Below are 72,089 nucleotides of genomic sequence, written 5' to 3'. Positions count from 1 at the left end.
GGGGGCTCGAGTTGGGTAGGAAGGAGGGGAGGGGAGGGGATGCCGGCCACCCGTTTGCTGTGACATTGCGACCAGAATTTGTCATCGGGGGTGGTTCGTACACCATTTGTATTTACTACCGCCGACTGCGGTAGTAACTTTCCATAATTAATGATCCGTTCCATTATCGGTCGCATCCTGGGCTAAATGGGCTTCTAACGAGTTATTCTTTGTCTTTGCTGGAGTTGGGGTGAACACACCTGCAGGAGGAAGCTTCTGGAGGAAGAAAGCCCGTTTGGTCTTTTGAGGCAAAGTTCTGAGACACTCCGACTCTGAGTATGATAGAAGTCAGTGCACTACAGAACTTTGTCTCTAGAGGCTGCGGTCGCCGCCTCCGCAGGGGCTCCGGACGCCAGGCTGGGTGGCCCTGGTGGCCACGTCGTTGCGCCTTTCCTTTGGGGGAGGAGCGAAGCAAGGGGGGTCCAAGTGCTGGGAAATGTTAACCAACTCCTTTGAAGCCAGTGGATTAAACCACACATAGGAGAGACCCTCCCCCCATCAATCTCTTCATCTATCTTGGACTCCTGACTGCAGAGATGTCCTTTTCTTCGTATTTAAAAGAGAAAAGGGGGTTTCAAGGTTATTTTAAAAATTACCCAAGAGACTGGCTTCACTTAATGGGTAAGGACAAGAGAGTTTTATCAATGGGCATGTTGATTTTTCACGCCTCACCTCACAGGAGTTTAAACCCTGTACCTTTAAAGAAGGAAATGGATTTATCCCAAAGCCATGGATAATACTCCTTTACGCACGTGACCTGCCCAGGTAAATGAGAGCCTGAGAGGTCGGAGTTTCTTCACAATTCAGTTTCTGATTTGGGTCCAGTTCACTTTTCTCTTTCAGGTGAGTTTTATTAATGGAGCAGAAGCACTTTTTTCAAGAAAGCATTTTGCTAGTCATCTAGCCAGTGGTGTTTAGACTTTACGTGGTGCAACTGCTCTTTTGGACTAATGGAGTGTGGGGTGTGGTTTGGTATGTTTTTGTCAATACCCCACTCTGCAGTGGCCATTGACTGGTACCTAACTCTAGTACTGCTACATGAACATTGCTCTATTTTGGTTTTCTAAGCTTTTGACAGGATGTTGATTGGTCCAAGGAATTACAAGAGCCTCTTACTAACAGGCACTTACTGACAGGGTGCAGTGCCTGCTGGGTACCATTCTTAGGCACAGGGTAATAAGCTAATGACATCTGTTCCCAAGTTCCTGACTGGTGCAGGGAGGACCTGCTGGTATCATTGGTGACATGTGTGGAAGCATTGGGATCACCTGGTTGTGTTTCTGGAAGTAATTGTTTTAAAGCAAACAAACAAAACTCTTTTTACTTAAGGGTACTCCATCTGCTGTATCTATGAATGAAAAGTGGTGGAGGTGGAAGGGTCAGTGGGGAAAGGTATTGAACTGTTTGAGAAGATTGCCCAAGGGGAAGACTTCCTGGATGCTTTTCACAGGCTGCTGTGTTGATCTTCAAGTAGCTAGTGTGGTCTTTGTGTGGTTACCATCCATTCTTCTACCTTTCCATCAGTGACAGTGGCTTCATTTCCTCAAACGTTTACCTAAAAGGTGGGTGAATCATGCCTGTACAGTAAAATAAAGTGTTTTGAACTTAGGGATTTCTTGTGTTCACTTGGGATATAGGATATGCTTACTGGTGAGGAGGATTTACTTTCCTAATTTTTGTGTATGAATGTGTGCACAGGATGTTCTGCAGAAACTGTACTATGAAACTTAAACCAACTACGCCAAAGAGAATGCATATGTCTCTTTGAGGGCACAAGATTGCAAAGGATTAGGTCAGGATTTTACTTCTGTGGAAGGGTAATGCTTAGAATCCCTGACATAGTTCCTTCTGGTTTGACTTTATGTTTAAATGATTTGTTCAGAAAACTTTGCTTTGACTCCTGCCTAGGGCCATGAGTGAGCTAAAAGGACTAAGCAGCCAGGAAGGCTGTGCTTTCCTCTGGTGCTATGAATGCCAGGAGTAGGATCGAGGAAAGTGGACAGTCTAGGGGTACTGCAGTGAAGCTGGCATTGTCTCAGGGACTTCAGCCATTGAACACAGTATATTGTAATTTTCTGGACATCAGCTGTTATTCTGGATGCTAAGCATGTAGTAGAAAACAGGTGGGTTCAAATCCCAGTCCAGGAGGTTATTCTACTAGAGATAATCAATACAAATGTAAACCACACAGTCAGAAAGGGTAGTAAGCATGGCCTGGTGGAGAAGGGAGAGCAGAGAATTGTTTCCATCCATATCATGGAACTAAAACCCTCTCACTAGCAGCATACCTTTTCTCTCATTATTTTAGGCATTTGGCTCGAATAAACTGACAACTGCAGCCCAACTATGTGTCACTAAGCGTTGGCAATCATTTCACTTCTTTGAGAAAACATTTTTATTTTCAGATGCAAAGGTTGGGGGATGTGAGGAGGCAGGGTAGTAGGAGATCGTGAGTGAAGAGGCGGGATCTGGGCCACTATGTCATGGGGCCACTGCTTCCTCATCTATATCTAATGCCGAGCCATGGCTTCTAGCAGCACAGATCTAGGATTTTAAGACATCTTGTATTTCAAAGAATAAATGCTCTAAAGAAAACTTCAAATGCTCTAAAAGATTCTCTACGTAGTGGGGAATAGGGTGGATAGTGTGTTTCTTAGGAGCCCCAGGATTCCAGTAAGTCCACATGAGATGGACTTTGTAGCACTTGTTTCCCCTAAGCTTCTCTCTAGTTACATGAATGGAAATGTCCTTATTCATGTGGGCAGTAAGTACAGGAAGCTTTCACAGGATAATCACTGCAGACACCGGAAACCTTACCAACACTGGGTAGGGAGAGAAAAAAGGCAGAACCAGTGGCTCATGCCTGTAATCCTAGCAACTCAGAAGGCTGAGATCTGAGGATTGCAAGCCAGCCTGGGAAGGAGGGTCCATGAGACTCTTCCTCCAATTAACCACCAAAAAGCCAGAAGTGGAGTTGTCACTCAAGTGGTAGGGTACTGGCCTTGATTGGAAAAACTCAAGAACAGCACCTAGGCCTTAGGTTCAAATTCCAGTACCAGCACAAAAAACCCAAACCCCTAGAAGTCAGTGGAGGGAAGACTGTCCTTAGCAGACCCCTGGCAATGTTATGCAATGTGAGACTTGTGATTTTGATCTGTGAATTCATTAAGTGCTCCAGCAGAGACTTTATGAAAGGAAAAAAGGTATACTTAGTCCTGAGATGGCTTCTCTGCCTTGTTTTTTAGCTATGCCTTTTTCTCATGTTCATAGGGGTTTGGAGAAACTAGTAAAAATTAACTGTTTCTGCTCAGAATGTTCTAAGTATCACATACATTATAACATTCTAGGAGTTTAGTACTGTGAAGATTCCTATTTTACAGGTAAGGAAACTGAGGCTCAAAGAAATTAACTTGCTTAAGGCCTTCATCAATGGCTGAAGCAACGTACAAACCAGACAGTTCAGGTCAGGGTCTTGTTTTCTGAGAAGCCATACCATGCTGGTTTGATTTAGGTGCCTAATGATAGCAATATAAAGCCTGGAAGTCTAGGCTCAAAATGAAAAGTACTCAGTGTGCAAGGGCTTGGCTCAATACAAATCTTGTCTGTCTGTAGCATGGTAGGTTGGTGTCCAGCAATACTGGGGATTATTGTTTTGAATTGATAGGCCATTTTTGCCAGTAAGAGAAATTGAATACTAAGAAAAAGAATAGTTTCTTTTAAAAGTATCCAAATAGCTAAAATACAAGAGAAGCTAAAGAACAAGAAAAATAAGTTGTACTAATACATTCCAACACCCTAAGTTCCTACTATGTGAGATCCTAGCTACTAGTTGTTTTAGTGTGATGCTATTGGATCAACCTGGGATATCCAGGAAGGCTTCTCAGAGGAGGTGATAATGGAGCAAATCTTGAAGTTTCAATAGGAGGAACCTGAATCAAGGGAGGGAAGAGCATTCTAGTTCAAAGAAACAGCAGGCAGATTCGTGGAAAAAAAGCAATAATACACTGGTAATTAACAGTGTACATGAGGCATGAAAGATGTATATTGGATGAGCTGCAGGAAATGAAGCTCTGGAGTTGAGCAGGAGAAAACAAGGCAGGCCTTGTGTGTTATATTTTTATCCTCAAAGCCATGGGAATACCACATGTGAGGGAAGGGAAGCGTCAATACTGGGCTTTGAACTTGAGACTTCATGCTTGTTACTTGGGTGCTCTTACCACTTGAACCAGCCCACAAAGGAAGGTCTTAAGCAGGGAAACTGGACAATCAGTACTGCTGTTGCAGAAAACATTCTAGCAGTAGAGGAGATAAAGCTGTCTGCAAACAGAATAACCAGTTGGTAAACTGTTAGGGAAGCACCAGGGAGACAGGATGGCACTCATAGGGGGTTTAGGGTGGAGGGCGGGAGACCCATTGGCATGGAGCTGTCTGTTCTGAGGCCCTTACATTTTGCTGGCAGTACTAACCCTGGAAAAAGGATTGGTGCTCAGCTGTACTGTGTATAATATTTCCAAATATTAAACTAGTTCGACTACAATCCCAAGTTAGTTCCAGAAATGTAATAGCAGAAATATCTCTAACCCTTTGTGAAGGATTGAAAATTAGATCTTGTTCATCTAATCTAACAAATCAGCTATTGTCAGAGTATACTCAAGCTTGTATGGCACATGGGGTTGAAAATGGTACAAAAAAGACAGAAGGGGTTAACGATAAGATTGACACCAAGAAGGAAGATTTGAAGCATTTTGGTGCTAGCATGCATGGGATGCTGTTACCACCTTGCCCTCTTGAGGGGAAAAGAGAAAGGCCCCAGGAACCCAAGCTATATGGGATAGCTGCCCAAGTTCCCACAGGGAGCAGTGGCCACCCACAACTGGGCAGGGAGGCAGCCAGGGGAGTAAATGCCTTATATCGTCTCTCCTCTGGCCCTCCACTTTCCTGCCATTGCTTGCAGGCCAGAAGCCTGCCCAGCTGGTATAGCCAAAGTCAGGGATCAAACTAGGAATAGCTAGATTTGTTGTTTTGATGACCTGTCACTCCTGTGACTATACCAAAAGAAGACCTGTATGAGTTCATATATGAGTTAATCTCAGAATCCTCATTTCCCATGGTAACATCTTTACCCCCATATACATCAGGACACACATTGAGGGAAAGTCCACTGTTGTCTCACATCCAAGCCTGTGACACCCCTGCAAAGTTTGACCCTGGGCCCTCCTCCCCTCCCGCCTCTTAATTGTGGTAAAATATACACACCATAAAATTTAACTGAAATGTACACATTACAGTGGCATGTAAACAGGAAATACACACTGCTTCTTGTGCAGTGATCCCTACCCTTCATCTCCAGAAATTCTCCCTTTACAACTGTCTCAGAGGGGAGATTTGTGACCTAACCAGAAGGGGCTAACAAAAGATGATGGGACTAGATTTCTTCATCGGTGGGAAGCATCAAATGATATGCTACCTGGATGACATTTCATCCACGTTACTTTTGGTTGTAAGATCTGCCATAATACCAAAAATACTCAAATGTGAGGAAAATTTGTTTTGAGTCAATGACAGGAGAAGCCATTTTATAGCAAGTAGTATCACAAACAGTATTCCATTAGTGGGTTTCATGAGGGACCCAAAATCTGATCTTCATTCTCAAGAGAGATCAAGGCAGGAGCTAAGGCAACTAGAGGCCTTGAGTAGCTTTGATCATTTACTGCAACATGCCCTAAAATGTTATCACTTTCTATGTGCAATGTGATATGAAAAAGGTTAGGAAGCATAGCTCTGGCAGATCTCCATTTTTAGTCCAGCTAGACCTCTTGGTTTATATTTAATTCAGTATCATCTGTGTGCATCAGCAGGCAGGGAACACCGATAGGAGAGCTGTGCAAAATATACTTTGCCTAACATAGCAGTAAAGCCTCCAGTTCAGAGCACAGAAGACATACTCAAGTCCTCAAGAGCCCCCTTCTGCAGTATGCTAGGAGAAAGGTAAATGGAAGTAGCTTTAGGGTATGCCTGCCAAATTAAAATGTGTGCATACTCTTCAAACCAGGAATCTCATTTTTACTGCTTAGGGTACTCTTGGCTCTGACTCACTTAAACCTAATATCAGATAGCTGGAAGAAAAGCCAGCATTCCAAGAAACCTAGAGTTGAGAAGGCTCCAGGGTTAACCCAATCACTCAGTAGTGTATTAAGGATTTGAGCTCATTCCATCACCCCCTTTTGGTCATCCTCAGTTTTTTTGCCTCATTCTCATACTGAGATCTTCAATAGCATGATGTCCTCACAGAATGTCCTTGTGCCTCCTGTTGCTTCAAGCCCTGCAGCCTTTTTTTTTTTTTTTTTGCTAATTCTCATTGCACAGAATTGAGTTGGATGTCCATATTTTAACCAATCACTGCTGGAGGGAACAAGAAGATCTAGACCAATCAAAACTGGAATCTGAGTCCTAAGAAGGTAGTTGGACACTATACTAAGTAAATGCTATCTATTAGCAAAGAAGAGTTGGGCAGATTTCTCTTGGGTGGCTAGCAACTGCTTCTGCTCAACCACTCATAGGGACCAGCTTTGCAAGCCTGCAAGACTTCAGTGGTGATAGGACAATCATTGTAGTATTATCTCATGCATGATAGGCAAACACTCTACCACTAAGGCACATTCCTTGTCCTACAGTATTGTCTTTAAAGGTCAAAGTTTAGAACCAATCTAGATGTCTATCAGTAGCAGATCAGTTAAATAAAATTAAGGGACAGCCATACAGGGAAATAAGTATTCAGCAAGAGTGGTAGAGATTCTTGAACAATCAACCTGGAAGGTGAATGAGATGTAGTTTACAGTAAAGATAAAACTAGAAAAATAATGAGATTTGATCCCTCTGTGTACAGTGATGTGCTCAGGATACAGAAGTTGTGAGTTAGGGGTTGAAGGGGATGAAGTAGGAGTAGCAGGGTAGAGAGAGGAACTTTGACTTAAAAATATATTTTTGATTATGTTTGAAAGAAGTATGCCACACTGGCACCAGTAGCTCATGCCTGTAATTCTAGCTACATAGGTGGCTGAAATCTGAGGATCATGGTTGGAAGCCAGCCTAGGCAGGCAAGTGAGCCAGATATGGAGCTGTGGTTCAAGTGGTAGAGCATTAGCTTTGAGCATAAAAGTTCAAGGACAATACCCAGGCCCTGGATTCAAGCCCCAGGACTGATTACATCCCCCCCCCCCCCAAAAAAAAAAAAAAAAAAAAACTTTGTTACATAGGTGAAAGTCAATTAGAAAATAACATTACATTTTCCACATTAAAATCATATGGATAAATAAGTCACTCTCAACTTTATTACTTTATTATTATCTCTTATCATCTCTTATCAAGTTAGGTGCCTTAATCTGTGTGTGTGTGTGTGTTACTGTATTGAACTCAGGGCCTAGGCCCTATCTCTTAGCTTTTATCTTGAAGGGTAGCACAGAGCCACAGTTTCTGCTGGTTAATTAGAGATCATAGTCTCACACATTTTTCTGTCCAGACTATCTTTGAACTCTGAACCTCAAATCTTAGCCTCCTGAGTAGCTAGGAACCACTGGCACCCAGATAGTTGCCCTACTCTTTTTTTTTTTTTTTTTTTGTCATGGGGCCTGAACTCTGGGCCTGAACGCTGTCCCTCAGCTCTTCAGCTCAAGGCTAGTGCTCTACCACTGAGCCACTTTCAGTTTTCTGAGTGGTTTATTGGAGAAAAGAGTCTCACGGACTTTCCTGTCCAGGCTGGCTTTGAACCACGATCCTCAGATCTCAGCCTCCTGAGTAGCTAGGATTACAGACGTGAAGTGTGAGCCACTAGCGCCCAGCCTAGATGCCTTGCTCTTTAGTGGTTAACAATGTAATCTCCTAAGATGGGTTGTGTGAAATCATAGCAGATGAACCATATGTGACCTTTGAAACTGAGTTCATTAAATGAAAATTTAAAATGCACTTCCTTTGTTGCACCATTCAATCTAGTGTTCAGTAAAGCCTGGTGTGGTGTCACTCAGCAGTGTGGGTGCTTGGAAGGCTGGAGCAGAAAGATTGTTTGAGCCCAGGAGTTCAAGGCCAGCACACATGGCGAATGGCCACATGTTGCACAGCATGAATTTAGAACATTTCCAATATTGCTTCTGGGTGGCACTGCTTAAAGCCAGGTAGTTTGGGTTCAAGAATAGACTTAGTATCTTGATAATTAGGCAGCTGTTTTCCTTAGCATGCTAGTCCTAGGAACAAAGTGATAGTATGCAGCTTCTAGAATTGTTATGCAGATTAAAATGCTTGCTTAGTGCCTTGAACATGGTAAATTGTCAATATAGTTACCTGCTATTGCATTGTTGTTAGAAGCTGCTGTGGTTTGGATATGGTTTGCACCTCCATGGTTTGAGCACTAGAAGCTTGCTTCTCCTCAGTGTAATGGTATTTAATGGTGACTAGAACTTTAGGAGGTAAGACCTGGTGACAGCGATTAGGTCACTGGGCACTAGATTCATGAATGGATTAATGTCTGTCTCCAAAGATTGGGTTAATTACCTTGAGACTGGAATAACTCTTGAGGGAGTGAATTAGGTCCCTCAGACCTGGATTTATTACTGTGAGAGTAGGTGGTTATAAAGCAGGCCAGCCCCAACTCTCTCTTGCACATGTATTTCTCTTGCACAGACCTTTTTCCCTTGCACTTTTCTGCCATGTCATGTAGCTCAGGCCCCTCACCAGAAGCTGGGCTGAGCCAGGGGCCATATTCTTGGACTTTCTACCTCCAGAACTGAGTCCAAATTAGCTTCTTTTGTTTATAGTCTACCTAGTCTCAGGGAGTTTGTTATAGCAATAGAAAATGGGCTCAGGCAAGACCCTATCCATCAATATTGCATTTTAGCATTTACTAAATGCAACATATTGTCCTCATACCACCATTTTATGAGGAATGACAAGTAAAATGTCCCTGTCACATGAGAAGAGGCAAAGCAGGGAGTCAGAGCCAGGTCTGGTTCCAGTGGTTCCAAGGCTTACATTTCCTGGTGTTTAATCTGTAAATTACCTTTTTTTTTTTTGGCTTGGGGAAGGGATGAGTAATTAACCTTCCTTCTGGTGCTATTGCTTCCTGCCCTTCTCCTCCCCCTTTGAACAAGAGCTGACTGGCTCAAAAGAGTTGTAAGATTTCAGATTTCAGATTCTTTCTCTCTGACTTTTTGATGGTGGAGAGGAGAGGATGGAGGAGAGAACAATGACATTTACTAGGATCTTTGTACCCAATTTTCTGTGGTGTGTGAAATTTCCCAGTTTGTTCTTGTGGGTTTTCTGAAAGTTGAATAGTCCTTTTAAAGGAAACCACTTGTGATCAAATTAAGGAAGGGGAGCTCTTGCCAGAGGACAAAACAGGAAGAGGAGATTATTTTTGAAAAGCTGCTAATCAAAGTTAAAAGTCACCCTGTGTCTTTGCTTCAAGGTTCAGTTCATTTGCACACGCCCCAAGCTTGGGGCTGGAAGGAGATAGTACCTGGAGATACTATGAGTGTACCTTGGAGGAAGAGGTAGGAGAGTTGTGCAGGTGTCTGTCACAGACTTTTCTGGACCTCAGTTGGTCTTCACTGGTCAAAGTTGTACCTTAATTAGAGCCTCTGCAGAATCCTTTTCCTGTTTGGGCTGCAGGCTGTCAAATAGATTCACCCTGAAGGCAAGGCTGTGCCACAGCACAGCACCAAAGGGAGCTGCTGTCTACAGATAGGATCTTTCATTGTCCCTCCCTCCTTTCCTTTCCTTTTCCTTTTCCTTTTCCTTTTTTCCTTTTCCTTTTTTCCTTTTCCTTTTCCTTTTCCTTTTTCTTTTCCCTTTCCTTTCCTTTCCTTTCCTTTCCTTTTTCCTTTCCTTTCCTTTCCTTTCCTGAATTATTTATCAAGTTTGTCACATACCTTGCCTTGTTTATTCCTCACACTAACTTAGTATTTCCTCTGTCTTATAGATGCAATAACTGAGACACAGAGAAGTAACTTTCCTTTCCTTTCCTTTCCTTTCCTTTCCCTTCCTTCCTTCCTTCCTTCCTTCCTTCCTTCCTTCCTTCCTTCCTTCCTTCCTTCCTTCCTTCCTTCCTTCCTTCCTTCTCTCCTTCCCTCTTCCCTCTTTCCCTCCCCTTCTCCTTCCCTCCCTTCCTCCCTTCCTTCCTGGCTCTATGAAGATACTAGGCTTGAACTCAGGGCTTCATGCTCTTGTTTGGCTTTTTTGTTCAAGGCTAGTGTTCTAGTACCTGAACTATAGCTCTACTTCCAGAATAGAAATAGTGATTGTGGTTAATTCAAGATGCTGTAAGAGTCTTACAGACTTTTCTTCTAACAGTGATCCTCAGATCTCTGCCCCCTGAGTAGCTAGGATTATAGATATGAGCCACCAGTGCCTGGCTTATGCTTTATTTCTGAATCTATACTTCCAGATGGCTACTGTTTTCTAATGAGTCAATATTTATATTGAAGTTACTATCATGGACTGAAGTATTATGGAAAATAAGCCTTCAGTTTTTTCAGTCTTCTGAATCTGTGTGTGTGTATGTGATGTTGAGGAAGAGGAAAGACAACTGATACAGCTTTCCAAAGGCCATTCAGAACTGGTTTGTTAGGTGCTGCCACATCATAGCTGGGGATCCAAGAATAGCACAACCGGCTTGGGCTGTGAAGCCATGATGGGAACAGCTAAGCAGGATTTAATGCACCCCCACAAAAGCTGAAAAATTGAATTCTACTTGAGTTTAAAATAATTTGAAGCACTTCACCATATAATGGATTATGAGTAATTTATCCTGCAATGTTTGTTTGACTAGAAAACCAGAATGCTGTAGGAGAATGCTGCCTCAGTCCTAATCAAGAGACTTTATTTAGTTTCAGAGGTAGAATGTATTAGAAATATACTATAGCACAATGCTTGGAACACTGGCCACATTGGCTTCCACATTCTAAGCTCAAGGAGGGTGGGTCAGTCCATTTGTGGGTAATCTGTTGCTATAACCTAACACCCCAGCCAGGCATGTAGTGGCTATTAAAGGAATATTTGAATGCATGGGTGAGTTTGTGGGTCCTAGTGTGTGTACATATGCACATGCATGTGTGCTTGTGTGTAAGTATCTTAACTTTGAGAGTTAATTTCAATTTTTTGCAGTGATGTTGGCTCCTTTGATGTCTGATATGAAGTTGAGATAACCACACCCTTCCATATAGGTGCTTTCCAAAATTTTCCTCTGTGGGATTGAGTTAAAGCACGCATTTCTCTCCCAACATTTCTTTTTTAGGTTGATCCTTGTTTGGAAAGCTTCCAGCCTGCAACGACGGCAGTCAAAAGAAGACTTTCCTCTGGCTTCTCCTGATGTCAGCACTCCTCTCTGTTGAAACAATAGTGTGGTAGCTTGGACTAGTGTTGTGAAGGTCAAGGTCTGAAGACTGAAGCATGCCCACATAGAAGGCAGAGGAAGACTTTGTATGGGGTTCAAATATGTTTCCTCAACTTTTCTGTCAACAGTTCTTAAAGCTAGAATTTTACATATCCATCAGGAAGAATTATATTGCATCATTTGCAGGGAAATTAAGTAAGTCAGGGTCAGAAAGACAAAGGATGCATGTTCTCATATGTGGAAGTTCAGTCTAAATTATAAATATATAAATATATACAGGATCATATGCATATATGCACAATGTATTAACTGTATGCAAGGGAGAATTTCCAGTGGTGTAACTCCTTTGAACAATGAAGTTACAATTTAATAAAATGAATACCAGAAAGCTGGAACTTGTGTTCCGTGGGTGAGGAGGTGGGGGCAAGTAAGGGCAGAAGGAGAGGGATAGACAAATGGAGAGAGGAAAGACGGGAGAAGAGGTTGTAATATTCAATGTATACATGTAAAACTAAGACTAGGGAAATGAGGGGATGGATGGGGTTGGGGGAGATGGGAGAGAATTATGAAAGAGGTGACATTGAACAATATGTATTGTGTTCATAAACTGACATGTTGAATTAAAACCTCTTTGTACAGTTAAAGACAATAAAAGCCCTTAAACATAGACAACCAAATCATGATAAAAATTGGGTAGAAACTGGCAGAGAGCAAGGGAAGAGGTGACATGGCTCAAAAAGAAATGTACTCATTACCTGACACATAGCTGTAACCTCTCTGTACATCACCTCTACAATAACCATAAAATATATCTTACAAAATTGGGTAAGGAGCCAGGCATGGAGGCACATACCTGTAATCACAGATGCCCTGGACTTAAAAACAAAAGGATTAGAAATGTGAGTCCAGTCCAGCTCAACAAAATACAAAACAAAATGATTGGGGGAATGGCTGAAGTGGTAAAGCATATGAGAAGCCCTGAGTTCAATCCCCAATACTGCAAAAAAAACCCCCTCCCAAACTCAGAACAATACCAACAACAAAAATAATACAAGAAAAGTAGTAGGACTCAAAGATTTGAGGACAAAATTGACTAAAAAAATGGTAATGGCTAAAAGCTTGTTCATGTATGTTTAAATGGATAATTGTTGATATCAAATTACTGTGATAGTATTATAGGATAGATATTTAGAATTTTTCTATTTTAAAATGTTAGTATTTTTATTCATCCAAAATCATATCCTTTGAAACAAACATATGAAAAACTGTTTAATATCTACTTGTAAATGTGCTTGGAGTAAAGCTCAAAGTTCTTTTATGGGAGGAAGTCAACTATGTAAATATATATTTGAAGACTAAAAGACATGGTTTTTAGAAAAGTAGCTGGTAGGTGGAGGTTGTACAATAAATATGTAGCAATATTGTCAAGACTCCAACTGATATTTGGCAGAATTATACCAAAGGTACTCCTAGAGAGATAGAAAAAATGTATGAAGATCTCATGGAAAATACAGACTTAATAATCTCTGGGGCTGGGAAGGTGGCTCAGTGGCAGAGCGCTTGCCTTGAATGCATGAGGCCCTGGGTTCAATTCCTCAGCACCACATAAGCAAAAAGAAAAAAGCCGGAAGTGGTGCTGTGGCTCAAGTGGTAGAGCACTAGCCTTGAGCTGAAGAGCTGAGGGACAGCACCCAGGCCCAGAGTTCAAGCCCCATGACCGGAGCCTCCCCCCCCCCCCCCCCCCGCAAAAAAATAATAATCTCTGGTTTTCTGTAGCTAGCAATCCCTCTCCCGGCTATCCACTCAAAGGGAATGAAATCAATCTGTTAAAGAGACAGACACTAATAGAGGCAGATGTGGGGCCTTCTTTGTAGGGAGATTTAGCTCAGCTGAAGTTAGGGAGAATGTTATTCTAGGAGCATCATGTGCATTATATACAATCCCTTAGGTCGTACAACACGGAAGCCTTGTTATACTTTATGTTTGCAACAAGTATTTATTTAGTGTGCCAGGCAGTAAAGCAAAAGGACATGATTTGACCTTGGCTAGGTTCAGTGTCAGTCTTTTGGGGAAACTAGGAGGGCTTTTGTGGGGGGGCAGGGAGAGATAAGAGGTAAGTAAGAAAAAAGTTTCCACTCAAGTTTATATGCCAGCACAAAGTAAATACACAGTATATTGTAAGCTATTAACTCCTGGAAAGTAATAGTGCTATTGCTTTCTAACACAGCCATTATTAACTCTAATCCTAACTACAGCTATACTATCACTACCCAGATCTCTTGTATACTATTCAAAGGCACCATTGGAAAGAGCACCAATTAGAAGACTGTATTATAGGCTGTATTTGCTGAATTATTCCTTTATCAAGTTTGTCACATACCTTGCCTTGTTTATTCCTCACACTAACCTAGTATTTCCTCTGTCTTATAGATGCAATAACTGAGACACAGAGAAGTAACTTTCTCAAGAACATATAGCTATGAAATAGTGGAGCCAGGGTTCAAGCCAAGGTGATCTGGTTTCGTGATACTGATTCCATTCTTAGTTATAATAAAATTAATAATGAACATTTGTGCAACACTTAATCATGATCAGTCTTCATGCTATTTTACTTAGATTATCTCATTTAATTTTCACAATCAAGTCACTCTGGTATAATATCCCCCAATTTATAAAGAAATGGGGGCATAAAAGAGTTAAGTAATTTGCCCAATATTGCAAAGCTGGAAAAGGGCAGAGCCAGGATGTGGATCTGGATCTCTACTACAGAATCCAGAGAAAATTATTTGTATCACTCAGTAGCCAGGCCCTAGGAGGAGAGGTAGATCTGATGGTCTTAACGTTTTAACAGACCATATAAGTAAATTCAGTCTACTTACCCTAAAAATTCTAGGGACTAGGTGTGTAGCTCAATTTTAGAGCATTTGCTTATCACAATCAAGGCCCAGGGTTCAATGTCTCACACCAAAAATAAATAAACTATAGTGTCACTGACACTGTATGATTGGAAAACATGTGAAACTAGTTTACTGATGGGGGTAGATGTGTTGATTTATTTATTTATTTATTTTTGACCAGTCCTGGGGTTTGAACTCTTTCCCTGAGTTTTGATGCTCCAGGTTAGCACTCTACCACTTGAACCATAGTGCCACTTCTGGCTTTTTCTGAGTAGTTTATTAAAGATAAGAGTCTCATGGCCTTTCCTTCCCAGGCTGGCTTCAGACAGCGATCCTCAAGTCTCAGCCTTCTAAGTAACTAGGATTACAGGCCTGAGCCATGGGTGCCAGGCTAGAATTGCGCAAATAGCGCAAATTTTGGTGAGAAGGTGTCTTCACAATGATACCCTCTAGGATAGAGTCACCATGCAGCTACACTGCAAAAAAGTAAGACTTATTATTTCATCCACAGGGTCATAATTTGACCTAGCACTATTTGGTTGAAACAGTGGCTTCTGACCTCCTTATTTTACAAAAAGCACTCGCAAGCACATGAATATGCATTCAAATAGCTGTCTCTAGGGCCAGATAACTGGCCAACTAGTGCATAGCCCAGTTCACAGTTGCCATTGTAGCCAGCAACATCTGCCAACTGCTACTCAAGGGCAAAGAGACAGAGGGTAGGCATGTTGATGTGCTGTGGGAGTGCCAGGTTCAGAGGCACTGGGGAAAATTTTTGTTTATGTAGTAGATACTTATTGAGGACCTGTTATTTGGCAAATATAGTTAGTACTAGTTCTGCAAAGAAATAACAAGAACCCCACATAATGGATAAGTGTGTAAACCCATCACTTCACCATACGGGAGCAGATGGTACACCCAAGTCTGGCTTAGCACCAAAGAAACAGTGCCCATCTAGTGCTAGAAGTGAAGTGGGGTGGGGTCAAGAAATATTTCCCAAAGGTGGATGGTCTTCAAAGGTGACAGGAGCTAGAAAAGTTCTGGGAAGGCCAGAAAGGAGCATTCCAAATAATACAGTATGCACAAATACGTCGCCACACCGTGGGTTTATGGGAACGGGGAGAAGGGTTTATAGGAGATAGGAGAGAAAGAGCCAAGGGCTGCATATCATGGACTTCCTATGCCTTTCCAGCACCTTTGGACTATGCCACAGGCCATGGGGAACCACTGCAGAGCTCTAGGCAAGAGGAGACATGGTGAGATGAACACTTTGGGAAGTGGCTTCTGCTATGGGGAAGGGGATGATCTGGAATGGAGGGTTGGGTGGGGGAAGAAGAGCAGTAAGACTGGAAGCTGGTAGACCAGGTAGCAGGTTCCACTTAACCACTTAGTAAATAATTTGAGATTGAGGAGACTTAGTTTTGGCCTGAATTTGGAGAGTAAAAGCAAGTGTTATGGATGATACATTTCTGTCTTGAAAAGTGTCTGGCCTACTACTTTTGCTGCTGCTGATGGCATAAGAGAACCGAATATAGAAGAAAACAGAATATAGAAACTCAAAGCAGAATGTGTATTAGGGACTATTAATTGTCTCCTAAATCTTTAATTTTTAGTTGAGCTAAATAGCAGCTACATTTTTTCAGGCTATTTTGCATCTATACAATTATGTGGCTATGTTCAGGCCAATAGGATAAGACTAGAGTATCATGTGATAATTCTGCCCAGTCTTTAAAGACAGCTGGCATGTACCCTCCTCTCTCCTCCTTCTCCTCTTCCTCCTCCCCCTCCTCCTCCTCCTCCCCCTCCTCCTCCTCTTCCTCTTCCTCCTCCCCCTCCTCCTCCTCTTCCTCTTCCTCCTCCCCCTCCTCCTCCTCTTCCTCCTCCTCCTCCTTCTCCTCCTCTTCTTCCTCCTCCTCCTCCTTCTTCTTTTTCTTGTAATTTCTTGGTTTCCTTTTCCATCCTACCACCAGGAACATGTTTGCTTCCATTTTGGATTATGAAAACCAAAGAAGAATGTTGAGATGATCAGCCTGAGCTCAAAGGAGCTGGGAATATCTAAAGAATGGCTAGAGCATAGCTTCATACCTGTCCTGCACTGCCTGCTTTCAGATTTCATAAGAAAAAAAAAGACAAAGATTTGTATTATTAATTTACTCAATTTCATTTTCAGACTCATAGCTGAACTTAAGGTTCACTACTTAACACATTAATTAGGAACTTTTCAGTATTATCAAAGGGATGGTTTTATGGTTATTCATTAAAAAGACTTAGATAGTAAAATTTTATTTCCATAACTTCAGTTTCCATGGCTGCCAAAATCTTAGGATCTTACTGAGAAAATTCCGGGTCAGGTGAAGTAAGGGGTGTGGGGAAGTGTTTGGATTCAATCCATGACTTCCATGGGCATATTGACTAATCATGTCTTTTCATTCTGTATTTCTGATGCTTTGGCATCTTGGAAGCTTACTGGCTTTAGAAAGTACCCTTCCCAGAGTTAGGAAATTTAGCTATTTCTAATTTGAGTGTACCTTTCATGTACAAACCAACCAATTAGAGGCCTTTAGCCCCAATTACCTCCTCTAATGCACTTTATTGAGCCCAGTGTGACACAGTTCTGCATAATTAACACATGGCAAATACCACACACCCTGGGACTCTTCACCACAGGACCCACTAGAGATTTTAACTAGACAGCCATGACTCTTCTTACACTGCTTTGTCCCATTTTTACTGTGGAAACAACTATCAAGGTTCTTGACCATGTTTTGCCCCCTCTGCCTGCTGATCATCCTTGGTGCTTTTCATGTGGCCCTGTATGTTATTCCATGCCTCTTGTTATTAAAAATTTGTAAGACATTAGAAACAAAAACCAAATGGTCATTTCCATGTCTTCCCATACCTGAATGAAACAAATTGCAAGTACTCTTAGAACAGTATGTGTTTTAGTTTTCCAAGCTGAAAGATCAGGGGATAACTCTCTAGCGAGAAGGCTGACAAACTGGGAGTGGTGGTACAAGTCTACAATCCCAGAGTTCCAGAGAATTGGTCAAGGCCAGCCTGGACTATATAGCAACACCTTATTTAAAAAAGAAAGGGGGAAAATACTGCTAAGTTGTTTTGGAAGAGAGGAAGATACAGAGGAGAGAGAGGACCCAATACAAAGATACTCATGTATATTCATGGAGTTTGATTTACCAAAGTGATGACTCAGCATTGCCGAGCCTTCATGGTATGTTTTCAGTGCATAATTAGTTATTAATAATAGAATGTTATCTAATCTTTGGAGTAGGCACAGAAACCTCTTAAGTGCACATTGTTTTTTCCTCTCTGAATGTTTTGTTCTATGAATTCATGTTTATGTAGCATTTATAAACTGCAAGGGGTACTTTTGCACAGGTAAATTATATATGCTCAGTAAGAAATAAATTATCTGTCCCTTGGAACTTGTAGTTAAGAAAACCATGTTATTTAGAATTAGTACAATACACTAGGTGATTATGACTAAGAATGCCTTTCATTTGAAGGGAGATAACCTTTTTCCTGAGTTTGAGCCCTGAGTGAGTCATCCAGCCTCGCCCCTGACACAGTCCTGATCTACTGCCTTCCTTCTTGTTACTAGGTGCTGTTGCCCAAGCAGTCATCCATCAAGAACAGCAATGAATTAGCTGAAGCTAAGGAATAAGTTACTCCTGAGGCCTACTCACAGTTCAAAAGTATCAATGGTTCAAGTAAAACCAGAGTATAAAAATCCATGTTTGCACAACAAATTAAGGATAATAATTCACTTTCCAAAGGATTGACCTTAGCATGCTCAGTAAAATGACATAACTATGTATTTAAAATATGGCTTAATTTAAAAAAATAGCTTGAACTTGGGGGTGTCACACTTTCACTCAAGGCTGCTTGGTACTCTACCATTTGAGCCATTCTGTTTCTGGCTTTTTGCTGGTTCATTGGAGATTAGATTCTCACAAACTCCTCACTCTTGGCTAGCTTCAAACTGTTTTCCTCAGATCTCAGCCTCCTGAGTAGCTATGATTACATGAATCAACAGCACCTGGCTATAATTTTATTTATTTATTTGTTTTTTGGTGCTGGTCTTGGGGCTTGAACTCAGAGCCTGACCACTGCCCCTGAGTTTTTTTTGCTAGTGTTCTATCACTTTAGATGCAGCTCTACTTCTGGCGTTTTGGTAGTAAATTGGAGATAAAAGTCTTAGACTTTCCTGCCTGGGCTGGATTGGAACTGTGATTCTCAGATCTCCACCTCCTGAGTAGCTAAGATTACCAGCACATGGCTATGGTTTGATTTTTTTTTTTTTTTTGGTCGGTTGTGGGGCTTGAACTTTGGGCTTGAGTGCTGTCCCTGAACTCTTCAGCTCAAGGCGAGTGCTCTACCACTTGAGCCCCAGTGCCACTTCAGGTTTTCTAGTGGTTTATTGGAGATAAGAGTCTCTTGGAGTTTCCTGCCCGGGCTGGCTTTGAACAGCAATCCTCAGATCTCAGCCTCCTGGGTAGCTAGGATTACAGGCGTGAGCCACCAGCGCCCAGCTTTTGTTTGATTTTTTTTTGAAACATCCCTTGTGTAGGAGTGTGTGTGTGTGTGTGTGTGTGGGTGCGCACGCGTGCGCACCCACACACGCAGATATTGGGGAGAGATAAGATTTAGGATTACAGACATAAAATGTAACAGCTTTTTTTTTTGTAGTTCTTATTCTCTCAACTTGTAAGCTGAAACATTCTTTAGAATGTGTCATGGTACACAGAGAAAGGGGCCTAATGGCAAGTTATTACAGGATTAACGGAATGTATAAAGTCCTGGCATTCTTTAATGTGATGTAAATGCTAACAGCCTCTGCAAAAATCTAAATAACTCTGTCTTCCATAGGGCAGTTTATAGCTTTCTGAGTGCATTATATGCATTATCTCATTTGCTCTGCAATTTGAGAGGTAGGAGGCAAGGAAATATTTTCCTCTCTGTTTTACTGAGCAGAATCCAATCCAGTGTGGATCAGAAAGATGGAGCTGAGACTAACATACAAGCCTTTTTTTCTCCCTCTCTGTGGCATGGCCTGAAACACTGAGAGGAAACCATTCTAACTGAAGTTTGTTTTAAAGTGAGCCAATGACCTCCAATTAATCATTTTGATTCCTTAAATGTCATATAATATTTATCACCTCTGCTACAAACTAAATCTTTATTCTTCATTGGTGTGTTTCAATCAGGCCTAATGAGTATTTAGTAATTTCTGGATTTTATCTGTAGCTATAGATCTGTTCAGAGGATAATACTCAGTTTTGAAGTCCTAAGGGGGATAATATGGGTTGCATTGTATTCCTGACAAATCCAAATTAACTTACTCAAAATAGGCAGTAAAGAGGATTGAGAAGTGCATTTATTTATTTGAGTTCATGAATACTTACATAAAATAGAAATTTTAATACTACTTGGATAGTGATCCAAATGTTTAGAAAAAGTTACATTAATCACCCCTCTTTAGTAGTTAGTACATACCTAATATTTTAGGAGTTGAAAATTCAATGCAGGTATTATAAAGCAATTGTGCACTATTAAAGCATGTTTTTAAAAGTAACCCTTGAAGACAGGCCCAATTATTGTCCAACAAACAGCTAATTTAGGATAGGCACTTCAGGAAGGTCAACTTGGCATAGAGTGAAACCATGTTTTTCACCTAAAAGTGAATTCTCACTGAGAATAGACAGGCACTGAACCCAAATGAAATGGACTCAAGTATAGGTAATAGTAGCCTTCTGTGGCTTTCATACTGATTTTTGTTGTTTTATGTATACAATAGTGTTTAAAAACATGTGGAATTCTGTTTTTATAACTTTATGAGTGTCCTTGTTTTGTAGAGCAGTTTCTTGATTTCTCAGGCATGTGTAATCTAAGACAAGAGTAATATCTATTATGTAATCAGCTAGCATAGTATCTATTATGTAATAAATTGGCAATATGATATGGTAGGAAGACCATAGGGTCTGCACTCTCACTGTTTCTTTCTAACTGTTATGCTGGATTGATTGCTTAGATATTTGTGTCATGTTTACCTCATATTCAACAGGAATGAACATGCTTGCTTTGCTCAACTGTAGTATTGAATCGCATATGGAGCAAAATAGGGTTTTTGGCACGTAGACACCATTTAAAAGTGTCATTTTGAAAAAGTTAGATGCAAGCTTCAGCCCAGCCTAAACATGTGTTCTAGCTTTTAAGCCATGCACATCTGAGTACTGACAAGGGGTAATGCTTTTATTTGCTGCATTTTCAACCTGGTTCAGCCATCACATGCAAAGCTCTGTGCCATCCTGACTCACTGATCTTTAGGCCTTAGTGTTGTGTTAAGGATGCAAGAGTGTATGTAGCTTTCAGAAATAAAAGTCATTGATTAGTCATGCCTGCTGCTGAATTGGGACAAAGTAGTAGTGACCTGGGTGCCAGCACTTTCCTTACCTAACACCAGAGAGACTTACAGATACCTGGTTCTACCACTGCTGATTCCGCTATATCTTGTTGCATGTACGGTGCCCAGAGGTAACATCATTTTGGAAAAGCAGCTTGTTTAAGGAAGGGCAGAGAGGTAAAAACTTGTTCTCACTGGCTCAGTGCCTCTACCACTCCATGCTATGTACCTACTGCTTCAGCCCATGGAGACATCTCTCATTTCCTAAGATGGGCCCTGCCTCTCCCATACACACACACACACACACACACACACACACACACACACACACACACACACACACGTGTTGACACAAAATCTTTCTACTTCTGAGAATGCCATTTCCTATCTTTTGCCACTTGGCTAATTCTACTCACTCTTTGAAGTTCAGCTCAACTATAGGTTATTATAATTTAAGAAGATTGGATAGATGGCACCCAGCTCATGTAGTCCATGGATATAGAAGGAGAACCGAAAGTCATAAATTTTCCTTAGAAAACAATCCAATCCAACAATGAAGGTTGAATACTTCATTGCTTCTCACTGGAGTTTGCAGAACCATCTTATTTGAGCTACTTTGTATTTTGAAAAGATGCTATTCCTAATTGTTAAAGAAACAGAGTTGGGGGCTGGGAAGTTGGCTCAATGGTACAGCGCTTGCCTTGTATGCCTGAGGCCCTGGGTTCGATTCCTTAGCACCACATAAGCAAAAAGAAAAAAGCCAGAAGTGGCGCTGTGGCTCAAGTGGTAGAGTGCTAGCCTTGAGCTGAAAAGCTGAGGGACAGTGCCCAGGCCCAGAGTTCAGGCCCCACGACCAGACCCCCCCCCCCAAAAAAAAAAAAAAAAGAAAAAAAGAAAAAAAAGAAACAGTTGGTTTTTTGGTATTTGATGTTGTTTTTGATCATGGAGCTTGAACTATTGCTTAAGGATAGCACTCTAATTCTTTAAGCCACAACTCCACTTCTGATTTTTCTGGTTGTTATTTGGAGATAAGAGTCTCATGGACTTTCCTGTCTAAGCTGGGTTTGAACTGTGATCCTCAGATCTCACCCTCATGAATAGCTAGGATTATCGGCATGAGCCACCAACATGTAGTTACCAAGTTTTAGTATTTGAAATCATGTCTTGAATTATTATAATTGTATTCTATGTGAACTAAAATCAACAAAATTTAAACTTAAAAAATTTCTGGTAAAATACATATAAAATTAGCTTTTCTGCCAGCTGGCAGTGGCTCACATTGGTAAATTCTAGCTATTCAGGAGGCTGAGATCTAAGGATCGTGGTTCATAGCCAGCCCAGTCAGATAAAGCCAAGAGACTTCTTTGTCCAATTAACCAGGAAAAAATATAGAGGTGGGAGTATGATTGAGTGCCAGACAGAACGTAAGGCCCTGAGTTCAAGACACAGTATTTGCACTCATGTGTGCGCACACACACACACACACACACACACACACACAAATCAGCATTGCATTTGAAGTGCACAACAGTTCTGTGGCATTATGTACATTCACATTTTTCTTTCTTTCTTTCTCTCTCTTTCTCTCTCTCTCTTTCTCTTTCTTTCTTTCTTTCTTTCTATCTTTCTTTCTATCTTTCTTTCTTTCTTCCTTTGCCATCCTAATTGATATTAGTTGGTATCTTATTGTGCTTTTGGTGTACATTTCTTTAAAAATTAGAGTCTTTAGTCCATTGAGTTACTATAACAAAATACCATATGGAAATGGAGCTGTGGCTCAAAGTGGTAGAGTGCTAGCCTTGAGCAAAAGAGCTTAGGGACAGACCCTGAGTTCAAGCCTCATGACTGACAAAAACAAACAAACAAACATAAACTATGTTGCTTATAATCATCAAGTTTCTTTCTTAGATATAAAGGCTGTAAAGTTCAAATCAAGCCTATTTAGTATCTATCTGGTAAGGACCAGATTTCTTGTAGACCAAATTTCTCCTATGTCCTCACATCTCAGGCCTATTTTATAAGGGCACTCTCCCTAGGAAAACTCTAGGGAGTTGCATGACCTATCACCTCCTCCACCTATCCCTACTCCCTCTCATATCATGACTTTGAAGATTATGGTTTCAACCTATGAGCTTGGGGCAACACAAACATCCAGACCATAGTATTTACTGATGTTAAACCTCTCTAATATTCATTGATAATTTCTATTTGTATTCTTCTTTGGGGGAAATGTTTGTTTGCCCAATATTAGTTGTTTTTTTGTTGTTGTTTTTGGTTGTAGGAGTTCTTTCTATATTTAGAACATTAACCTCTTATTAGATCTGTGATTAGCAAATACTTTCATCCTGTATATTCTTTTGCAGTCTATTCACTGTACTCTTTGATGTACAAAAGCATGAAATTAAAAATTTATCCAGTTTATCTATTGTTCTTAAATGTGTGGTTTTATTCTCATATCTAAGAAATAATTGCCGAATCCAACTTTGTGATGATTTCCCCTTTTTTTAAAAGAAGTTTTATGTTTTAACTCTCATGTAAAGGTCCCAAACTCATCTTGAGTTAATTTTTGTACATGGTATAAGATAAGGGCCTAACTTCATTTTTTCATATGCAGATATACAGTTTCTCCACACAATTTATTGAAAATACTGTCTCTTACATTCTGTTAATCCATTTGTATATCCTAATGCTAGCACCATACTATTTTGATTATTGGAGCTTTGTAGTGAAGTTTTGAAATCAGGATGTGTGGGTCCTCCAACTTTGTTCTTTTGTTGATGTTGCTTAAGATCATTTTGGCTCTTCAATGTCCTTTGCGACAGCATGTACATTTTTGCTGGATTTTTCTATAAATGAAAAAAATATCATTGGGATTTTATTTTGATATGGACTTTGTGGATTGTCAAAATCCTAACCACATTAAATTTTCTATTCCATAGACATGGAATGTCCTTCTATTTATTGGTGTTTTTAATGTTCTTCAGCAAAGTTTTATGATTTTAAAAGTCTTTTGCCTTCTTAGCTAAGTTCATACCAAGTACTTTTGATGCTATCACGAAGGGATTATCCTCTTAATTTCTTCCTCAGATGGTTTATTGTTAGTGCATAGAAATAGAACAAATTTGTGTTGATCTTGTATCCAGAAATTTTATTGAATCTGTTTTCTAGTTCTAATGTTATTTTGGGGGATCTTTAGTTTTCTATAAATCAGATTATCTCCTCTGAGCCAAGATAATCTTCCTCTCTCTTTTCCAATTTAAAGGCCTTCTATTTCTATTTTTGCCTAATTTCTCTGACTAAGATTTCCACAACCATATAGAATAAAAGTGGCAGTAAGGACATCCTTGTCTTCTTTTTTTGATTTTAGAAAAAACCTTCAGTCTTTCACTATTGAGTCTGATTTTAGCTGTGGGGTTATCATATGTGGCCTTTATTGTGTTGAGGAAATCTTATTTATAATTTATTGACTTTTTGCCATGACAAGCTTTTGAATATTGCTAAATGATTTTTCCATGGCAATTGTGTAAGCATGTAATATTTTTTACTTCATTCTGTTAATATGGTATTACATTAACTGATTTTCCTATATTGAGCCATCTTTACATTAGAAACCACAGGGAAATGATAGTGGCACTGTCCTTTACTACTTGTTGCCCCAAGATGCCTTGTCTTGGAAAAGGGTGATCATGCATGACATACTGTCAGGATCTTTGATCCACCTCAAACAGGTGGATCTTCTAAGGTCTTGGTCTACCTGCTGCACATGTACAACAATCACTTTTATTTAAAGTGGGAAAAGAACATTTTATCCATTCCAACCAGGCATTTGTTTCACCAAACCCAGTATCCACAGCTATGACCTGTCTTAAATCTTTTACCCTTTCTACAATTACCTCAGAAATGATTGCCTTGAGGCCTAGGAGGCAATGTTGGAACTTGGACATCAGAAGGCTTAATTCTACACAGAATTTTCCAATCGGATCAGGAATGCCAGGAAGAGAAATTCTTAGCCCATAGCACCTAAACACAGAAGGATCCTCAGTCAAAGAGTGGGAATCTATAACCATGACCAGGGGTACATTGCTTCTCAATAGTCTATATTTATTCCTATTATACCACTGATTACTGTTAGCTGACCATCCCATATCACTCTAAGCTTAGCATAGTGGATAACTGTCCTCTTGGATGCATATACTCATACGTAATCTAATCTTGAAGAGAATGCTCTCTCCCCCAGTCATAACAAAGAGCAGTACTATAAGCATTGTGTTGGGCAGGACAGTTACAGGGGAGATCTTGGGAATGCTAATGGTCATAAGGCAGTTTTCCTGGTGGAAGAGAAATAGAGACCACCACATCAGTTTTTAAAAAGTCATTTGGCATCTTCAGGATGGGATGATGCAGTCCACTGTCTTCCCTTGGGCGCTGACTTTACCCAATTGCATCAAGTCCTTTCTGTAGTGTGCTTTGCCCTTTCAGTGGTGAGCAGCACTTGCTAAGGTCGCTTTTAGATAAGCTCAAGTTTCTTTTCCTTCTATGTCTTGATGAGGATATAATCTCCAATCTTGTATTAGTATGCTGGGAACATAAAGGGTGGGGTCTGGGCCAGCAGTCCTTGTGTCCTTGACGGATGATAGCTCTGAGGAGACACTAAACACACAATGTTGGAGGGACAGATCTTTGGTTTTATAAAAGGGGATCCACTTGGCAAGTCCAGATAAGGGAGCCCATCAATTTGAATGATTTGGAAAGGCCTTACGCCTGGGTTTCCCCCTCCTTGAGATGGTCCCCTCTAAGGTTGTTTATTACCCTTTTTGAAGGTTAAACCTCTTTCTTCCACCTGTTTTGCAAGAGTATAAATCCCTAGGCATGCATATTTTCTGAGACTATTATCATGCATAGCTTGTGCTCCCCAGTGACTCCCCGATGGAGGTTTAGAAACTATTTCCCTCGTGAGATAGCCATTTTCCTTCTTGATTCTTGGAGAAGCCCATATCCTCAAGTGGATCCTCTTCCTGAGAGGCGAAGACAAGTGCGAGGGAAGGGAGTTGTACAACAAGGATAAGATGTAGCACTTGCACCTCTAGATAAAATGCCACCTTCTTTTTTTTTTTGTCCGTCGTGGGGCTTGAACTCTGGGCCTGGGCGCTGTCCCTCAGCTCTTCAGCTCAAGGCGAGCGCTCTACCACTTGAGCTACAGCGCCACTTCCGGTTTTCTGGTGGTTTATTGGATATAGGAGTCTCACGGTCTCTCCTGCCCGGGCTGGCTTTGAACCGCGATTCTCAGATCTCAGCCTCCTGAGTAGCTAGGATTACAGGCGTGAGCCACCAGCGCCCGAAAGTGCCACCTTCTTAATGGCTTCATCAGCCAAATTATTTTCCCCAACTTCAAGAGCATTCCCTCAGTGATGCCCTGGAATATGAACTATTGCAATTTCCTCAGAAGTATAAATTTTTTAAAAGATAGATAATTAGTTTTTTATGCACTAAATCTTGCCCCTTTGCTATTAATCCTTTCTTAGTCCATATTTCCCAAAGATATACATCAGGATTAATGCATGTTTAGTATCCATGTACATTGTTTCCTCCTTTCCTTTCTTTGAAGTCTGGCTGAGTACAAGCAACTCACAGGTTTGCTCAGAACAGTTATTAGAACGCTCCCTGGTTCAACAATTTAACCCCATCCACCGCAGAATATCCGTGATGCCTCTTTCCTTGTATAATTTAAATCATTCCTGGAAGGGAATTTCTCTGAGATCTTAGCCTTGTCAGACCAAGGTCTGATAAAATTGTCTCACCTTTTAGTATCATAGAATCTGTCAGCCATATTCCCATCTCACCTAGACTGTTGTAACTTGATGAGGTGTGCTAATTACTAGGAACCTGCCAAGGTTAACTTGTATCTCTCCTCAGCCAACAGCGCAGTGGTGACCATTTTCTGAATGTTGATTGTCCATCCCCAGGTGATGGAGGAGTTTGAACAAATCAGCCACAAGCTACTTTCCCACTGCATCCTTGAGTGAGAAGTTTCCTTTCTCCACATTGCCAAGTAAATGAGAAGGCTTCTCCAAAGAGAGCAAGGCAAATGCAGGGGTTATGGCTAAGGATTGCTTTAAGTCTTCTATTGTCTGGACATCCTCTGATGCCTAATGTAACCGGTTGGGTTTTTCCATTAAAAGCTTATTTTAAGAATTTTAGTCCTGGGGGAGGGAGGAGTTAGGGAGGTGGGAAGGGAAGGGATGGGAGGGGGAAAAACAAAAGAGAGGGTAACAATGCTTGATAGGAAATGTACTCATTACCTTACTCATATAACTGTAACCCCTCTATACAGTATCTTTACAATAAAATATATATTAAAAAACAAAGAATTTTAGTCCTAAAGAATCTTAGAGATCCAGACTCTACAATACTCAATCAGCCCTAGAAATTTCTGAAGGCCCCTCTTAGTTCTAGGTAAAGGCATACTTGAAATTCCTTTTATTGTCTCAGGGCTTAATTGGGTTCAATCAGTTTTCCTTTGCTGACCATACCTCTTTCTCAACAAATTATAACTTTGATCTAGAGACTCTCAATCCTTGCTTCTCCCTGCCCCCCCAAAAAAAAAATAATTTAGAAGATTAATGGTTGTACCAGTCACTTCTTTTTCAGGCAGTCCAGACAAAAGAAGGTCATGCACATATTGTAATAAGTTCACCTGGAGAGGGAGGTCACATTTTTCTAACCCCTGTTCTCCCTTTTATTTAACCAACTTTCCCCCTTCCCCTGGCTGTCAGGAACAATCTATAATATAATAACCATAAACAAGTAGATCTGTGTTTTAGCCATTAGTTGCTTGCCATCTTTCCTAGGAGGCCAGCTGACAAGATGGCCTAGACCTTGTGTCTGTTGTCCTAGTACCACCATTACGAAGATGGCCTCTGGAGCCAGCACAATGGCCGTGTCAGGAAGCAGCATCCTGTCTCTTCCACTAGTCCATGGACTTCTGGATGGAATATAGAAGCCATATAACACACCACACAGAACATAGAACACAGACAACTTGGGAATTTCTATATTTCTGTCTGGGCCCTAAGGATGGTACCAAGACAAGATAATCTCTCAAACTAGGAGATCCAGCTCCCTGAAGATTAAGACAGACCTGTCTAGACTTCAACAAGCACCACAATAAGCCCCACTCAGAGCAAAGTTCATCCAGAGAGTTAGGGCCTGGGCAGAATGGAACAGAAAAGAACTATGTATCACCCAGACTTCTGTCCTGAACAATCCAGACATACAACAACAAACAGAACCTCTACTAAGAATATAATATTAAGAAAGATAGCTTCAGTAGAAAACTCAACTTTACATGAGCATGCTGAATTTATCATTGTCCTGGATAGCCTACCGAGGAATGTCCAAGGGAGCTTACTTGGCTCTGCTTTTCTTTATTTCCCTAGGCTTATATTTCTTATTTGAATTTTTGGCAGGTTTCGATGACTAAGTTTTCCTGTATACTCAAGCCCTCTTATTAGAGCTTTCTAGTGAACCCCTGGTGAACCCCACCCCTACCCTTACTATAGATTTTTCTGACACCTGAGATGGCTTCCTCCACCTTCAATGTTTAGGTCTTACCTATCAGGATTCTGCTCCCACCTCATGTCTAGAACATATCTAAGACACACACATATACATACTCTTAAGCTTTTCTGTAAACTCAATACCTCCCACTCCCTCCCTCCCCTGGAGATTTTTTTTTTTTTTTGGTGGGTCGTGGGGCTTGAACTTTGGGCCTGGGTGCTGTCCCTGAGCTCTTCAGCTCAAGGCGAGCACTCTACCACTTGAGCCACAGCGCCACTTCCAGTTTTCTGGTGGTTTATTGGAGATAAGAGTCTCACAGACTTTCCTGCCCGGGCTGGCTTTGAACAGCGATCCTCAGATCTCAGCCTCCTGAGTAGCTAGGATTACAGGGGTGAACCACTAGCGCCTGGCTATCCCTGGAGATTTCTTGTATGCCCCCGTACTCAATTTTCCTTATTGAGTACACGACCTTATTTCCTTACATAACCTGAGATTGCTTCCTCTTTCTTCGGTGTTCTAGTCTTCCCTAGTAGGAGTATGATCAAGACTCTGTTATCATCCTGTGTCTAGGACACATCTTAGTCATACACATATACAACCCCCCCCAAAATACCTGACCCCTAACACAGTACTTATACGCCTGATTTTTTCTTTTATAGTCCAGGCACAAAGTTACATGGTTGTTACAGTTTTAGTCTGGGCCCGTTGTCCTGGCCTCTTAATAAAGGGCCTATGAATCTATACCAGAGAATGGTGGTATAAGAGGCAGCAGGAAGTGCCTTCTACTAAGGATGAGCTTGGGTGACATGAAAGATCCGAGAAGAGCCCCTGTGTTGTTAGTTATGCTCAGGATGTTGAGGTGTCACAAGGGAATAAGAACACCAACTCAACTTGGCAAGGCAAGGTTTACTTCTGCACAGAAAAGTGCAGTATGCCACTAGCCCAAATTCTGGCAAGCACACAGGGCAGGTGAGCTGCTTCTTTATTTATCCCTAACCCAGCAGGCCCTGCGCCTCTGCTCGAATTGGCCAACCTCAGGTTTACAATCTGTTCACAATTGGCTAGTTTGAAGAGGGTAGGATGTGTTCATTACTCATACCTTCTTCTGCTACTTTCTTCACTTACTGATATTGTTTTAGCAGAATGAGCAACAAGAGCTAAGCCACCAAGGCAAAGCAGGAACTTTAAGCAACCCATTTTGATTAAAAAATAAAAAGCTGGCTTTTCTCACATTCATCATCATGTACACTTCCAGTTTTTATCAATGTCTTCCAGACTATCTGCTTTAGAATCATCTGAGTAGTTTCTTCCAAAAAAGAATTCCCTGGCTCCTCACCAAAGCTTTCCACTCACGGACTCTAAGAATGAGGCTTAGTTGTCTACATTGCTAACATGCTCCACAGGTAACTCCCATTTTCTCTCAAGCTTCAGAGATGTCTGAAAGATGAGTGTAGGTAGATGAGAATGGTCTGGGCTGTTATCCAAGAGAATATTTCTCTTCTCTTTGTTTTGTTTGTTTGTTTGTTTCAAGCCCTGTCTTAGGGCTTGAACTCAGGGTCTGGCTGCTGTCCCTGGGCTGTGGTGCTCAAGGCTCATGCCCTACCACTTGATCCACAGCTCCACTTCCAGGATTTTGGTAATTAGTTGAAATAAGAGTGTCATGGACTTTCCTGCCCAGACTGGTTTTGAACTGCGATCTTCAGATGTCATTATCCCAAGTGGCTAGGATTACAGGTGTAAGCCCCTAGTGCCCAGATTCCAAGTGGATCTTTATGATGAATAGGTCCTAAGTGGTAGTGGGGTAGGCAGTTGTCATTTTCTACAAGAAATGCAGTACTAGTGTCTGATCAACTAAAGACCCTTGGTGATACCTGCCATGCCCAACAATGAGGCAGAGAAACTGTTCTGTGAGTCATAGCAGTACAGGCTAGGAGTAGCCCCGCTCTACCCTGGCTCATTGGCTCTCAGGATGAGGCTACACCCTAGTGAACGAAGGTGGATTGGGCTTTAGCAAATATGTGTTTATTGGCCCTTTCCAGAAATATCTATGGACACCAGGGAGGATATAAGATCCTGCAACATGAGCCACAGCTCCACTTTTGGCTTTTTTGGTAGTTTATTGGAAATAAGAATCTCATGGACTTTCCTGCCTAGGCTGGCTTTGAATCACAATCCTCAGGTCTCAATCTCCTGAATAGCTGGGTTTACAGTCATGAACCACTAGCACCTGGCTACATCTGTAGTTTTAATATACACATTTGGAGCCATATCTCTCTGGTAGATGTGTGTAGAGACATTCTTATTTTCCTAACTCTGTCCAGATCTGTGTGTCTCACTATTAACTTACCCACTCATTAACTTGAGGGCTCAAGTTGGCATTTCAAGTTGGGATTTCCTTAAGTGGGAGTGTCCTGGTGTCACCTAGACAATGCTGGGATGTAGAATGGGGATCTGAGCTAGCGCCCTCTCCCATGGACAATGTGGGCATCAACTCTCCGTTTCTCTACTGCAGCTTTGCAGAATGGAAGAAATATATGTTTGGGGGAGATCCGGAAGGCCTAGCAAGCTTTGGGGACAGCACAAAGCTTCCAGCATTCTCCCAGAGAGTCCAAGATCTGAGTTGTTCCTTGGAGAGTGGAGCAATGAAAGACCAGACTGACAGCATCCTTTCCACATGTGGAAAGAGATCTCCTGTCCAGCAAAATTCAGACTCCATCTTTAAGTACCCCCTGCTGTTTCTTCCATGTGAGGAGCCTTTAAAATCAGCATCAGTACCATCGAGTGAACCAGCGTACTGGGGCTGCAAACTACTAGAAAGTGGAGACTGCTGGAAGCTCAAGTCCCCAGATGGAGTATGTGTAAAAGGAAGGCAGTTGTAAGGCAGAGGGTACCATATGCCTTGCAATCCTCATGGCCAACAGCAGGCATTCCTCCTTGAAGAAATCTCTGTCTCTGATCTAGACAACTCATCTCTCTCTGGATGCTCACATTAATTATGGCCTTTGACAACATGGATTGTTCAATATAATTCCTCACTATCCTTTTTTTTTTCCACCTTACCAGTGAATAACAGTTTTCATTGCCTTAAAATTCAAGTGTTTTCAGAACACTTGAGTTTCTTTTAGATGTGAATGCTCTAATGGTAGCTACTGGGCACATAAGGTAGTTTAGGGGTACTCATTAGATCAGGCTGTGTTCAGAGGAAGATTTGAAGTTTATTATGCAACTGAACTGTCTACTTCCCACAATGTGTATTTCTTTCTTTTTGGATGTGTTTGAGGTTATGGACTCTATTTCTACCAAAAAAAAAGAAAAGAAAAGGAAACAGTATACCAGAAAATCTGTTATCACACAGGGTAAAACAATATGTGTTCATTTTCCTTAACGTGAGGAGGCCCATTTCAATAACTGAAGGAGTGGAGAATGTTTAATGTTCTGAGTATATGCTAAGCTGAATTTAAGTGAAAGATGATCCCTGGTCCTTTCCTTCTTGCTTTAAAAATAAACTACATAATTAAATGGCTATAGATACTTTTTCTGTGGGGAGGAAGGCAGAAGTCAGATTCTTTGCAATCATGCCAACAGGGCAGAAGGTTTCTTAACCCTTTGGCAAAATAGAGAATCAATACCAATCAGAAAAAAATGCTAACAAAAGGGGAAATCTCATGGGAGCCAGAGGCGATAAAAGATTTAAAATGTGAATAAAACATCACAGGTCAGCATTAAAATAGATGATACATTTCCCTGCCAAGGCAAAGCATCCAGCCTCTAATCAGATGAACAAAAACAGACCTAAATGTGTGGAGGAGGTGAAGAAAAGTCCCAGCCTAGAAACTTCATTCCTTCCATGGAAAGGAGTCTCATGTCCCAGGAAGATATTCATACTAGGAGCAGCAGGGAGAGTCAGACATTTCACCTTGCTTGAAAATAAAACTCTCTGAAAGCAATCTCACCAATGCATCATTTCGTAGATTTGTACACTGTATTTGGAAGTTTAGAACAAAAAGAATTGACGTGATTTCAAGAAAGGAAAGATGATTATCTGTTGTTTCATTTCAAGATCTCTTGAAATACATCCTGGAGAAATGATAAGAGTCCCTTACAGACAGATTAAATTGTGACTGAATGGTAGATACCATCTCTACTCAGGAAGGTTTTGTGGACATGGTGAAAAGGACTTGTGGGGTGTTGATTATCTAGTCAAGAGTCATTAGTTCTTGCCAAGAGATCTGTCATCAGAAAGATTTCCATGTTCCAAAGCCATATCTGTGTGTGTGTGTGTGTGTGTGTGTGTGTGTGTGTGTGTGTGTGTGTCACTTTACTATTCGAGCCACAGCTTGACATTCAACGTTTATAGTGGTTAATTGGAGATTAGAGTTTCATGGGCTTTCCTGCTCAGTCTAGCTTTGAACCTTGATCCTCAGATCTCAGCCTCCTGAGCAGCTAGGATTTACAGGTGTGAGCAACCAACAACCTTATTTAAAAAAAAACACCTCAGAAAACAGTATTTTGGTCTTCAGCCATGAACAAAGTAATGCACTTTACATGTACAATTTTTTTTACCTGATCATGGAGAGTGGATCTGTAGTTTCACCATTTGTAGGAATTCAGTCAGCATCCACTCAGTGTATCAGGGTGGCTCAGGCAACCTGATCATAATTATGATCACCTAAGCATCTGAGTTTGGCAGTAAGTCCTGCCATGATACATTAAATACTGATTTTTGAAAAAACGAGACTCTCTATTGGAAACATTTCAAAAGACTTTGCATTTAGAATTGGGAGTATTTAGGAAATGGTTCCTAGGACTTGATTTATGTTATTGTGCAAGAATATCACAGTGGCTTATGTGACAATATCTAGCCCAGGCTCCTATTTCTCAACTGGCCATCTGCTTTTCTTCGTCTTTTGAAATTCATTTAATAAGAGCTAATACTTAATGGGAATGTACAAATGTGCAAGGCACTGTGTAAAACTTCTAGTTTACCTTAGCTTTTGCATTTAATTCAAATAACATTTCAATGAGGTAGTCACTATTATTTCATTCATCTTAGAGATAAGGAAACTGAGGCTTGGAGAAGTTAGGCAAGGCTACCCAGCTCTACCATAGCCAGATGCCAGGCTAGGCTCTTAACAGATACTTTCTCTCACTTTCCACTGATCAGGTGATCATAAACTTGCATTCATATCCACATGCATCTGCCTTATTATTCAGCTACCATCCTGCCCTGGGACTGCAAATAGTTTTATTTCTAATCAATTTCATCCAATTTTCCTCCTTTCAGTTTTGCCTTACTCATTTGTTTCCCATTTCTAGAACTGTTTGTTTTGCATGATATGCAGTTATCTGGAAACACTTGTTTTCTTAGTGTTAAATGAAACTCATAACAGTGCTTGATTTATTGCCCTTACTGTTCTAGCTTTCCTAGCTTTTGCAGTATAGTTTTACTTCCATTGAGAGGCAGCCAACAGAGGAAATGGCTTTTGCATCTGTTATTTACATACTGATGTGAGATCTATAAATGATTACAGAGATAATACGGTACTGCTACTTCAGACACTGTGCCCCATCCCTATTCTTTCTGAAATAGCAATGTAAACCTTTTTCGCCTGACTTGACTTCACTGAAGCAATGTGGAATTTACAGAAAGATCTAAAATGCAGGATTTCGTGTGTGTGTGTGTGTGTGTGTGTGTGTGTGTGTGTGTGTGTGTTGACTGCTCCTCCTTGAAGTATACAACTGGTTTTCAACTTAGAACATTCAAATTATGGAACAAAATCCAAGTACCACAGAAGAAAGAAGAGGAGGAAGAAAAGGAGGAGGAAGAGGAGGAGGAAGAGAAAGGAGAAGGATAAGACATAAAAAGAAACATAAGAGATACCTCCTGGTGGCTCATCCCTATAATCCTAGCTAGTCAGGAGGCTGAATTCTGAGGATCATGGCTCAAAGCTTGAGCAGAACATTCCATGAAACTAACATCTCCAGTTAACCAGCAAAAAACTGGCAGTGGAGGTGTGGCTCAAGTGGTAAAATGCCAGCCTTCAGCAAAAAAAAAGGCTGAGTGAGAGGCCCTACGTTCATTTCCCAGTGTTTGAAGAAAAAAAAAAAGGGAAGGAGGAGAAGGAGGAGGAGGAGGAGGAAGAGGAGGAGGAGGAGGAGGAGGGGAAGGAAAAAAAAAGAAAGACAAAGAAAAACAAAACAAAAAACATAGCAAAGGAGATGGTAACTCGGTAGAGTTTTTACCACAACGCCTTCAGTGTCCACGAACTAACAAGCAAGCCAACACCACAGTTAAAATCATGAAACAAACCAATGCTTCGCCAATAGCTCAAATGTTCCAAGGTCTCCATGTGTCTGAAGAACAGCATGCCTGTAGCGGTGTGTGGTCCAAATGTGCTGCTTATGTGGCGGGTGGCACCTAGATTCAACCATTGGAGGAACAAGTGGCTGTGAAAAGATTTCTTCAGCCTGGTTCATTATCTATTTTAAATGATCAGGGCTCCATCTGGTCAGGCCAACAGGAAGCCTGCTTTTGATTTAACAATGTTTTGAACAAGCCCCTTCCATGGCTTTCCAAGAATTAATTACAGAGCTTAGTGAAGGCGCCTGCTGCTAAGTCCTATGGATGGCTTCAAGAGAAATTCCAGCAGCCATGATGCCAGCAGCAGCAGAATGTCCTCGGCACACTGCTCCAGAGGGGCACTGGCATGCAGAGAATAGGCGCATGGTAGTTGTCTGTCTATACTTGCTAAGGAATTTGAAGTCAAGAAGCAAGAAGAGAGTGGTTCAGCATCATACATGTGTGTGGTTGGACACCCAGACACCTGGGTTTCTGGGGGGGGGGGAGAAAAAGAGGAGGGGAAGGAAAAACAGGAGAGAGGGAGGAAAGGAAGAAATGGAGGAAAGAAGTGGAGAGAGGGAAAGAGAGGAGGAGGAGAGAGAATGAGGAAGTCAGAAAGAGAGAAAAGGACAGAGAAAGAGGTAGAGGGAGGAAGGGAAAGGGAGAGAAGGAGAGAGGAGGAAAGAGGGAGGGGAGAAGCATGGAGAGAAGGAGGAAGGGACGGAGAAGGAGAAAGGAAAAGAGAGAAGAGATGGAGGAAGAGAAGAAGGGGAGGAAGAAGTGGAGGGAGGCAAAGAGGGAGAAGAAGAGAGAGGGAGAGGCGGAAGGCAGAAATGGAGAGAATGAGGTAGAGGGAAGGAACGAGAGAGGAAGAAAGGGAGGAAGAGAAGAAGGGAAGGAGAGAGGGGCATAGGGTGGGAAGGAGAAGAAAGGGAGAGAGAAGGGAAGGACTCAAAGGGGGTGAAAGAGAATTTAGATGTATAGCAATTGGGGTAGAAGATCCTGGGGCTGGAGCTGCATAGCCATGCTGAAAAATTCCTCCAACAACAGGACTCGTAGATTAAAGGGGTGAAGCTTCATCAGTAACTGCTTACTGACTGCAGCAACTGAATGAATTCTTGAACAAACCAACTTATTTTACTAGAACAAACCAACTCCTGTTGGATTCCTTGCCCAAGACTTCCAGTTGGCTATGAGGCAGAATGGAGGAACAAGAGGCAGAGGAAGGTGGTTCCTCTGCTTAGCATGTATGCAGGCATCTCCCCTGGAAACGGATCCTAGCTGTCTCCAGCAGAGAAGACAACTTTCTCTGTTAAATGTGTAGGGAACTGCCTTGGCCTTCCACAGCTATGTACAATGCAATCTTGCAATCCACTCATCTTTACTGTTCTGTGATTGGAGTAGTGGAAGGGCCTCTGCCTTCTTCTTGTGATGGTAAGAATGGCAGATCCCTAAAGGGTAGACATTTTAACTGAAATAATGCTAGTGTAATCACACTCACTCAGGAATTAGCTAGGGGTCCTCTTCTCTAAGGGTCCTCCAGGTCCCCCTTTGTCTTGTGTCCCAGGGCTGTTGGATATTGGACCAGCCCTGCAAACATACATTCTAGTCTCCTACTGGGAGTCCTCAGGACTTTGCATTGCTTTCTGGTTAGGTCTGCATGCATGTGTTCACCCAGCAAGAAAATTCCATGCTTGCTGTCCGTGCAAACGTTTCTAAGTTCTGAGCCTGTGTGTGGCTTTGGGCCAACTGCTATTGCCATACTGAGGGAACTAAAAAAATTGAAATGGAATTTATTTGCCTGTTTTTAAAAATAAATTCCAGGGCTTTGGGGGAGGGGGGAAAAGGAATTATCAAATGTTTTTACTCTTTTCTTCCTTTTTGCATATCTTTGGGAAACAATTAGACTCTCTAGGCTCACATCTTAATTGTGCTCAGCCCCTAATCATGAATGATTACTTAGACACCTTAAATCCAGCCCCTGAGATCCTGAATCACCACTGAGCTATAACTACGTTTCTCTCATCTTAAAAAGTCAGCTCCAGCTATTAGCTTATGCCTGTAATCTTAGCTACTCAGTAGGCTGAGATCTGAGGATTGCCAGGAAGCCAGAATGGGCAGAAAAGCCCTTGAGACTCTTCTCTCTAATTAACCACCAAAAGTGAAAAGTGGAGCTATAACTCAAGTTGTAGAACACTAGCCTTGAACAAAAAAGCTAAGAAAACAGTGTCCAGGCCTTGAATTCAAGTTCTGGTATCAGCACACACACACACACACACACACACACACACACACACACACACACACACAGAGTTAATTCCAGCATCTATTCGGCTAAGAGCTTTAGCATCATCCAAGACTTTCTCTTTTGTTCAATACTACCTTCCCTGGTCTCCATTCACCATCTAATCTCTCAGGAACTTGCATTATCCATAATCTCATAATCCAACTTTTCCTCCCATCTTTTCTGATAATACCTAGGTTTGGGCTACTGATGTCTTAGACCTGGATTACTTCTGTTAGCTACTTTAGCAACTCCTAATTAGTCTTTTGGCCTTTATGTGGGACTCCTGTAGTATATTTTCAACACAGCAGCCAGAGTAATTGTGTGCATGTGCGTGTGTGTATGTGTGTATGTGTATGTGTTTGTGTGTGTGTGTGTGTGTGTGTGTGTGTGTGTATGCCAGTACTGAGGCTTGAATTCAGTACCTTGATACTGTCCCTTAGCTTTTTCACTCAAGGCTGGCACTCTACCACTTGTGCCACACCTCCACTTCTGGGCTTTTTGCTGGTTAACTGGAATAAGAGTCTTATGGACTTTCTTGCCTGGGCTGCCTTCAAACCTTAATCCTCAAATTTCAGCCTCTTAATTAGCTAGGTTACAGGTGTGAACCCATCAGTCCCTAGCAGAGCAATCTTTTAAGTCTCACCCATCATATTTTTCCTCAGTCCATGACTGTTGAGAGGCCCTCCATTCCACTTAGAGAAAAGTCCCAGCCCTTCTGGCAGATTCCAAAGCCCTACATCAAGGTCCTAACAATGACACATCCCTTTCCCCTTCCAGTTGCTTCTGACCCCCATTTTCTCTCTTGCTCCCTCTGCTTCAGTGACTCTGGCCCCGCTTAGGGCTCCTTCTTAGGGCCTTGCACTGGCTGTCCTGCTGCTGGAGTGTTCAGCTGGATATCTGAAGGCTAAGTAACCATCTGTCTTCCAGGTATGCTTGAATATTCTCAGTGAGGCCAGGTCTGATCATGCTAACTAAAGTGCTTCTCTTCCCCTCTGAGTCCCTCTCTGAGCCCTGCCCTTTGTTTTTCCCTCACCCATATCATCTTCTAAAATAATATAATCCACTTGTTCATGATAGTTATTGTTGATTTACTCTCCCAATTAGAATATGAGCTTCACCAGGGCAGATTATTTTATGATTTGTCTAGCCAAATCTATAGAACCAATCTGCCTAGGAACTTCCCTTCCAACTGTTTAGTGTTGACAGGGACCAATCAGACCAGTTTGGCACTGACACACAGCAGGCAGATGTTCCAAAGTGCTGGATGAATACACAGGAGACGTTTACCATCCATATAGGCTTCTACTCTAGGTCACTGTAATGACTTAAAAAAAATGTTTTTTGTGCCAGTCCTGGTGCTTGTACTCAAGACCTGGGTTCTGTCCCTGAGATCTTGTGCTCAAAACTAGCACTCTACCACTTAAACAACTCCACTTCTGGGTTTTTTGATAGCTTACTGGAGATAAGAGCCTCACAGATGATCCTGCCTGGGCTGACTTTGAACTGCAATCCTCAGATCTTAGCCTTCTGAGTTGTTCGGCTTATAGGAATGAGCCACTGGTACCTGGCTTTAAGTTTTTTTTTTTTTGGGGGGGGGGGGGGTTCAGTCGTGGGGCCTGAACTCTGGGCCTGGGCGCTGTCCCTCAGCTCTTCAGCTCAAGGCTAGCGGTCTACCACTTGAGCCACAGCACCACTTCCGGCTTTTTTCTTTTTGCTTATGTGGTGCTGGGGAATTGAACCCAGGGCCTCATGCATGCAAGGCAAGAGATCTACCACTGAGCCACCTCCCCAGCCCTAAGTTTTTTTTTTATTTTGCTTATATTTTTTTAAATTTGAAAAATATATTTAAAAGCCCAACAATTTTTCAATATAAATTATGACTCTCAAACCCATTCCTACCACTTTATTGTTAAAGTGATGCTAGCATACACATAAGAGAAGGTAGCTCAAGGCAAGAGAGCACCAAAGAGAAGATTGTATCCAAAGAATAGGTATTAGGATGAGGCTGGAGGTCTGGAGTCCCCCACCTTTCTACCCTATCCTGTTACCCCTTTAGATCTCCAGTCTAGTGCACTCCTTAGGGCGGCAAGGTAGGCTGCTTTTAGAGCACCTAGATTGATGAAACAGAGTAAAATTGGTAACAGAGTAAATTGATGACCGGTCTTAGACCCTAAAAACTGCAGGAAGTACATTGGAACTGGAAACATGGTAGAACCTCAGCCACTGTAGGTGGGGACAGACTGGACAGACGGTGGAATCAGCAGAAGGACTATCAGTTCCTACAATCCTGACCCCACTACCATAAAACAGGCTTCCTATACCAGAGCTAATGATGCCAGATTTCTTGTCTTAGAGCAGGCAGGAACTCTTCTGTCTTATTCTGCCTAATTACCCTTAAAGAAAGGGCCAGAACAAAAACCAAAAATGAACAAACAAAAGAAAAACACCTGAGAAAACTGAAAATGCCTGAAGACCCTGCTCTCCTACATTGCTCTCCCAGCTATCTAAAGCACTGTCTAGTGGGACATGGTCTTCAGACAAAGCTCCCTGACTCTTATTTGTGTCTGGTTCTAGGACTAGGGCACAGAAATAGAACTTGCGGAAGATGACTAAGGTATGCCTGCCGCTTTTACCTCCCCTTTCTCCAATGCCAACACGCCCTAGTCATGTCTCCACACTGCCCCTCTTCCACTGAGCAAGAAAAGAAGCATAGCGCATGTCCACCAGAGAAACTTGAACTCCTGCAAGCACAAGCAACACACTGAATTAAGATTATGAGCAGCTCTTTGGAGCATATTCTATAAGAGGGCTGGGTCATCCATGGGTCAAGCTGAACATGAGTGAAATCACTTAAGAGAAACATCTGTAAAGCTGTGGTTGTCAACTGTAAGTGATTTTTTATCTTAGGAGGCATTGGGCAAGCTCTGGAGATATTTTTCGTTGTCTTAACTGAGATGGGCCAGGGATGCTACTAAATAGCTTATAAAATAGAGCTCTTCATTACAAGAATGTCTATGTTGAAGTCTTGTGCTAGCACTTCCCCGTGATCACGTGCTATGAGGATCTTAGGATCATCACTCTCTGATGACTGTTTCCCCCTACTCATCTCACCGCCCCTAAGGATGAAGTCCACTTCAAGACCACGCCTAGTTTTTCTGCAATCTGTGGCTTTCTATCCACCCCCTCTTCCTCCTCCCATCTGGGCCAGCAGGGAGGTTGACAGAGGACATGCTAGGTCCCTCCAAGACTTAAATGGAACGTCATCTGGTTAAGAACCACCTCATACCTCTTATTTAATAAAGTTCCTAATAGGGAGGAGGTTAAGGACAGAGGTAGTAGCAGGATAGGACTAATTGAAAAAAACTCAAAACTGTTCTTTTTAAGGGAACATTGTTGGGGTGCTAGTAATGCTATAGAAACATAAGGGTAGAGGCCTAACTAGAGAAAAACCCTGATACTGGGACAGTGAAACTGAGGAGCTTAAGATCTGAAATCTGAAGAGAAAGAGTAGACTAGGCAATGGTCCCCCTTCCAGCCCCTTGATATCTGCTGTAGCTCATTCCAGAAGGAAAGAGGTGTACAGGGAAGGAGGGGGCTTCTCAGCAAAGCTGACTTCTGCTTTGCTAATCTCATCTTCCTGCTCCATTTAAGGAACTCCAGATAAGAAGTTTAAAATAGTTGGTACCCAGACCATCATTCAGGAGAGGGGAATTCATTCCAGGCTTCCGCAGAACTCCTAGCTCAGATCTCGGGTACCCAGGGCTTCCGCTGACCTCCTCTGGCCAATGGGTAATCACTTGGTCAGCCCTGCTGCCTTAACCCCATCTCCAGGAGGGGCAATAGCCAGAGGAAGTAGAGGGAGTCCAGCCCCCATGCCTTTTGAGGCACTGTTAGGCAGGTAGGAAAGAGGGGCCCTTGGGTCACTGGTTCTAGAAGGATCTGGTAGGGGGCAGCATTTCTTCCAGGCTGGACACAGAGTGGAGCATCAAGATATCAAAGCCATTCCCATGGGAGCTACAAGCCCCTAGAATTGCTCCATGGCCTGTGTCGATTTCCTTTGGATTTCATCTGCTCCTGAACTGCAACCTGTCATGGTAAGTCCATCTCCAGCCACCATCTCCCCAGAGCCGATGTGAGTCGAGTGGACAAAATTAATTGGTTCCCCAATCATGGTCCAGTCAATCTGTCTTCTCTTCTTGTTCAGCTGGGGTTCCTCTACCACACAACAGCCCAACTTATGCCAAAATTCAGTCATATTCCCTGATGGTTCCAGCTTCACTCCTCTGCTAGAGGCCCCAAACGGCACTATGCTCTGGTACCTTGGCCACCCACGCCTCGCTTTTGTCACGTTAAGGCACCCTGGGTTCACTCGGCTGGATGGGTGTGGAGAGGGTGAACTCCTCCGGCTAAGCAATGAAGGTCAGGGTCTCAGAGTCCAAAAGACAAACAGGGCCAGAGAGAAAGGTGGGCCGGCAGGAGCAAGGCTGTCCTCCTCAGCTTTAGAATCCTCCTTATTTCAAGGATCCATTTTCCTATAATTTTTTGTCCTGTATATTTAATTTCTACACTCCAGTTATATCTTCCTTTTTAAGCTATAATTTTTTTTCTACCAGTTACTTGTGGAATCTCTACTCCTATAATCTCTCTAACCTCTACTTCCCTAGATTCCTGGCTTAAAATTTTTAATACTAAAAAATAAAATTGACTAATATAAGTTTTGGAGTTTTGGGGGGTAAGTTGTGGGGCTTGAACTCTGGGCTTGGGTCCTGTCCCTCAGCTCTTCAGCTCAAGGCTAGCCCTCTACCACTTGAGCCACAGCACCACTCCCAGTTTTCTGGTGGTTCATTGGAGATAAGAGTCTCATGAACTTTCCTTGCGCAGGCTGGCTTTGAACTGTGGTCCTCAGATCTCAGCCCCCTCAGTAGCTAGGATTACAGGCATGAGCCACTAAGTTATTTTTTAACGTTTTGTTTGCTGTGGTAGAAAGACTCTACCTGAGAATTGGAAAGCCTGGGGTGCTGGATTGAGCCCCCACATACTGCACCATGTTACCATGTGAAACCCATTTCACTTTTCTGAGCAAGTGTTTTCTTCCCTAAAAAAAAACACACTCAGCCCAATGCTGGTGCCCCATGCCTATTATCCTATATAAGAGGAAGCTGAGATCTGAGAATCTCAGTTCAAAGATAGTCCTCACAGGAAATTCCACGAGACTCTAATATCCAACTAACTAGCAAAAAGCCAGAAGTGAAGGTGTGACTCAAGTTGTAGAGGACCAGCCTTGAGCAAAAGGGCTATGAAAGAGCATGAGGCCCAGTACTAGCACAAACTCTTCCTTCCTTCATTCCTTCCTTCCTTCCTTTACTTTTTTTTTTCTCTCAGTCGTGGGGCTTGAACTCTGGGCCTGGGTGCTATCTCTTAGCTCTTCATCCCAAGGCTAGTGCTCTTACCACTTAAGCCACAGCACCACTTCTGGTATTCTGGTGGTTAATTGGAGCTAAGAGTCTCAAGGACTTTCTTTGCCCTGGCTGGCTTTGAACTATGATCCTCAGATCTCAGCCTCCTGAGTAGGTAGGATTACAGGCGTGAGCCACTGGTGCCCAGCTCACTCACTTTTTCTTCTTTCTTCCTTTCATTCTGTCTTTCTTTCTGTCTGTCTGTCCTTTTTCTTTCTTTCTTTTTTCCATCTTTCTCTCTCTTTCCTTCTCTCTCTCCCTCCCTCCCTTCCCTTCCTCTTTCCTTCCTTCCTTCCTTCCTTTCTTTTTTGGTCAGTTGTACACAATTTCTCAAACTCACTTGTTTTAGGACACACATAAAAAAATAATCAAAGGGTATCATGACTACATTTCTAAAACAGAACAACAAAAAAAAGATGAAGATCATTCTCTTAGAATTGGATCTGCCTTTTTTTCCTTATTACTCTACTCAGCAATTATGGAGACAAATAGGGCCTCTTGATAGCAGATAGATATATTTGACCAAATTTTCTCTTTTCTGCTCTAGAGAACAAAATGTCCACCTTTGTTAGAAAGTAAGTGGCTACCCCTTTAGATTCTGGTCTGGGCTCAGTATAATAGAAAGCTATGATTTTCTAAATTAAAGTAAAAAGAAAAAAAATCAGAGTGTTTTTTTCTCCAATGCATAATTCATGAACAAAACTGATGATGGCCTTATGAATGGATCATTTATGATATCTGACAGTCTCTCTTCTTTATATAGGCCATCATTAGCCTCCTCTGTGAGATCTGAGTCTTGCTTGTGTTTAATTAGATGTAATTTTTGGAAATGAAGGAGAAATGATTGAAATATCTGGACTCCAGAAAAAACAAAGGATCTTATTTCAGCCATTCATCAGGCCTTGACACCTAGGGTATTACATGCTATAACTCAAATGAAATTATTTCACTTAAAAGTACAATGCCTCTGTCCATGATATCATTAAAGGAAATCATTAAGCATTTATGTAGTACTTTGTGCTGGAAAAAGTGCTTTATAGTTATTTTTATTGCTCACCAAAACCCTCTGAGGCAGGCCCCTTCTCTATATCTAAAAACCAAAGCAGAGAGAAAAGATTAAATGACTTGGGTTTTAGAGCGAATAAATGACTAGATCAGGATGAGTCCGTTGATAACAAAGTCAGCTGTTTTAATCTCTTGAACCATTAGGTTAGAAATTTCTTCTCTGTATGAAGTATTATCTGATGTGGGAGTGATTTTTTTTTAAGTGAGATCATTGAGACATTGCCTATAAACTACTGTTTTTTGGTTTGAATATGGTTTGTCCTCTCAGAGACTCAAGCTGAAATTGCCCTAGTGTGGGGATTTCTCCGTCGGTGGGAGAAGAGAATAGGTCTGTCAGGAAGGGCACTTTGGCTTTTTCTCTCAAACTTTTTGCCTTGTGATCCTTTGTACCCACTCAGGACGCTGCCAGCGAGAAGGTTCCACAGACCAGAACCATACACCAAAAATAAACTTCTTCCCTTCATAATTTACCTAGGCTGTAGTATTGTGTTATTAATGATAGAATAATATAACTGAACTATTTACCAAAAAATATACTTTCTTTTATCATCAATAACTCTGAAAAGCAAGAAGTTCCTAAAGAAATGTAATTTAAAAGAAAGGCTTTATTATACTAGGATATGTTACATTTTTCAGCAGAACTGAAATCCCTGTTGCCTAACTGCACACCAACCACCATCTTGCATTCTAGATGTGTGTGTGTGTGTGGGGGGGTATCTCTCCTCCCTGTGGTGACCCAAGGATCTATGCTCCTCCCAATTCAATGTGTGGTTCTCAGGATCAATGAAGCAGGAAGTGAACAAGGGTAGGGGACCAATCTCTATATCTAACCACTATGGACTAAAATGCTGCCCAGTCCATCAGTCTCCTTCCAGAGTTGTAACTAGGGTGAGGCCACTTCCCCACCCCAGCCAACTGGGGCTGGAAATGTCAACAAGCAACTGGTCCACTTGGAGATCTTCTGCACCCTGAGTTTTTTAATTCCTACTATTGGATTTTGAATTTAAACTGTTAATGATAGCTTTTAGCCAAGTTTTGCCTGGAACAGATATGTTTCCCTGTATAATATTTCTTCTACAGTCTTGCATTTTCTTATTAGTTTATTTCCAATGCCCTTTTGTGGTTCATTGCATCCGTGGAAGGAGAATTTCTGATAGTCAAAGGGCCTATTGTCCTCCTCCTTCTCCTCCTCCTCTTTCTTCTTTTTTTCTTCCTCTTCCTCCTCTACAATCTCTTCTTTCTCCTCATCCATAACCTCTTCTTTCTCCTCCTCCTTTCCTTTATCCTGAAGATTCAACCCCGGGCCTGATACATGCTAGGAAAGTGTTCTGATACTTGAAACTCAGTCCCTTCCTTCTATTTATATATTACTTTTAAGATAGGGTTCACTAACTTTGCACAGGCTAGCCTCAAGCTTCCCATTCCTGACGGTAGCTCTAGCTCTCAGATTACAGGCCTGAATTACCTTGCTTATCTTGTCTTTCCCTTTTATTTGCTCATGCTCAGCAGCTCTGGTACTTGTGATGCAAGATCTATCACCAAAGGAGGTTATATACTGATAGTTCAATCCTTGGATCTCTCCTTTTTGCAAATCAGTAGTGATGTTTTTTCTTCACTGGAATTAAATCATAGTAAACTGCTACCTCATCTCAAGTTCCCTAGTAGCAAAGTCTGTGATGGGCTGGGCTTTGTCTTATATTTGTGGATGCTGAGAAGACAGAAGGATGAAGAAAGGTGGGTGGATGGAGCTCACAGGACTGAGTCCAGGAGCCATCCACTATTCTTCCAAGTTCAGGGAACCTATTGCTGGAAGCTGTTTGTAGACTTACTTAGGTGCTAGTATTTTTTTTCAGTCACTATAAGATGATATTAAAGTCAAAATGAAGTACAGATGGGAGTGAAATGAAGGGGAGGTGAGTCCTGGACAGTTCTGGTCTGTGCAATCATTTCCTTTGGGTGGTGAGCACAAGCTTAGATTTCAGCTTTTTGCCCTCCTGTGCATTCTGAAGACATGATTGACAATGGGGCAGATAAATCCCAGGGAATGGTTTCTGAAGGGGCAATATAATAGGCCAAAGTCTAGCCTATTACTCTAGAATTTGTCTAGATCGGCCAAGCGCTCTGACTTTAGTCCTAAATCCTCAGTGACTGTTGACAACTTTGACCTAATTCTATTTGGCTGGGTTGTTGAGCACTTTCTCAGAACCTCTTCTCAGGACAGTTGCCAAATATTCTTTTGGTAACTGTATTGTAGTCTGTGTGGAATCTGTCTCTGAGGGCCTGGTGCCCTAATTACAGACATGCATGTTAAATCTTCATGTTCCATTCGAGCTGAAACAAGGCACCATCTCCTTGTCCCACCGTTCCCCAAAAGAGCTCCCCCCAAAAATGAAAAGTAAAAGATTTTACCTCTCAATTGTAGTAGTTCCTTAGTCTGGCACAATACTTTCCAATACCCCTAAAATCAGTGTTCCTTTTCATAAGCCACAAGAGATCTCATGCCTAATGTGTTGGAAAGGCTGCTGTGACCCCCTTACTTGCTATAACATCCTTTAATGGGCATAATTTGAATGGGTTTCTAATTTCTTTTTTTTTTTTTCATTTTGCTTATATGGTGCTGAGGAATCGAACCCAGGGCCTCAGGCATGCAAGGCAAGTGCTCTACCACTGAGCCACCTTCCCAGCCCGGTTTCTAATTTCTTACAATCACTCATGACCTAACTAAACCTCTGGAAATTGGGACAAACCTGGAAGTGTCACTGAAACACAATCACATTTTACCTGTCTACAATGTAAATATGATGCTGTTTCCCGCCTAACTTTAATGTTAATTTCATTGGGAACCATAGTGATTACTCACAAAGGCAGTCTCTTACTCAGATATTAACAGTGACATCTAATCAAAAAGGAAACACACACACACACACACACACACACACACACACACACAGAGCTATTGAGAAGAGCAGGATGAGGGGGACAAAAAGGAAGAAAGAACAAAAGTATCCAAGTTAGCCTTCCTTTGCCAGTGGGTTGTGAGCTATTCTTAATCATGACAACACGACAGAAGAAATGCAGCTAGAGGCACTGGCCTGCCCTTCATCACCCTCATACTGATAGTGACAATGTCTAGAAAAAGTTTCCCCAGTGGGACTTACTGGGAAGATGACTCTAAGGCCTTTGGTAAAGTTGTCAACCTCAAGGGCAAGTTAGTTTATGGATAAGAAAATACACAGCTTCCCAGGAAAAGGAGGCATTCCTCAAAGAGTTCAGGCTTGGATGGGAAAGCAGCCGCACCCTGGAAACAGTCTGAAATCTTACAAAGCAGTGGGAATCCAGTGCAAGGGAATGAGCTCCACGGGTAAGAATTCTTTGAAGTGGAGTTTTCATTCTAGGAAGTCAGGGAAGACTTCAGAAGAAGACAGATCCTGGGAAAAGCAGAGGAAATGTAGCTGTAGATGGTTAGAGAGGAAACAGGAAAGACTCGGGACTGGGCGTCACATGTTGGGATGGCAGGAATGGAGGGACCTCATTGGAGGGAGGTCTTTGTACTGGGTTGTGACACTCAAAATGGAAAATGTTCAGTCAGGTGTTGATGGCTCATGCCTATAATCCTAGCTTCTTAGTAAGCTGAGGTCTGAGGACTGGGGTTCAAAGCCAGCCCAGAGAGACAAATCCATGACTTTTAACTCCAATTAACCAACAAAAAGCCAGAAGTGGGTGTGACTCAAGTGGTAGAATGACAGCCATAATTGGGAAAGGCCTTGAGCCCAAGACCCTGAAGTCAGTCCCTAGTGCCCGTACCAGTACCAGCATGCACACACACACACACACACACACACACACACACACACACACACACACAAATTGGAATGCTTTCACCCAAATGCCAATTACATTCAACTATACTTTCCTATGAAAGAAAGTTAACCTCTCAGTCTAGTTGTATAGTCCAAGACAACATTCAACTTTATTTCACGCATGAAAGCTAGATGCACTCACCTGCATCTAGCAGTTACTTAATTACTGGATAGTTTATTTTGATGAACTTAAAGATGTGAGAAAATGGGCAAATTTTTTTTTAATTCCCAGTCCCAATGTTTCTTCAACACCTGTAGCAATGGGTAGGCATCGTGCAGTAATATAAAAGGCCATTTACATTTACAAAGCACTTGTACATTTATTATTCCATTTGGGCAGGTGATACTGTTTCTGTTTTTATTTATGCTGCTAAGAGTTTTCCACAGTCAAGGTGGCACATGACAGGAGAGACCAAATTCAGGCTAAGGAGCCTGATTCCCAGCAAAAGTCCTGCTTCAATAGCAAAGGCGCCTATTGTGTAGCCAGAGGCAAAAGCAGCAGCCCCGGGTGTAGCCAGGCCCAGAGCAGGCAGGCAGTGCACTCGTCATGGTGGATGAGGCTCTGAGAAGCAGCTTTTGGAGAAAGCAATTTGGCAAAATGTATTAAGAATGCTTAATATTATTCCTGCTCTTTGACCCAGTAATTCCACTTCTAGGAATCTCTCCTGAGTAATTGAGATACATGGCCAAAGATTTAAGTAGAAACATGTTTACTGGAATGCTATTCATAATATCCAACAATAGATTAGTTGAGAACATTGTGGTATATTCCAACAAAGGAATATTATTAAAATCATTTAAAAAAAAATCTGTTCTAAGCCAGCCACTCACTGGTGGTTCACATGTGTAATTGTAGCTATGCAGGAGGCTGAGATCTAGAGAAACAATGTTCAAAGTCAACTGGTGGTCAGAAAGGTTCATAAGACTGTCTCTAAAATAAGTGGCAAAAATCTGGGCTGAAGGCATGGCTCAAGTGGTAGAGCACCATGAACAAGCAAAGCAAGCAAGCAAACAACGAGGCCCTGAGTTCAAATCTCAGTACCAGCCAAAAAAATCTGTTTTGAGAATTATGCATTGGTGATAATTAATTATGAAAAATAATTAGCATCTAGAAAGTACAACTAGTAAGAAAAAAATAAATACATCAAAACATTCATAATGCTTAAATATAGGTGATTATGATTACAAATAAATTGTTTAAAGATGTTTGTGCCAGTGGCTTACTCCCCTAATCCTAGCTACTTAGGAGACTGAGGTTTGAGGGTTGCAGTTTGAAGCCAGCCCAGGAAGGAAAGTTTGTGAGACTCTTATCTCCAACAAACAATCAAAAAGCCAGAAGTGGAGCTGTAGCTCCATTGATAGAGTGCTAGCCTGGAGCAAAAGAAACTAATGGACAGTACCCAGGTCTTCAGTTCAAGCCCCAGGACTGGCACAAGAAAAAAAATTACCAATGGAGACTTGATTCAAGTAGTAGAACTCCAGCCTTGAGGAAAAAATAAATAAATAAATGACAGTGCCCACACCTTGAGTCCAAGCCCCAGTATTGGCATGCGAGCGAGTACGCACACACACACACACACACACACACACACAATTTACACCCATCTGAATGTTTCCTATTTATAACCAGAAAAAGTTACATTTTAAAATTTAAAAACAAGGAAAGCAGCAGCCAGTAAGAGTCAACACTAAAAATAATGAGAGATTGGGGGTTTTAAATGGTCATATTTAGCTATCTATACACTGTATGGCTTGTGTTTAGGAAACACTGACAAATAAATGGAGTGTGAATATATTACATGTCTAAGGAGAAAATTCAAGGTTTATGACTTAAAGACGAAACTATAACTGCATTACAACCTGAGCAAATATTTAAAGCTAGAGAAGTTTGGCTCTAAATTGTTGCGTCTCTTCCATGATCTGAGTCTACTAAATGTGAACTATTGGACTCCAAGAAGTCCCCATTCGAGAAGTTCCTGAATGTGCGGGGCACCGGTGGCTCATACCTGTAATCTTAGCTACTCAGGAGGCTGAGATCTGAGGATCATGGTTCAAAGCCAGCCTGGGCAGGAAAGTCTGTGAGACTCTTTTCTCCAATAAACCACTAGAAAACCAGAAGTGGTACTGTGGCTCAAGTGGTAGAGAGCTAATCTTGAGCTGAAGAGCACAGGGACAACGCTCAGGCCCAGAGTTCAGGCCCCACGAAAGACAAAATAAAGAAGTCCCTGAATGTTCCCTGTCCCCCAGGTCTTTCAGTTTCTTCTTTGTCTTTTTTATTTATGTATTTGTCAGTTGTTGTGCTTGAACTCAGGGCCTAGACATAGTGCCTAAGCCTCTTTGCGCTCAAGGCTAGCACTCTACCACTTAAGCCACAGTGCCACTTCCAGTTTTCTGGTGGTTTATTGGAGATAAGAGTCTCCTTGCGACTTTTCTGCCCAGGCTGGCTTCGAACCTTGATCCTCAGATATCTTGAGTAGCTAGATTACAGGAGTAAGCCACCCATCCCCGGATTCTTCTCTGTCCTTTGCCCTGGCTTGTTCTGCATGACACAGAAACAGTATTTGAGGGCAGCGATGGCAGACAAGAGCCCAGAGACATTTTGGAACTTTCTAGATTGAGAGGAAGAGGGGCAGAACCAGTTGCAACAGCAGCTGACCGGATCAGGGTTAACACTTTGCTTTTTGAGACCTCAGTCCTTGGAGGGCTTCTAGTCTGAATTTGGAGAATTCATCAACACGAAAACAAATAGCTGGCGAGCTCTGTATTTACTTTGTCTTTCTCAAGGTTACAACATAATTTTCCCCACTTGGAAAGCATGAAGGCTGAGGAGACTCTGTGTGTGTGTGTGTGTGGTTTTGTGTGTGTGTGTGTGTGTGTGTGAGAGAGAGAGAGAGAGAGAGAGAGAGAGAGAGAGAGAGAGAGAGTGTGTTCAGGGTCTCTCCTGAAGGCTGTTGAAACTACGTCTCTCCCCAAGCTTGGGAAACACATGGGACCCAGCCCCCAGGTACTGTAGAAGACAGGAAACAGTACTCTTACTGTTGAACTCTCCTAGGACAAGCTAGGGGAGCAAGGCTGGAAAACCTGACTTTTCTAAATGAGAACAGCAAGGCTGCTTTGGAAAAGAAATTTTTTTTACTTCTGCCAGAGGAGCCAAAACCTTGAGAAATTTTCCTTGGTGAGTTTACTGCAGCCTGGCTATGCTGAATACCCAATGGTATTTTACCGGTATTCAAATTATAATACGACTTGATCAATTCTAAAAGCAACCTTTCATACCATCCCTGAGATATTTGCGTTCTCATCTCCAATATGTTCAATTAGCAGAGAAAGGTTGGAAACCACTACATATAATCTAGAAAAAAACCTGCCAATAGAACATTATAAAAATTGAATATATGTCAGCAGGGAATTTAGATTTTTCGGGTTAATATTATTTTAGCAATTAGGTAATGAACTGACCTTAGTTTACTTGCACTATGTGATTAGGTTAATTTACTCCTGAATAATTTTACATTTTCTAAAACTAAAAATGATAGCTGAGGCCAGATGCTGGTAGTTCATAGCTGTAATCCTAGTCAATGAGGAGTCTGAGATTTGAGATTTGCAGTTCAAAATCAGTCAGGGCAGGAAAATCCATGAGACTTTTGTATCCAATTAATCACTGAAAAGCCAGAAGTGGCGATATGGCTTGTGAGGTGAAGCACTACTAGCCCTAGCAAAAAAGTTAAAGGAAAGCACCCAGAAAGCACCCCGAGTACAGACAGACAGACAGACAGACAGACAGACACACACACACACACACACACACACACACACACGCAGATAAAATGGTAGCCATATCTTTATCAATCAAAGTAGCAACAGCACTAGAGAAACACTGCCATCTTGTACTCAATGGTGCTTCGCTAGGACATGGAATAAGCCCTAAAGGTGGCAAGTCACGGAAGTACAGCTGGGGCTCAAAGTGGTAGAGAGATAGCCTTGAGCAAAAAAAGCTCAGGAGGGGCTGGGAAGGTGGCTCAGTGGTAGCGCGCTTGCCTTGCATGCCTGAGGCCCTGGGTTCGATTCCTCAGCACCACATAAGCAAAAAGAAAAAGGCCAGAAGTGGCGCTGTGGCTCAAGTGGTAGAGTGCTAGCCTTGAGCTGAAGAGCTGAGGGACAGCGCCCAGGCCCTGAGTTCAGGCCCCACGACCAGACCCTCCCCCAAAAAAAAGCTCAGGAACAGTGTCCAGGCCCTGAGTTCAAGCCCCATGGCCAACAACAACAACAACAAAAACAAGTCACCATATCCCTTAGATCTTCATGTTTAAGCACTCACAAATAACTTGATTTATGAATGGTTAAACTTTTACTTTCCCTATAAAACAAGATAAACCCTGTCATAAATGGAAATCTGCAAATAATACTAAGTTTAAATTTCATATAGAGTAATGCTACAGTACATAGAAAACAAAATAGGCTTAACGAAATAAGGCTAAACAAGTTTACCCTTATGGTTTTTAACCTTCCCAAATACGTGCTTCTCCTTATGGCTTCATAAATTGTTGGAATTCTTTAATGATGCAAACTGCTGACAGTATCCCCACACTTGCTGGAACAATGGTTCTGTTAATACACTGAAGATTACTTTAATTAACCTTATTTTATTTTGTAGTATAATGGTGAAACACTTTTCTATTTTTAAAATATGCATTCATTTGTTTCATCATTAACCTTGGATTGTGGCCTTAGAAATATAATACTTTATAATGCCAGGTTGCAGTGCATTAGGACAATACATTCTGTTGGTCCTGCTGATTTTAGTGGCTAGGATTGTTTAGCTTATAGGGGCTAGAAACTCAAGTTGGAAAACTGGAAGGAGAGGTAGCAAGATTCAGCACCAAATTCCTAGGGATGGATTTTAGTTGACCAATAATATTGGTGGGGACGGGGGTAATGATATTGTTCAGGGGTGTAATTTTAAATCTCTATTTCTGTCCTTTCTCTCACTCAGCCAAATACTACCACCACATGAAATTGAGTCCTGGATTTTTACATCTGCAACCATGTTGTGTGTGTGTGTGTGTGTCTGTGCGCGCGCGCGCTAACATTGGGGCTTGAACTCAGGGCCTGTCCATTATATCCTTTAGTTGTTTGTTTGTTTGTTTTTCATTCAAGGCTGACATCCTGTCACTTAGGCTACAACTCCTATTTAAGCTTTTTGGTGGTTAATTGGAAATAATTCTCACACTCAGCCTGGCTGCGCAGGCTGGCTTCAAAACGTGATCCTCAGATCTCAGCCTCCTGAGTAGCTAGGATTACAGGGGTAAGTCATCAGCGTTTGGCTACATCTACATTCTTAACTTGCTATAACTCTCAAAAATCCAAGTCTCAACCCTTACTATTTTTTTCCAGAATCTTCACAGAAACTTATTCATGGTCTCCTGCCTTGGGCTCTGTGAAGGCCATGGGCACAGAATACCAGCCCCAGGGAATTTGTGGCCAGCAGAATCAAAGAAGCAGGGACAGGAGTCACTGAACACACAGCACACAGCTGCCCCTCTGCTAGTACACTACAAACCAGAAAAGGGCAAAAATCACTTCAGCCTGGCAGATCTAGCTGAAATCTCGAAAGCTGCATGCAGCATAGTCCTTACTAATTTACCCAGGAATCCAGGTCATTAAAATCTTCAATTCTGCTTTTCTTAATATGGACATTCGCTTCATTTTGAATATGTTGTTTCCAGTGACACAATGTTACCACACCAATCACTGGGGATGTATTTTTTTATCTACGGATTTTAAAAATGATATATTTTGAGGAGTCAGTGCTTTCAAAGACCTTAATTCCTATTTATTCTTCCGATGCTCACCACTTCTCAGGTCTCGATTTCCACTCAGCCTTAGCCTTGGTGAAAGAAGTTTTTGTTCTTACCCTGACCACCAGGGGGCAGGAGTGGGGTTAGGGAGATCACGACAAGCCAGGGCATGGCCCTTGGAAAGGTCACACAATACATTCATCTCACCTTAGGCTGACACAGTTGAAGGGTTTTTTCTGCTCATTGCTGTTCAGAAGAGTAGAGAAAAGGTATCATATGAAATCGAAAATTCGGATGGGTAACAGTTCAGACTTACATCCTCAATTCAGACAACTTTTACATGGGTCAGGACCCATATAAAATGAGCTGCAGGACAGAGAGGATAATGGGTTAAGGAGGGACACAAGATGAAAGGCTTTTCTCGGGCCAAGGAGCTTTGGTGATTCCTTACTGCCATGCTTCTTCTCCTGATGCTCAGGAAGCTTGTGCCAAGTTCACAGTCACAGACCTGGGCAAGTCTCCTTGGCCTCAGTGGGCAAATGGAAGCTGGTTGGATGTCATTGTCTTCCCTTGCCTATTACTTACCTATTACTTAGCTGTTTCACAAACAAGTTAGAATCATAATGGCTTCACCCAACAGAAGTCACATGTTGCTGTGGTACCCTTCAGTGGCCAGGTTTGGTAGGCACCTCCTATATAATGACTCACGAAACCAAGCATCTTTCTGTGTCTCCACCATCCCCAAGAGCCTCAGAGTTGGCTGCTTCATCTCCACACCTGACTGAAACTGGTTTTAAAACAAAAGAGTATGAAGGATCAGACAGGTGATGGGTACTCCTGGAGGTAGGGTGTCCCCACTTCCACTCACCTTCCACTGACGGTAAGCCAATATGGAGTCCAAAGCACACTGCAAAGGAGACTGGGAAATGTAGTTCAGCTGTGTTTCCAGGCAGAACATGAAACTGGCTACATTTTGGGGCTACACCTTTACCCACTCAAATGTTGCAGTCCATAGACAATGGTTCATTTTAGTCTTTGGATTCTTTGTTTGGGAGAATGATATTGACAGCAGACACATGGTCTATGAGGCTAGACAGACTTTGGATTTGGATTCCTGAGTGACTCTGAGCAAAGAAGTAAACCTCTTTAAGTTTTATTCCGCTCTGCTGGGAAACAGGAGCATCATACAGGGCCATTATGAATGTATGAAATCATGCATGTGAAGTGCCTATGTTCTATATGTCTATGTAAAATGCATATGCGCTTCTTGAACTTGTTTATAGAAAACACTGTGACTATTTAAGGTGGAGGGAAGGAAACAGACTATCTCATTTATGTGGCAGCCCTACCCAGCAGGACACAGCTGGGCCCAGAGGTACAAGTAACCTAAGATGCCCACCAGTGGCACTTTCTTAAATTTTAAGGTAATTCATTTTGATGAATAGGATGTTTTCAAAGGAGAAATCAGATCCACAAACCATACACAACTTCATCTGGTTCAACTGATCAATAAAAGTTCAGTCATAACTAGGAATTAGCATGAAGTTCTAGCCAGAATTTTCCTCTTCCTGGGACAGTTTTATCTGGAAAACAGCCATTTTGAAAAGCTGTACTTCTACAGAGCAGTGAAAAGAGAAAAATGACCTAAGAGGAAAAATTAATTTTCACTTGGGCATTTTTTTTTCCTCTCAAAGGGTGAAGAGAATTGCATTCGCACCTGCCTGGAGTGGGCTGTGGCTCAGGTGTGTGGTATATAAAGAGGCTGACAAAGGTGCTGGCACATAGGCTTGCAACAAATAGCTGCTGGTCACATTAATAGATGAATACAAATTATTATTCAGGTAATGATAAAGATGAGCCAGGCACTGGTGTCTCACGCTTGTAATCCTAGCTACTCAGGAGGCTGAGATCTGAAGATCCAGGTTCAAAGCCAGCCTAGGCAGACAAATCCAAGAGATTCTTATCTCCAATCAACTAGCAAAATGCCAACATGGAGATGTAGTTCAATTGGTAAAGCACCAGCTTTGAGTAGAAAGGCTAAGCAAGAGCACTGGGCCCTGAGTTCAAGTCCAGTACCAGCATAAATAAATTTAATTAAATGAAAATGAAAACAAAAATAATTCTTAAAAGATAAAGACAATCTTTTTATCTTTTCTCTAAGGGTGAGTGTTGGGCAAGGAGACCTTCATTTCAGATTTTGAACCTCTAAATGGTTTCTTCATTTGCATTTGCTAACAATAACACACATACACACACTCTCTCTCTCTCTCTCTGTCTCTCTTCAGAAAGGTAAAATGAGAGGAAGCCAAACTGCATCTCTCTTTTGAGCGCGTTGTCCTTTGAAATAACCTTCTAGGCCTGACCAGTTAAGCTTGGTGGCGATAAGATATTGAAAGTAATAAATAAGATGACGTCTGGGGCTCAGAAGGTTAACAGTTTTTCAAGAAATTCTGTGCAAATCCATAGATAAAATGGCGTCTAAAAATCACGAAACATGGTCCTGTAGTGACCCCTGGTGTCCTATCTGTGGAATTACAACGTCTATAATTGTGGCCTGCCCTAGTCATTAGCATAGTCTTGTTTTATTTATGAGCCTGGGACTTTGGGGGCCAGGCTTGCGCGAAGGAGGGGGGCTGGGGCAGCGGAGGAAGCTGGGACTCTTTTCTTACCAGCCCTTACCATACCATAGTATCAACGCAGTTTGTGTGTTTAACCCAAATGTAAGATTTAAAAAGCAAAACTATGTATTATCTGGAAAGAAAATCCTTTCACTTCAAAAAGATTTTTTTTCACTTTTTTAAAACATTATTTTTCAGAAGACAGGTTATTAAGCAGTTTCTTTTGCCTATTAAGATTCTTCTTTGTAAATCAGTTGGACAGAGGACAGTTTTTAATTTAAGAGATTAATTATCACGTGTAATAATTGGGCCATTCTTTTTTTTTCTTGACATCCCTTCATTTAAATAAAAGATACATAAAACCTGTCTCCAAAATGAGGACTGTGAATAAAATCACAATACTCCAAAAGAGAATATTTCCTTATTTTTTAAAAAAAAAGTTGTTGAAATTCATATCAATAAGTATATTCAGTTCCTAGGATAGGGAAAGTACATTGCACATACCGAGAAGGTAGAAATGGTGGAAGATACTTATGGAGAATTTCAGGTTGTTGGTGTTTACCAAATCTCACTTGCCTCTAAACATTGTGGTCAAATTGTATAATGCTATTTAAAAAGGGGGGTTCTTTTCTCATCTTACCCACTGCAAAGGTACAAGTGATTTAATTAGGTTTGCAGGTGTTTACAAAATGCCAAGCATCCCAGCTATTCAGAAGACTGAGATCTGAGGATCAAGGTTCAAAGCCAGCTTTGGCAGGAAAGTCACCTCCAATTAACCACCAAAAAAAAAAAAAAGCCAGAAGTGGGGTTGTGACTCAAATGGTAGAGTGCCAGCCAGTGAAAAGGCTGAGTTCCCTGACCCTGAATTCAAACCCCAGTAATGGCACCCACACACACACACACACACACACCACACACACACACACACACACACACACACACACACACACACACACACACACACACACACACAACACCACACACCCACACACACACACACACACACACACACACACACACACACACACACACACACCACACACACACACACACACACACACACACACCCACACACACACACACACACACACACACACACACACACACACACACACACACACACACACACCCACACACACACACACACACACACACACACACACACACACACACACACACACACACACACACACACACACACACACACCCACACACACACACACACACACACACACACACACCCACACACACACACACACACACACACACACACACACACACACACACACACACACACACACACACACACACACCCACACACACACACACACACACACACACACACACACACACACACACACCACACACACCCACACACACACACACACCCACACACACACACACACACACACACACACACACACACACACACACACACACACACACACACACACACACACCCACACACACACACACACACACACACACACACACACACACACACACACACACACACACACACACACACCCACACACACACACACACACACACACACACACACACACACACACACACACACACACACACACACACACACACACACACACACACACACACACACCCGCAAATCACTTTAAAATTTAAATTTTAAGTGCCAGGTATTGCAGAGACATGACTTTGAGGTGCTCTAGGTGAGGAGAGGAGACATGGAGCTGCATCCTCTACTCTCCTCCCTTAGGGCAATTGTCAGACATGGCCTTGAAGACAGAGTAAGGAGCCAGTTCTGCTTTCTTTCCATCAAGGGAGTGTGGCGAGGAGGAGCTGAACACCTACAGAATCCCTAGTGCCCAGTCCACGCCGGGGGGGCCTAGGGTAATATTCCCAAAGGGTTCAGGTAGGAGAGAGGGATTCAGACAGCTCATCCTCCCTGCTCCAGATTATCATGAAAAGTGGGTGCAGAGTCTGGCACTGTCTCCTGGCTTTTAAAGAACAGCAGCGAGCTCCTGGCCTGAGGAAAGATGGTGTTCCACAAAGCAGGGATGAAGATGCGTTGTACAGAGGAGACACAGGAGGCTGGAGGACTGGAGCTTGAGGGAGGGTTATCCTCCCTTGGCCCCGCCAGCCTCCACCAGGTCTCTACCATTAAATAGGGTTTGATAGCGCCTCCTTTCCAGGACAGGAGAAGCCTTAAACCTGGCCAGATACCGTGTTCAGAGTCAGCATTTTTCTTAAAGATTCATATTGTTAAAGCTCCAGATCAAACAAGGGTCCAGCATGCCAAAACCATTTCCAAGGGCCTATGTGGCTATGCATTTTTTCCCCTCTCTCTCCTTCCTTCCTTCCTTCCTTCCTTCCGTTTGTTCTTTCTTTCGTTCTTTCTTTCTTTCTTGGTCCAGGGGCTTGAACTCAGGGCCTGGGCACTGTCCCTGAGCTGCTTTTGCCCAAGGTTAGTGCTCTACCAATTGAGCCATAGAGCCACTTCAGGCTTTTTCTGTTTATGTGGTGCTAAGGAATCGAACCCAGGGCTTCATGCATGCAAGGCAAGTACTCTAACACTGAGCTACACCCCCAGCCCCTGCATTTTATTTTCCTTCCTTCCTTCTTTCCTTCCTTCCTTCCTTCTTTCTTTCCTTCCTTCCTTCCTCCCTCTTTCTTTCTCTCTCTATCCCTTTCTTTCTTCTTTCTTTCCTTTCTTTCTTTCTTTCTTTCTTTCTTTCTTTCTTTCTTTCTTTCTTTCTTTCTTTCTTTCTTTCTTTCTTTCTTTCTTTCTTTCCTTCTTTCTTTCTTTCCTTCTTTCTTCCTTTCTTTCTTCTTCCTACCTGCCTTCCTGCCCTTCTTTCCTTCTCTCATCTTTTCTTTCTCTCTCTTTCTTCTTCTTTCTTTCTTTTTTGATGCCAGTACTGAGGTTAAACTCTCTAACTTTTTTTGATCAAGACTGACACTCTACCAACTTGAGCCACCGCTCCACTTCCAGCTTTTTGGTGATTGAGTTTTACAGACTTTCCTGTCCTGATTGCTTTGAACAGCGATCCTTAGCTTTCTGAGTAGCTAGGATTACAGGCATGAGCTACTGTGCCCTCCCTAGCTATGTGTTTTTGATGTGTTTCATCATCAATGTCTGCTCCTTTTGGCCTAGAAGTCCCTGCAGGCAGGGACTTCACCGACTGAGTCATCACCATTCACCAGTACGCTGGTATTGCCATCAAGGGAAGGACAGGATTCTAGGGGCAGTTCTGAGGACATCCTGCTTTGAGGATGATAAAAACTGAATCCTGGGCTGGGAAGGTGGCTCAGTAGTAGAGCGCTTGCCTTGCATGCCTGAGGCCCTGGGTTCGATTCCTCAGCACCACATAAGCAGAAAAAAAAAAAAGCTGGAAGTGGTGCTGTGGCTCAAGTGGTAGAGCACTAGCCTTGAGCTGAAGAGCTGAGGGACAGCGCCCAAGCCCAGAGTTCAGGCCCCACGACCGGACCCAAAAAAACAAAACAGAACAAAAAAACAAAACTGAATCCTGTATCTCCAGCCATCTTTCCCCACAACTCTGTGATTCCAAGGCTATTCCGGAAACTGCAGTTGAATTAGAAGCACTAGTGCCCACGTTGGAGCCACATGGGAGGACAAGGGAGAGGTTGTGAGATCTGGCTTGGGAGCTACACTCTCCTCAGCCACCCTGTCCACCTGCAAAAACACCAATAGGGTCCCATGGTCGCAGAATCCCTTTGAGGATTAAATGATATGTTAAAAAATCCATACTGCACCCTGGATGCTTGAATTCAGATACTGTTATTGATTATTAATTTGCAGACAGAAAAGGCTTTTCAATCTTTAATTTCCTGTTCTGTAAGGCAGGAAAGCTAATTAACAGCTAGCTAGTTCAGCTTTAAAAAAAAAAAAAGTCTTAAACTGGACGCCAGTGGCTCACACCTGTAATCCTAGCTACTCAAGAGGCTGAGATCTGAGGATTGTGGTTCAAAGCCAACCCTGGCAGGAAAGTCCATGAGACTCTTATCTCCAATTAACCACCAGAAAACCAGAAGTGGTGCTGTGGCTCACCCAGGCCCAGAGTTCAAGCCCCACAACTGACAAAAAAAAAGTCATAAAAACAAGTTCTTGCTGGGCACTGGTGGCTCACACTTGTAATCCTAGCTACTCAAGAGGCTGAGATCTGAGAATTGTGTTCAAAGCCAGCCTGGGCAGGAAAGTCCATGACATGTATCTCCAATAAGCTACTCAGAAAACTCAGGAAGTGGCTCCGTAGCTCAAGTAGTAGAATTCTAACCTTGAGCAAAAGAAACTTAAAGACAGTGCTCAGACCCTGAGTTCAAACACCAGGACAGACAGACAGACAGACAGACAGACACACACACACACACACACACACACACCACAAACAATACACACACATACAGAGGAATTCTTATAATGCATTATTAAATTAACACCCAGAATTACCAATGTATAGACAGGAAGGTATATTGCTGTAATTACTCATTTAGGGCACCCCCCCCCCATGACATAAGCATCAACCATGAGGTCCTCCTTTCCTCGGGTTCCACTATCTTCCACCAGTACCACCCTGGAAAACCAAGCATTTAACATACAGACTACTAGGGACACTTACCCAAACCAAATCATAGCATTCCAGAAGAGCAGTTTCTCTATGACTCACCGGTCTCTCATTATTTCCATGTTTGAATAAATAGATAAACACACACACACACAAACACACATACACACGAGAATTTGGCATACTTCTTTTTATTTTATGAAAGCACAGGAACACATGCACATACAATATATGTCAAACCATGCTTTGTGCAACCTGAGAGTGGCATAAATGGTCCAGGCAGAGGTCTTTGGAGGGCTGTGGATGGCAGCTCTATGGCATGTGTTGGGAGTTTGGGCTATTTTGAGTGATCACAGCAATAGAGTGGCAATGGAGCTCATCGGTACACAGAGGACAGTGTTGCTGGAGAACCCGCAGGGTGTGGGTGTGTGACATACACAGCAAGACCATCCTGCCTCCCTGTCAAGGCTCTACCAGACACTCAGCAATGGGGGACCACCCTCCATGTACATATACCTCATTCCTGGCCACCCTCCATGTACATATACCTCATTCCTGACCACCCTCCATGCACATATACCTCATTCCTGGCCATCCTCCATATACATATACCTCATTCCTGACCACCCTCCATATACATATACCTCATTCCTGACCACCCTCCATGTACATATACCTCATTCCTGACCACCCTCCATGTACATATACCTCATTCCTGCCCATCCTCCATATACATATACCTCATTCCTGACCACCCTCCATATACATATACCTCATTCCTGCCCATCCTCCATATACATATACCTCATTCCTGACCACCCTCCATGTACATATACCTCATTCCTGACCACCCTCCATGTACATATACCTCATTCCTGACCACCCTCCATATACATATACCTCATTCCTGCCCACCCTCCATATACATATACCTCATTCCTGACCACCCTCCATGTACATATACCTCATTCCTGACCACCCTCCATATACATATACCTCATTCCTGACCACCCTCCATGTACATATACCTCATTCCTGACCACCCTCCATGTACATATACCTCATTCCTGACCACCCTCCATGTACATATACCTCATTCCTGAGCCTGTTGCATCCTCCATATATACATATACCTCATTCCTGAGCCCGTTGTCAAATGCAACAGAAAAGTTTCACCATTTTTGCCTTCAACTGTCAGTACTTTGAAATTGTAACCATGCCAATCAAACAGAGAGTCCTCATTCACTGCATTTAGACTTTTTCTAAGCATTTTTCTCCCACAAGGGACATGCTATTTGTGGTATTTATTTTTTGTTTGCTTCTTTGCTTGTGCAGGTCCTGGGGCTTGAAGACAAAATCTAGATACTGTCTCCAAGCTTTTCTTTCCCCCCCAAAAGCTAGTGCTCTGCCTCCTGAGCCACAGCTCCTCTTGTGGCTTTTTGGTGTTTTAAATTTGAGGTAATTGTCTCCTGGACTTTCCTTCCTGAGCTGACTTCAAAACACAATCCTCAGATCTCAATCTCCTGAGTAGCTAGGATTACAGGTGTGAGCCACTGGTGCCTGGCTTGCTTGTCGTACTTGAGTCTGACATAGCATGCTCTGAGCTAGAGCACATCTTTGTGTTGTGCCATATATATGGGTAGTGATGTGTGTGGGTATATTTATATATGTAGTGTTTGTGTTTATACGTATATATGTGTATATATATGCATATATAATTAAAAGTTTCATTTTCTTCTTTTTGTTGCTGCTAGGGCATTCATTCTGTTGGCTTTGTTCTAATAGTTGAAATGATATGTTTAGGTAGATTTTTCCTGTATTCATTTCAGAAGAGAAGAGATAGCCTTGCAGCATATTAGTTAGGTTGTAGAGTGAGAGGTAACGATCAGAATCTTTGGAACAGAAGGAAAGGCAAAGACCATGCATGAAGAGGCACGGGTTGGAGAAGAACCTCTGGGTAACACTGGAGGCAGAGACGCTGAATGCAAATAGGCTCCAGTACATTTATTTAAGGTGCCATTAGCATAAATATTAGCCAGAAAACAAAAGCATCCATAAGCATCCAAGACAAAAGGTCTTCCAGCAGCACGAGGGAGTGGTGAACTCTCTGTGCTCTGAATTTCATGCCTCTCTAATTTCCTCCCCAACTGGGTTTCCTCCTTGGCAAAAAAAAAATCACCAAGCTGAAATTGCAGGGCTGACATGGTATGGAATCCTCTTGGAATGGTGTTCCCAGTGATTTGTGGCCCAACCCACTCGGCACCATCCCCCACGCCCCACGCCGCCACCCACACTGCTGGAGATGAGATGGGAAGCCAAGAACCCTCCTTTGCTGTCCACACAAGCATGCCCGATCACCTGCATCTGGGCCTCACAGCTCCATGAATTATTTGTGCATTTGCTTTATGGCAGACTAGCAGATATAATACAATTAGTTCTATTCCACAGTATTGACCCATCGTTAGAATTACATGAGCAAAACCTGATACAATCTCCTCACATCTTCTGTGGTGGAGCAATTGAACAGTCTTGGCATCGCTTCTTCCCTTTTTCCTTTCCTCCGACATCATTTTCAGATTGCTTTCAAAGCCTTTGGAAGAATAAGACCGAGTACAACTGGCTTTTCCTATAGGTCCTAGGTAGGGTAGCTATATAAGGCAGCATACAAACTGGGACAATTAAACAAGTGAAAAGCAGGCTATTAATAATTGGACAAGGACAGCAGCGTGAGCAAGGCAAGCTGCGACAGGTGGTCATTCTAATTTTGGGGCTAAGCTGACCCTCTCCAGCAGTCTTGGGTTAGTCTTGCTAGGCATTGCTGCTTTCCCTAATTACTTCAGTTGTTAATTTGGGTCAGGCATCTTTGCAAATTAACATTTCTTCCTGTGCTATGGATGTCTATTATGCAACTTCAGAACAAATTTAAATGGTAAGGAGCCAAGAGAGTATTTTCATCCAGATCTGTGTGATTGCCTGGAATTTCCTTTGACATGACAACCGTAGTGTTATGTGTTAGGGGAAATCAGGGCTGGCAAAGCTTTATACTAAACTTGTGACCTAGACCAAAATAAGGAACTGTTCTTACTTCCCCTGAAACTTGACACAAGTGACAAGTCTGCCTCCATTACACAAAAGTCAGATTTGAACAAATAAAAAATCTAGCCAGGCTGGGAAGGTGGCTCAGTGGTAGAGTGCTTGCCTTGCATGCATGAGGCACTGGGTTCGATTCCTCAGCACCACATAAGCAAAAAGATAAAACCCCGAAGTGGCGTTGTGGCTCAAGTGGTAGAATGCTAGCCTTGAGCTGAAGAGCTGAGGAACAGCGCCCAGGCCCAGAGTTCAGGCCCCACGACCGAACCCCCCCCCCAAAAAAAAAAAAAATCCAGCCAGGTGCTAGTGTCTCAAGCTTATAATCGTAGCTAGCTACTTAGGAGGTTGAGATCTGAGGACTGTGGTTTGAAGACAGCCTGAGTAGCCAAATCGGAGAGATGCTTATCTCCAATTAACCAGCAAAAAGCTAGAAGTGGAGGTATGGCTTAAGTGGTACAGTGCCAAGTCTTGAGCAAGAAAGAATTTGAGGCTGAGAAGGAGAGAGACAGAGACAGAGGAAGAGAGAGAGGAGAAAAAGAGAGAGAGAGAGAGAGAGAGAGAGAGAGAGAGAGAGAGAGAGAGAGAGAGAGAGAGATAAGCCCACCTCCACTGGCATCAAAATACATTATTTATCAGTATTTTTTTTCCTGGGAAAAGACTTCATTTGGAAATATCCAAGTGGCATACAGAGATCCTGACCTTAATCCTGGGTTGATCTACGTGAAACTGGCTGTTTAATATCCTTGCCCTCAAGACTATTGCCAGTTATCTGTTATTCACTCTCGGATAGCCTAAGAAAAGATTTGCACATTGAAGTGTGAGATGTTTTGATCTTGGTTTCTCCAGTGATTTTTAAACACATGAGTCTGAAGCAAAAAAAAAAAAAAAAAAAGTAAAATATCTTGGAACCTCAAAGCAGAACTAATTTCTCCAATCACAAGGACAGCATTTAAGACTACGCCCATGGTCACACACATGAGTGTGAAAACCCACTGTGAACAGATACACATCAGACACAAGGACATATTTGGCTAATTATACAACACCATAACTATGTGAGGTGCTATTATTTCAGGGTCATCAGATGGGGTTGGATGTTTGGGGAGTCACAGGTTGAACTGTAACAGAGCTAGATCTATGCAGGGTAAGCCATAGATATAACTTACATGTTTCTCTAATGTCAGGACATTAGACAAGATGGTAGTCTCAAGTTAAGATGCATGTGAAGCCTTGGGGAGCTCTAGAGAACAAATGACTGCCAAACAAGGAAGTAAAGAAGGTAAGGAAGAATAAGAAAGACAGAGGAAGGACAAACAGAAAGGAGATAGGGAGGGGAAAAGGGAGAAAGAAAAGGAGGGATGGAGGGAGGGAGAAAATGAGGGAGGAAGGAAAAGAAAAGAGAAAAAGAGGAAAGATAGGGAGGGATGGAGGCAAGGAGAGAGATAGTGGAGAAGGGAAAAAAACTAGAAACAAAGAAAGGAGGGAGAGGAAAAAGGGAAAGAAAGAAGGAAACTGAGAGGAAAGATGGAAGAGGAAGGAAAGGAGGAAAGGGAAAAAAAGGAAGGAAAATATTCCTGAGAATTCCTGATGGTTTCAACAGAACAATTTACAACTTCTCCTAAGCAAGAGGAGCAATCACCCTTATGAGCTTCCAAAGGAAAAGCTTACTCTAACGAGCTCATATTTTCCCTTAAAACAACAAGACAGAAAGTGGCAGGTGAATTGAAACCACACGGCCACGTTGCATCACAGGGAAGAGACTTGATTTCTCTGTGTCCTGTGTGTAGGCAAGCCTCAGGCACTTGAGGCTGGTGCCATGCTGGTGCCCACAAACAGCAGGACTGCTGAGGTCCTAGAGGACAATACAGCAAATCTTCACACAGCAAATGATCCTTTAAAAATCATTCTCTGTCTCTGTCTCTCTCTAGCTCTCCAGCTCTCCTCTCTCATCTTGTCTGTTGTATGTGTGCATGTGTGTGGAGGGGTATGTGTGTGAGCAGGTGCATGTGTGAGACTCTTTGATGTCTCATTGGGTGTGATTAAGGGAGAAAATGGGGGGGCTCTTTGTTTATTTTGTAGATAAATCTCATCTCTAATGCGGATGCACAGCGATGCCTTGTGCAAAGGAAGGAAGTCCCCTATGCCATGCTGGTGACATCCATATAAATCACAGGTTTTATTTCTCTGCTGGGAGGGGGTGCTGCAGATTGGAACAACGTTGCTGGCTCTCATTGGGCGATGCTTCATTACTTGGTGGAAAAATCCCCAGGGCCAAAACGTTATTTAAATGTGCTATGAAAATAAATGTGATTTATATCTATGTCGTCTGCTGAGACGTTCCTTTTCTGTGACTGCAGGTGCTGTTGTGCATCAGGATTAGCGGCTCGATTTATCGCCTTTTCAAGTTACAAATATGCTCAACGACAGGACGTTGTCCACAGCCCTCAAAGTTCCAGAAAGGAGATGGTGTTTGCTGAGTGGTGGCTTTTCTCTATTCAGTAGTGTGGTTGACATTTATGGACTGAGAATGTGTGTGCGCATGTGCGTGCGTGTGCGTGTTTGCACTGAACCTGTTCGGTGTTTTGTTTGAAGGATGCAGAGAACTCGCAGTTCCTGCTCAGATGCATCCATTTCCAATGGCAGCAAAATGAGATTTCTGGTCAAAAAGAAAGAAGAAAGTGCATAAAAAATTTTTTTGGGCTTAGGGCTGGGGTGCACATGTTTAGCTCAAAGTGAGTGGAAATCTCTGAAAAGCAGGTTTTGACTAATGAATGTCAGCAGGCTTTCAGCCCAAATAGAGTATGACTAGCAGGAAGGCCTGCTGTTTCCATTACTAAAGAACCATCTTTGGAGAAAGGGTCTCTTTTCTTTTCCTTTCATTTCTTTTTCTTCTTTCCTTTCTTCCCCTTCTTTCTTTCCTTCCACTCCTTCTTCTTTCTCTCTCCTTGCTCTTTCTTTCTTCTCTCTTGTTCTGTTTTTCTCTTTTTCCTCTCTCTCTTTTCTCAAGCTCTCTCTATCTTCTCTCTCTTTCTCATTCTCTTTCCTTTATTTTGTTCCAGTACTGGGGCTTGAACTCAGGGTCTGGGTGCTGTCCCTTAGTTCTTTTGCTCAAGGCTGGTGCTCAACCACTTGAGCCATAGCTTCTCTTCTGGCTTTTTGGTGGTGAATTAGAGATCAGAGTCTAAGATTTTTCTGCACAGGCTGGCTTCAAACTTCAATCCACAGGTCTCAGCTCTTGAGTAGCTAGGATTGCAGACATGACAAACCATGGAAAGGCTCTTCTTAAGAGAGTTGAGACTGTCCCTCCAAGGGGGTCCAAGGAGAGCTGTTCCCAAAGGGAACGCAAACATCCCCAAATCACCAGACCGACATTAGCCCTTTCCACATGCCTTGGGGATCTAGCCCATTGTTCTAGATACGAAAATTTGAGGGTAGGAAAGGAGAGCTGAGAACAACATGCCCCTGATTGAACACTGGATAGGTGACAAGTATTATCCAACCCCAAACCTGCTACATCATCCTCACCACAGCCTGCCTTTATGCTTTTCATGTTAAAGAAGTCCACAGATGTGAATGTCACATCATTTGGAGCCCTCAGCCCTAGCACCTTCAGGTCTTCTGCATTGAGAATGCTCCTTTTCTGGATGCTCCATTAAACAGTAGCAACTCCTGCTTTGCCAGCATTTTCTTGAGCTCCCTTAAGCTCTGTTCTTCTTTCAGGCTTCTTAGTGACTGATAGTTTAAACAGGATCTACCTCAAACTTTTTCTAGAGGGTTGTGAGGAAACAGAGGAACCTACAAGTGTGCTCTATTAGGCTTTTGTTTTAAATAAACAACAGTAACTCTGGGGACAAAAATCAATTTTAAAATAAATCAGCCTCTTTATTTTGAAATAATTTCAGATTCACATAAACATTTCAAAAATAGTTCCAAGAATTCCTGTGTGCCTTTCATCGGGTTTGCCAGATGTTAATACTTTGCCACACTGACTTTATGGCTTTCTGTGCATGTTTGAATGTATGTGAGTGTGTGTGAATGTGCGCATGTGCAAATGTATGTATTAGTTCTTTCTGACTGGTTTGGGAATAATTTGTAGACTTGCTGCCTTTTACCTCTAAGTACTAAGGGTTTTATTTATTTATTTGTTTGTTTTGTTTTGTGCCAGTACTGGGGTTTGAACTCAAGGTCTTGCACTCTTGTTTAGCTTTTCTACTCAAAGCAGGGCTTTAGTGCTTTTTGGTGGTTAATTGAAGAATCTCTTAGATTTGTTTGTTTGTCTGGGTTGGCTTCAAACTTTGATCCTCAGAGCTCAGCCTCCTGGGTAGCCAGGATTACAGACATGCACCTGTCATTGCTTTTATATATATAATCCTATATCCATTTACATAATTACCATAGTGTTACCAACTCCAGAAAATCAGCATTGCTACAATTTATTATCTAATATACAAACTGCAGATTTCAGTCATTGTCTTCTAACTGCCCTTCTAGAAAAATCTATTTGTCCCATCTATTTTGAGATTATCAGGCTTTTAGCTTATTTGTGGGGAGTTGTATGAGAGGATTGAGCTCATTGAAGTTTTAGACTAATAAACTAAAAACTAAGCATTACCTTTAAATTATGCATAAGCTGTATCTATCTCTACCTTGCTAATCCTCTTTCTTTAGTTTTAAATGTATACAATTTATCCTTAATGATTGATTATCCATTATTTGACAAATCCAAAGCTTTCATATGCTTGGGCCAAAAAAAAATAACATCAGATGTCTTGTATATTTCAATTCAGGGAGTGGCTTAAGTAACAGCTCAGTCAGGAGCAGCCATGCTGCTACTTGTGTGCTTCTAGGTTTCGCAAAGTCTTGTCCCTGGCTTTGACTCTGAACCCAGAGTGTGTGCAATATCATTCCTAAGGGTATTTTGGCAAAGTGTTAAGAGATGGTGTAAAAATTTATTTCTGCAAAAGGTGGAGCTTGGTGAAGTTTGTGGCCTGGGGTGACACCCATCAGAGTTGCTGTGTGTGTGTGTGTGTGTGTGTGTGTGTGTGTGTGTAAGAGAGAGAGAGAGAGAGAGAGAGAGAGAGAGAGAGAGAGAGAGAGAGGAGGGGGGAAGGGAGGGAGACAGAGACCTGGCTACTCCAGTCAAAGAATGAAAAGATAACAATGCTAAAGGGTAGAGTGTTGTTCCTGAAGAGGAGGAGGAGAATTAAGTGAACCGCCTTTATAAGGCTCCTGTTGACAGACAGGACTAGAGTCTGTTTTATGGGCTCTTGCCTGAGTTCTATCAGCTTTCTCCTGGGTAGCAGTTATGTTTCAGCCGACATGATTTGACCTGTGGTTTATCGAAATTGATGTAATAATAAGCTGGGTTATAAGGGTGTTGAATTGGCCATGTATGCGCCAATGCAGTAAACTTGTTATAAAACCAAACAAATAAGGGCTTCTGTGGTGCTGTTGCTGGTGCCCAGGGAGGAGGGTATGAGAGCAATCAAGTTGGCCTAGCCAAGCTATATCCATCCAGGAGCTTTGTAAAAAGCTCTTTATTCCTCGTGGGGAAATGATTTGGGTCTTGGGAAGGAAACACATGGCTTTCTTCTTCCAGCTCAGACCTCTTCTTGCCAGCTGCATTTATTTCCCTTGGCTTGGCACTAATGAAAGGAGACTTTGATGAGCTGTGAGCGGTCACTCCAGAGAGAAGGAAGCAGCAAGACTCAACTTTTTGGGAAGGTCTCAGGAGTATTTCTGCCTTATCTCTAGCACACTTTGCAAAGAAGCATCACTTTTTTTTTTTTTTAAATGAAAAGCCCACAGGTCCTGATTTACCTGCCAGGATAGTTTTCTGCAGGTTCAGTTCTTGGGGAAAGGCCTATTAGAAAACAAGCTTCTCTGCATTCAAACTCTACTTGTGTCTCTCTGAGTTCCTGCTGGGCCTGGTATACTTTAAAGCAAATTCCTGCCTTTTTTGTTTAAATGTTTTTTTTTTTAAGGTGTTAGCAATCTGTCTTACGTTCTCCCACCCCTGCTGGGATTTATGATCCAGTTCGTATTTTTACTACACCATCTTGGCAGGCTCTCCTCGTTGAAATTCAAACTCAAGCAACTTGATGGGGGAACAGACATAAAAATATTAATTTGGTGGATATTAAAAAAAATCACACTGGTTATAAATCAGAGGCTGTCCAGTGGTTCCTTTCATCATCTAAATGGTCCTTCTAACCAGACCACAAATCTTCCTGGGGAGGAGGGGGTGTAGAAGGTGGGGGCCTCCCTTCCTGAGGTTTTGGAGACAGCTTACATCCAACACTTCCTCAAACCTGGCTTTGTTTTCTAAAAGGTAATAAAAAATGAGTATTTTGGGTACAGGCAGGCTAATTAGCTGGCCTCACAGAACAGGCTTAGGAAAGAAAGTTGACTTGGTCTAAAAGAAGTCATGTTGTAGAAATGTTGAAATGGTGATTTAAAATAGGGTTTGGGAAACTCCAGATGAGTGCTGTGCTTGTCCAAGACATGGGAGAGGACAGTTGGCCAAAATGGTGGTAGATGGGGAACGGATGAAGCGGAAGTGGGGTGGCAAAGACCAGGAGCTGTACATCACAGCAGGTGTGTACCTGCAGAAGTCTGACTGGGCCAGCATGCCTGTGTCTCCTGCATGAGCTCTTGCCTTTTAATAGGGGCTATAACTATACAGAACAGAGTGGGAGGTGTTGGGGGGTAGAATGGAGGGGGTAGAATTAAGAAAATGCGGCAATGAATTCCTCCTCCTGTAATGATATTTTAATGGACTTTTTCATTTCCATCTTACAGCCTATCTTTACAGTTAAAAGACTTGTGATAGGTACTTTAAAATTTCATGGAAACCCAGGGAATTGGTTTTTAACAACTTTGGATGGTTGGAAAGCTAAATACTTCTGTAAGAAGATGTTAATAAAATAGAAAGCTGTAATAAAGGGAGTGAAAAAGAAATGGAAAGCTATCTCTTCTTAAAACTATCCATTTATACAAAAGTGTCACTATGATGGGAGAGTTGTTAGCATTCTAGAAGTCCGGATTTCTATTTAGTGGCACAAAAACCAAATGAAGCACATAACCCCAAAACTGCATATAGCCAGGCTCCCAGTAAACACTTGAGTCCCAAACAGTTGACTCTTGATAGAGAAAAGAAGAAAACCTAGTAGCTGGGAAGTAGCAGCCTCTTTCTATAAAAAATCAAAGGAAGTTCTTGACTCAAAATGCTAGCGTGATATCAGGAAGAAAAGGGGCTATTCCAATGCTTTTCACACACACACACACACACACACACACACACATACACGGGAAAAATACTGATAATCGGTTCATATAATTTCTTTACTCTCTTTAGAGGCAGCATTAAAGAAGAATATAATAATGGAAATTATTTCATCTTAAACAGAGATTTTTCTACTGGGTTAGCACGCAGTCTAGTACTAATGGTGCCTTCAACTTGAAAAATGATATTCTCATTTTTGAGAAATAGAAAGCAGGAGAAGGTCCAGTCATTCTGAGCTTCACTCTAAAGCAATTATAGACTCTTCACAACTCTCGGACAAGAATTGATTTTTATTTTTAGATTATTAAGCTGTGGGGCAGGGAAGTCAAAATATGTGGCCCTCTTTTGCCCTCGTAGATTAGATTCTTCTTCAATAGATTCAATATGAAAAAGAAAACCTTTTTAAAACAGCATTTCTGCCTTATACTCTCTCCACATGTACTTTGCTTCATCCTTGCCCTTATCAATCCTCCACATTTATAGAGACAGATGAATAAATAATATCACATATGTGTGATATTAGAAAGAAGCACAAACATCTGAAGTAATTGCAATACTATTTTAAAAACATAGAAGGTAGCCAGGTGCCTGTGGCAATTCAGACAGGAAGGTTTGTGACACTCTTATCTCCAATTAAACAGCATAAAGGCTGTACATTGGTGGCTTATGCCTATAATCCTAGCTACTCAGGAGGCTGAGATCTGAAGGCCACAGTTTGAAGTGAGCCCAGGCAGGAAAGACCATGAGACTTATCTTCAATGAACTTTCAAACCGTCACAAGTAGAGCTATAGCTCACGATGTAGAGTATTTGCTAACCTTGAGCAAAAAAAAAAAGCTCAAGTGCTCAAGTTTTGAGTTCAAACCCTAGGATACCCAGGCACACACACAAAATGTAACCAGTACAAAGCTGGAAGTGGAGCTGTGGCTTAAGTGGTAGGATGCCAGCCTTGAGTGAAAAATCTAAGAGACAGCATTCTGGCACTGAGATCAAGCCCCAGTACCAGCACAAACAAACTAAAACCAAACAACAAAACACGCAGAAGTGAGGTAAAACCTCCAAAAGGTAGTGATATTATGTTAGGTCAGCTTTACAGTCTTTGATATGTTCCTTCTTCTGCATCTAGAATCTTAAAGAATCTACTCCTCTGAATGTCTTTTACAAATAGATTTTACCTATGCATTTGGGTACTGTATTTAATTGCCTCGCTGAACCTCAAAGGGTCCTCTTGCTAGAGTAAGGGACCACCCGGAGCCAGAAGGACCATGCCAATGTATTTTCCTCTGCATTATTATATTCCCTTCTCTGGCCTAGGGTTCAGAAAGGGCCAGCTTCCAACTTTTAATGCATAGGCAGTTAGGAGTGTGGACTCAAGAGCAACTCACCACTTAGCTTCTTCCTACCCAAACTTGGGCCTTTGCTGAGACC

At 42.1% G+C, this 72,089-nt stretch overlaps 1 pseudogene; it reads right to left on the bottom strand.

Moving 5' to 3' along the window:
- Positions 1–40,653: 40,653 nt before the first annotated feature.
- Positions 40,654–41,214, bottom strand: LOC122112190 (annotated as a pseudogene).
- Between the last annotated feature and the right edge of the window lie 30,875 nt (positions 41,215–72,089).

Source organism: Dipodomys spectabilis, unplaced genomic scaffold (assembly GCF_019054845.1).
Source record: "Dipodomys spectabilis isolate Male_0828 unplaced genomic scaffold, ASM1905484v1 ptg000092l, whole genome shotgun sequence".
Lineage (NCBI taxonomy): Eukaryota > Metazoa > Chordata > Mammalia > Rodentia > Heteromyidae > Dipodomys > Dipodomys spectabilis.
The sequence above is the reverse complement of the archived record's forward strand: the minus strand, read 5'-3'. Positions and strand labels throughout refer to the sequence as shown.